The sequence below is a fragment of the Callionymus lyra genome, chromosome 13, assembly GCF_982586985.1.
Source record: "Callionymus lyra chromosome 13, fCalLyr1.hap1.1, whole genome shotgun sequence".
Classification (NCBI taxonomy): Eukaryota; Metazoa; Chordata; class Actinopteri; order Syngnathiformes; family Callionymidae; genus Callionymus; species Callionymus lyra.
The window spans coordinates 26,895,552-26,967,640 of record NC_141830.1 but is presented as its reverse complement, the minus strand read 5'-3'; the positions used below and the strand labels follow the sequence as shown (position 1 = coordinate 26,967,640).

The 72,089-nt window shown below is 34.0% G+C and overlaps 3 protein-coding genes across 3 annotated transcripts; 1 reads left to right on the top strand and 2 right to left on the bottom strand.

Annotated features, from left to right (window-relative positions):
• Nucleotides 1-46,410: 46,410 nt before the first annotated feature.
• LOC148067933 (protein FAM83A-like) lies at nt 46,411-50,895 on the bottom strand. Its single transcript, XM_087805125.1, has 6 exons — nt 50,433-50,895; nt 50,259-50,372; nt 50,091-50,194; nt 49,271-49,432; nt 48,252-48,376; nt 46,411-47,395 (listed from the first exon to the last, which is right to left on the bottom strand). Exons 1-6 carry the CDS (start codon nt 50,893-50,895, stop codon nt 46,585-46,587), a joined length of 1,779 nt encoding a protein of 592 aa, XP_087661251.1. The 3' UTR covers nt 46,411-46,584.
• A 304-nt stretch (nt 50,896-51,199) lies between these two features.
• On the bottom strand, nt 51,200-62,529 carry tbc1d31 (TBC1 domain family, member 31). Its single transcript, XM_087805124.1, has 21 exons — nt 62,089-62,529; nt 61,566-61,694; nt 61,336-61,451; nt 60,900-61,078; nt 60,681-60,832; nt 60,443-60,602; nt 59,489-59,689; nt 59,328-59,420; nt 59,156-59,235; nt 58,941-59,087; nt 58,739-58,872; nt 57,867-58,000; nt 56,981-57,160; nt 56,689-56,921; nt 55,845-56,045; nt 55,646-55,778; nt 54,444-54,614; nt 54,314-54,371; nt 54,084-54,233; nt 51,798-51,918; nt 51,200-51,233 (listed from the first exon to the last, which is right to left on the bottom strand). Exons 1-21 carry the CDS (start codon nt 62,157-62,159, stop codon nt 51,230-51,232), a joined length of 2,847 nt encoding a protein of 948 aa, XP_087661250.1. The 5' UTR covers nt 62,160-62,529; the 3' UTR covers nt 51,200-51,229.
• A 368-nt stretch (nt 62,530-62,897) lies between these two features.
• Nucleotides 62,898-71,310, top strand: derl1 (derlin 1). The gene is made up of 8 exons (XM_087805123.1): nt 62,898-63,203; nt 64,107-64,218; nt 64,290-64,354; nt 68,693-68,719; nt 68,789-68,884; nt 68,947-68,999; nt 69,065-69,175; nt 70,810-71,310. Exons 1-8 carry the CDS (start codon nt 63,051-63,053, stop codon nt 70,955-70,957), a joined length of 765 nt encoding a protein of 254 aa, XP_087661249.1. The 5' UTR covers nt 62,898-63,050; the 3' UTR covers nt 70,958-71,310.
• Nucleotides 71,311-72,089: the final 779 nt, after the last annotated feature.

Genomic DNA, 72,089 nt, shown 5'->3' with positions numbered 1-72,089 from the left:
AACATTTTTTTTTTTATATTGTTTACCTCTTCAAAACTCCAACATTATTTTTTTTATTTTTTTTACCTCTTCAAAGCTCCAACATTATAAGATTTCTTTCTTTTTTACGTCTTCAAAACTCCAACATTATTTTATTTTTTATTTTGTTTACCTCTTCAAAACTCCAACATTAATTTTTTTTTTTTTTTTTACCTCTTCAAAACTCCAACATTAAAAGATTTCTTTATTTTTTACCTCTTCAAAACTCCAACATTCATTTTTTTTTTTACCTTTTCAAAACTCCAATATTATTATTTTTTTTTATTTTTTTTTTAACATCTTCAAAACTCCAACTTTAATTTTTTTTTTTACCTTCTCAAAACTCCAACATTATTATTTTTTTTTATTTTTTTTACCTTTTCAAAACTCCAATATTATTATTATTATTATTATATTTTTTAACATCTTCAAAACTCCAACATTAAAAGATTTCTTTCTTTTTTACCTCTTCAAAACTCCAATTTTTTTTATTTTTTTTTACCTTTTCAAAACTCCAACTTTTTTTTTTTTTTACCTCTTCAAAACTCCAACATTAAAAGATTTCTTTCTTTTTTACCTCTTCAAAACTCCAATTTTTTTTAATTTTTTTTTACCTTTTCAAAACTCCAACATTTTTTTTTTGTACCTCTTCAAAACTCCAACATTATTATTATTATTTTTTTTACCTCTTCAAAACTCCAACGTTAAAAGAAATCTTTCTTTTTTACCTCTTCATAACTCCAACATTATTATTATTATTTTTCTTTACCTCTTCAAAACTCCAACATTTTTTTTTTTTTTTTACCTCTTCAAAACTCAATTATTTATTTTTTTTACCTCTTCAAAACTCCAATTTTTTTTTTTTTACCTCTTCAAAACTCCAACATATATGTATATTTTTTTTACCTCTTCAAAACTCCAACTTTTTTTTTTTTTTTACCTCTTCAAAACTCCAACATTTTTTTTTTTTTTACCTCTTCAAAACTCCAACATTTTTTTTTTTTTTTACCTCTTCAAAACTCCATTTTTTTTTTTACCTCTTCAAAACTCCAACATTTTTTTTTTTTTTTACCTCTTCAAAACTCCATTTTTTTTTTTACCTCTTCAAAACTCCAACATTTTTTTTTTTTTAACTCTTCAAAACTCAAACATTATTATTATTTTTTTATTTTTTTTATTTTTTACCTCTTCAAAACTCCAACATTAAACGATTTCTTTCTTTTTTAACTTATCAAAACTCCAACATTATTTTATTTTTTATTTTGTTTACCTCTTCAAAACTCCAACATTTATTTTTTTTATTTTTTTTTTACCTCTTCAAAACTCCAACATTAAAATATTTCTTTCTTTTTTACGTCTTCAAAACTCCTACATTATTTTATTTTTTATATTGTTTACCTCTTCAAAACTCCAACATTATTTTTTTTATTTTTTTTACCTCTTCAAAACTCCAACATTATAAGATTTCTTTCTTTTTTACGTCTTCAAAACTCCAACATTATTTTATTTTTTATTTTGTTTACCTCTTCAAAACTCCAACATTAATTTTTTTATTTTTTTTTACCTCTTCAAAACTCCAACATTCTTTTTTTTTTTACCTTTTCAAAACTCCAATATTATTATTTTTTTTTTTTTTTTTTTAACATCTTCAAAACTCCAACATTAATTTTTTTTTTTACCTTCTCAAAACTCCAACATTATTATTATTTTTTTCTTTTTTTTACCTCTTCAAAACTCCAACATTAATTTTTTTTTTACCTTTTCAAAACTCCAATATTATTATTATTATTTTTTTTTTTTTTAACATCTTCAAAACTCCAACATTAAGTTGTTTTTTTTACCTCTTCAAAACTCCAACATTAAAAGATTTCTTTCTTTTTTACCTCTTCAAAACTCCAATTTTTTTTTTTTTTTTTTACCTTTTCAAAACTCCAACATTTTTTTTTTGTACCTCTTCAAAACTCCAACATTATTATTATTTTTTTTTTTTACCTCTTCAAAACTCCAACGTTAAAAGAAATCTTTCTTTTTTACCTCTTCAAAACTCCAACATTAAAAGATTTCTTTCTTTTTTACCTCTTCAAAACTCCAATTTTTTTTAATTTTTTTTTACCTTTTCAAAACTCCAACATTTTTTTTTTGTACCTCTTCAAAACTCCAACATTATTATTATTTTTTTTTTTACCTCTTCAAAACTCCAACGTTAAAAGAAATCTTTCTTTTTTACCTTTTCAAAACTCCAACATTTTTTTTTTGTACCTCTTCAAAACTCCAACATTATTATTATTATTTTTCTTTACCTCTTCAAAACTCCAACATTTTTTTTTTTTTTTACCTCTTCAAAACTCAATTATTTATTTTTTTTACCTCTTCAAAACTCTAATTTTTTTTTTTTTTTACCTCTTCAAAACTCCAACATATATGTATATTTTTTTTACCTCTTCAAAACTCCAACTTTTTTTTTTTTTTTACCTCTTCAAAACTCCAACATTTTTTTTTTTTTTACCTCTTCAAAACTCCAACATTTTTTTTTTTTTTTACCTCTTCAAAACTCCATTTTTTTTTTTACCTCTTCAAAACTCCAACATTTTTTTTTTTTTTTACCTCTTCAAAACTCCATTTTTTTTTTTACCTCTTCAAAACTCCAACATTTTTTTTTTTTTAACTCTTCAAAACTCCAACATTATTATTATTTTTTTTTTTTTACCTCTTCAAAACTCCAACATTAAACGATTTCTTTCTTTTTTAACTTATCAAAACTCCAACATTATTTTATTTTTTATTTTGTTTACCTCTTCAAAACTCCAACATTTATTTTTTTTATTTTTTTTTTACCTCTTCAAAACTCCAACATTAAAATATTTCTTTCTTTTTTACGTCTTCAAAACTCCTACATTATTTTATTTTTTATATTGTTTACCTCTTCAAAACTCCAACATTATTTTTTTTATTTTTTTTACCTCTTCAAAACTCCAACATTATAAGATTTCTTTCTTTTTTACGTCTTCAAAACTCCAACATTATTTTATTTTTTATTTTGTTTACCTCTTCAAAACTCCAACATTAATTTTTTTATTTTTTTTTACCTCTTCAAAACTCCAACATTCTTTTTTTTTTTTACCTTTTCAAAACTCCAATATTATTATTATTATTTTTTTTTTTTTAACATCTTCAAAACTCCAACATTAATTATTTTTTTTACCTTCTCAAAACTCCAACATTATTATTATTTTTTTCTTTTTTTTACCTCTTCAAAACTCCAACATTAATTTTTTTTTTACCTTTTCAAAACTCCAATATTATTATTATTTTTTTTTTTTTTTTTAACATCTTCAAAACTCCAACATTAAGTTGTTTTTTTTACCTCTTCAAAACTCCAACATTAAAAGATTTCTTTCTTTTTTACCTCTTCAAAACTCCAATTTTTTTTTTTTTTTTTTACCTTTTCAAAACTCCAACATTTTTTTTTTGTACCTCTTCAAAACTCCAACATTATTATTATTTTTTTTTTTACCTCTTCAAAACTCCAACGTTAAAAGAAATCTTTCTTTTTTACCTCTTCAAAACTCCAACATTATTATTATTATTTTTCTTTACCTCTTCAAAACTCCAACATTTTTTTTTTTTTTTACCTCTTCAAAACTCAATTATTTATTTTTTTTACCTCTTCAAAACTCCAATTTTTTTTTTTTTAACTCTTCAAAACTCCAACATTATTATTATTATTTTTATTTTTTTATTTTTTACCTCTTCAAAACTCCAACATTAAACGATTTCTTTCTTTTTTAACTTATCAAAACTCCAACATTATTTTATTTTTTAATTTGTTTACCTCTTCAAAACTCCAACATTAATTTTTTTTATTTTTTTTTTACCTCTTCAAAACTCCAACATTAAAATATTTCTTTCTTTTTTACGTCTTCAAAACTCCTACATTATTTTATTTTTTATATTGTTTACCTCTTCAAAACTCCAACATTATTTTTTTTATTTTTTTTACCTCTTCAAAACTCCAACATTATAAGATTTCTTTCTTTTTTACGTCTTCAAAACTCCAACATTATTTTATTTTTTATTTTGTTTACCTCTTCAAAACTCCAACATTAATTTTTTTATTTTTTTTTACCTCTTCAAAACTCCAACATTAAAAGATTTCTTTATTTTTTACCTCTTCAAAACTCCAACATTCTTTTTTTTTTTTACCTTTTCAAAACTCCAATATTATTATTATTATTATTTTTTTTTTTAACATCTTCAAAACTCCAACATTAATTTTTTTTTTTACCTTCTCAAAACTCCAACATTATTATTATTTTTTTATTTTTTTTACCTCTTCAAAACTCCAACATTAATTTTTTTTTTACCTTTTCAAAACTCCAATATTATTATTATTATTATTTTTTTTTTTAACATCTTCAAAACTCCAACATTAAGTTGTTTTTTTTACCTCTTCAAAACTCCAACATTAAAAGATTTCTTTCTTTTTTACCTCTTCAAAACTCCAATTTTTTTAATTTTTTTTTACCTTTTCAAAATTCCAACATTTTTTTTTTTTGTACCTCTTCAAAACTCCAACATTATTATTATTATTTTTTTTTACCTCTTCAAAACTCCAACGTTAAAAGAAATCTTTCTTTTTTACCTCTTCAAAACTCCAACATTATTATTATTATTTTTCTTTACCTCTTCAAAACTCCAACATTTTTTTTTTTTTTTTACCTCTTCAAAACTCAATTATTTATTTATTTTACCTCTTCAAAACTCCAATTTTTTTTTTTTTTACCTCTTCAAAACTCCAACTTTTTTTTTTTTTTTTACCTCTTCAAAACTCCAACATTTTTTTTTTTTTACCTCTTCAAAACTCCAACATTTTTTTTTTTTTTTTACCTCTTCAAAACTCCAATATTATTATTATTTTTTTTTTTAACATCTTCAAAACTCCAACATTAAGTTGTTTTTTTTACCTCTTCAAAACTCCAACATTAAAAGATTTCTTTCTTTTTTACCTCTTCAAAACTCCAATTTTTTTAATTTTTTTTTACCTTTTCAAAACTCCAACATTTTTTTTTTTACCTCTTCAAAACTCCAACATTAAAAGATTTCTTTCTTTTTTACCTCTTCAAAACTCCAATTTTTTTTTTTTTTTTTTACCTTTTCAAAACTCCAACATTTTTTTTTTTTGTACCTCTTCAAAACTCCAACATTATTATTATTATTTTTTTTTACCTCTTCAAAACTCCAACGTTAAAAGAAATCTTTCTTTTTTACCTCTTCAAAACTCCAACATTATTATTATTATTTTTCTTTACCTCTTCAAAACTCCAACATTTTTTTTTTTTTTTTACCTCTTCAAAACTCAATTATTTATTTTTTTTACCTCTTCAAAACTCCAATTTTTTTTTTTTTTACCTCTTCAAAACTCCAACTTTTTTTTTTTTTTTACCTCTTCAAAACTCCAACATTTTTTTTTTTTTACCTCTTCAAAACTCCAACATTTTTTTTTTTTTTTTACCTCTTCAAAACTCCTTTTTTTTACCTCTTCAAAACTCCAACATTTTTTTTTTTTTAACTCTTCAAAACTCCAACATTATTATTATTTTTTTTATTTTTTTATTTTTTACCTCTTCAAAACTCCAACATTAAACGATTTCTTTCTTTTTTAACTTATCAAAACTCCAACATTATTTTATTTTTTATTTTGTTTACCTCTTCAAAACTCCAACATTAATTTTTTTTTTTTTTTTTTACCTCTTCAAAACTCCAACATTAAAATATTTCTTTCTTTTTTACCTCTTCAAAACTCCTACATTATTTTATTTTTTATATTGTTTACCTCTTCAAAACTCCAACATTATTATTATTTTTTTTTTACCTCTTCAAAACTCCAACATTAAAAGCTTTCTTTATTTTTTACCTCTTCAAAACTCCAACATTAAAATATTTCTTTCTTTTTTACGTCTTCAAAACTCCAACGTTATTTTATTTTTTATTTTGTTTACCTCTTCAAAACTCCAACATTAATTTTTGATTTTTTTTACCTCTTCAAAACTCCAACATTAAAATATTTCTTTATTTTTTACCTCTTCAAAACTCCAACATTCTTTTTCTTTTTTTACCTTTTCAAAACTCCAATATTATTATTATTTTTTTTTTTTTTTTTAACATCTTCAAAACTCAAACATTAATTTTTTTTTTTACCTTCTCAAAACTCCAACATTATTATTATTATTATTATTTTTTTACCTCTTCAAAACTCCAACATTAATTTTTTTATTTTTTTTACCTCTTCAAAACTCCAACATTAAAAGATTTCTTTATTTTTTACGTCTTCAAAACTCCAACGTTATTTTATTTTTTATTTTGTTTACCTCTTCAAAACTCCAACATTATTTATTATTTTTTTTTACCTCTTCAAAACTCCAACATTAAAATATTTCTTTATTTTTTACCTCTTCAAAACTCCAACATTCTTTTTCTTTTTTTACCTTTTCAAAACTCCAATATTATTATTTTTTTTTATTTTTTTTTTAACATCTTCAAAACTCAAACATTAATTTTTTTTTTTACCTTCTCAAAACTCCAACATTATTATTATTATTATTATTTTTTTACCTCTTCAAAACTCCAACATTATTTATTTTTTTTTACCTTCTCAAAACTCCAACATTATTATTATTATTTTTATTTTTTTACCTCTTCAAAACTCCAACATTAATTTTTTTTTTACCTTTTCAAAACTCCAATATTATTATTATTATTTTTATTTTTTTAACATCTTCAAAACTCCAACATTAAGTTTTTTTTTTTTACCTCTTCAAAACTCCAACATTAAAAGATTTCTTTCTTTTTTACCTTTTCAAAACTCCAACATTTTTTTTTTTGTACCTCTTCAAAACTCAAACATTATTATTATTTTTTTTTTTTACCTCTTCAAAACTCCAACGTTAAAAGAAATCTTTATTTTTTACCTCTTCAAAACTCCAACATTATTATTATTATTTTTCTTTACCTCTTCAAAACTCCAACATTTTTTTTTTTTTTTACCTCTTCAAAACTCAATTTTTTTTTTTTTACCTCTTCAAAACTCCAATTTTTTTTTTTTTTTTTACCTCTTCAAAACTCCAACATATTTTTATTTTTTTTTACCTCTTCAAAACTCCAACATTTTTTTTTTTTTACCTCTTCAAAACTCCAACATTTTTTTTTTTTTTACCTCTTCAAAACTCCAACATTTTTTTTTTTTTTTTACCTCTTCAAAACTCCATTTTTTTTTTTACCTCTTCAAAACTCCAACATTTTTTTTTTTTAACTCTTCAAAACTCCAACATTATTATTATTTTTATTTATTTTTTATTTTTTACCTCTTCGAAACTCCAACATTAAAAGATTTCTTTCTTTTTTAACTTATCAAAACTCCAACATTATTTATTTTTTATTTTGTTTACCTCTTCAAAACTCCAACGTTAAAAGAAATCTTTCTTTTTTACCTCTTCAAAACTCCAAAATTATTATTATTATTTTTCTTTACCTCTTCAAAACTCCAACATTTTTTTTTTTTTTTTTACCTCTTCAAAACTCAATTTTTTTTTTTTTACCTCTTCAAAACTCCAATTTTTTTTTTTTTTTTTTACCTCTTCAAAACTCCAACATATTTTTATTTTTTTTTACCTCTTCAAAACTCCAACATTTTTTTTTTTTTACCTCTTCAAAACTCCAACATTTTTTTTTTTTTTACCTCTTCAAAACTACAACATTTTTTTTTTTTTTTTACCTCTTCAAAACTCCATTTTTTTTTTTACCTCTTCAAAACTCCAACATTTTTTTTTTTTAACTCTTCAAAACTCCAACATTATTATTATTTTTATTTATTTTTTATTTTTTACCTCTTCGAAACTCCAACATTAAAAGATTTCTTTCTTTTTTAACTTATCAAAACTCCAACATTATTTTATTTTTTATTTTGTTTACCTCTTCAAAACTCCAACATTTATTATTTTTTTTTTTTTACCTCTTCAAAACTCCAACATTAAAATATTTCTTTCTTTTTTACGTCTTCAAAACTCCTACATTATTTTAATTTTTATATTGTTTACCTCTTCAAAACTCCAACATAATTTTTTTTTTTTTTTTACCTCTTCAAGACTCCAACATTAAAAGATTTCTTTATTTTTTACCTCTTCAAAACTCCAACATTCATTTTTTTTTTTACCTTTTTAAAACTCCAATATTATTTATTTTATTTTATTTTTTTTTACCTCTTCAAAACTCCAACATTAAAATATTTCTTTCTTTTTTACGTCTTCAAAACTCCAACATTATTTTATTTTTTATTTTGTTTACCTCTTCAAAACTCCAACATTAATTTTTTAATTTTTTTTTACCTCTTCAAAACTCCAACATTTAAAGATTTCTTTATTTTTTACCTCTTCAAAACTCCAACATTCATTTTTTTTTTTACCTTTTCAAAACTCCAATATTATTTATTTTATTTTTATTTTTTTTACCTCTTCAAAACTCAAACATTAATTTTTTTTTTACCTTTTCAAAACTCCAATATTATTATTATTATTATTTTTTTTTTTAACATCTTCAAAACTCCAACATTAAGTTGTTTTTTTTACCTCTTCAAAACTCCAACATTAAAAGATTTCTTTCTTTTTTACCTCTTCAAAACTCCATTTTTTTTAATTTTTTTTTACCTTTTCAAAACTCCAACATTTTTTTTTTTTTTACCTCTTCAAAACTCCAACATTAAAAGATTTCTTTCTTTTTTACCTCTTCAAAACACCAACATTATTTTATTTTTTATTTCGTTTACCTCTTCAAAACTCCAACATTATTATTATTTATTTTTTTTTACCTTTTCAAAACTCCAACATTATTTTTTTTTATTATTATTTTTTTTACCTCTTCAAAACTCCAACATTAAAAGATTTCTTTCTTTTTTACCTCTTCAAAGCTCCAACATTATTATTTTTTTTTTTTACCTCTTCAAAACTCCAACATTAAAATAAATCTTTCTTTTTTACCTCTTCAAAACTCCAACATTATTATTATTATTTTTCTTTACCTCTTCAAAACTCCAACATTATTATTATTTTTTTTTTTTTACCTCTTCAAAGCTCCAACATTATTATTATTTTTTTTTTACCTCTTCAAAACTCCAACATTCAAAGAAATCTTTCTTTTTTACCTCTTCAAAACTCCAACATTATTATTATTATTTTTCTTTACCTTTTCAAAACTCCAATATTATTCATTTTATTTTTATTTTTTTTAACATCTTCAAAACTCCAACATTAATTTTTTTTTTTACCTTCTCAAAACTCCAACATTATTATTATTTTTTTCTTTTTTTTACCTCTTCAAAACTCAAACATTAATTTTTTTTTTACCTTTTCAAAACTCCAATATTATTATTATTATTTTTTTTTTTTTTAACATCTTCAAAACTCCAATATTATTATTATTATTTTTTTTTTTTTTAACATCTTCAAAACTCCAACATTAAGTTGTTTTTTTTACCTCTTCAAAACTCCAACATTAAAAGATTTCTTTCTTTTTTACCTCTTCAAAACTCCATTTTTTTTTATTTTTTTTTTACCTTTTCAAAACTCCAACATTTTTTTTTTTTTTACCTCTTCAAAACTCCAACATTAAAAGATTTCTTTCTTTTTTACCTCTTCAAAACACCAACATTATTTTATTTTTTATTTTGTTTACTTCTTCAAAACTCCAACATTATTATTATTTTTTTTTTTTTACCTTTTCAAAACTCCAACATTATTTTTTTTTATTATTATTTTTTTTACCTCTTCAAAACTCCAACATTAAAAGATTTCTTTCTTTTTTACCTCTTCAAAGCTCCAACATTATTATTTATTTTTTTTTTACCTCTTCAAAACTCCAACATTAAAAGAAATCTTTCTTTTTTACCTCTTCAAAACTCCAACATTATTATTATTATTTTTCTTTACCTCTTCAAAACTCCAACATTATTTTTTTTATTTTTTTTTTTACCTCTTCAAATCTCCAACATTATTATTATTTTTTTTTTACCTCTTCAAAACTCCAACATTAAAAGAAATCTTTCTTTTTTACCTCTTCAAAACTCCAACATTATTATTATTATTTTTCTTTACCTCTTCAAAACTCCAACATTATTTTTTTTATTTTTTTTTTTACCTCTTCAAAACTCCAACATATATATATATTTTTTTTACCTCTTCGAAACTCCAACAATTTTTTTTTTTTTAACATCTTCAAAACTCCAACATTACATTTTTTTTTTACCTTTTCAAAACTCCAACATAATTTTTTTTTTACCTCTTAAAACACCAACGTTAAAAGATTTCTCTTTTTTTACCTCTTCAAACTGCAACATTAAAAGATTCCTTTTTTTTACCTCTTCAAAACTCCAACATTATTATTATTATTATTTTTTTTACCTCTTCAAAATACCAACATTAAAAGAAATCTTTCTTTTTTACCTCTTCAAAACTCAAAAATTATTATTATTATTATTTTTACCTCTTCAAAACTCCAACATTAAAAGATTTCTTTCTTTTTTACCTCTTCAAAACTCCAACATTAATTTTTTTTTTACCTTTTCAAAACTCCAACATAATTTTTTTTTTTACCTCTTAAAACTCCAACATTAAAAGATTTCTCTTTTTTTTACCTCTTCAAACTGCAACATTAAAAGATTCCTTTTTTTTTACCTCTTCAAAACTCCAACATTATTATTATTATTATTTTTTTTACCTCTTCAAAATACCAACATTAAAAGAAATCTTTCTTTTTTACCTCTTCAAAACTCAAAAATTATTATTATTATTATTTTTACCTCTTCAAAACTCCAACATTAAAAGATTTCTTTCTTTTTTACCTCTTCAAAACTCCAACATTAATATTTTTTTTCTTACCTTTTCAAAACTCCAACATTAAGTTTTTTTTTTTTTACCTCTTCAAAACTCCAACATTAAAATAATTCTTTCTTTTTAACATCTTCAAAACTCCAACATTAATTTATTTTATTTTTTTTACCTTTTCAAAACTCCAACATTATTTTTTTTAATTATTATTTTTCTTTTTTTACCTCTTCAAAACTCCAAAAAAAAAATTTCTTTTTTTTTTACCTCTTTAAAACCCCAACGTTAAAAGATTTCTTTTTTTTACCTCTTCAAAACTCCAATCTTAAAATAATTCTTTCTTTTTTACGTCTTCAAAACTCCAAAACATTTTTTTTTACCTTTTCAAAACTCCAACATTAAATATTTTTTTTTACCTGTTCAAAACTCCAACATTTTTAAATTTTTTTTTACATCTTCAAAACTCCAAAATTAAAAGAATTCTTTCTTTTTTACCTCTTCAAATCTCCTACGTAATTTTTTTTTTCTTTTACCTCTTCAAAACTCCAACGTTAATTTTTTTACCTTTTCAAAACTCCAACATTTTTTTTTTTTTGTACCTCTTCAAAACTCCAACATTATTATTATTTTTTTTTTTTTTACCTCTTCAAAACTCCAACATTAAAAGAAATCTTTCTTTTTTACCTCTTCAAAACTCCAACATTATTATTATTATTTTTCTTTACCTCTTCAAAACTCCAACATTTTTTTTTTTTTTTTTTTTTTACCTCTTCAAAACTCCAACATATATATATATATTTTTTTTACCTCTTCAAAACTCCAACATTATTATTATTATTATTATTTTACCTCTTCAAAACTCCAACATTAAAATATTTCTTTCTTTTTTACGTCTTCAAAACTCCAACATTATTTTATTTTTTATTTTGTTTACCTCTTCAAAACTCCAACATTTTTTTTTTTTTTTTTTTTTACCTCTTCAAAACTCCAATTTTTTTTTTTTTTTTTTACCTCTTCAAAACTCCAACATATTTTTATTTTTTTTTACCTCTTCAAAACTCCAACATTTTTTTTTTTTTACCTCTTCAAAACTCCAACATTTTTTTTTTTTTTACCTCTTCAAAACTCCAACATTTTTTTTTTTTTTTTACCTCTTCAAAACTCCATTTTTTTTTTTACCTCTTCAAAACTCCAACATTTTTTTTTTTTAACTCTTCAAAACTCCAACATTATTATTATTTTTATTTATTTTTTATTTTTTACCTCTTCGAAACTCCAACATTAAAAGATTTCTTTCTTTTTTAACTTATCAAAACTCCAACATTATTTTATTTTTTATTTTGTTTACCTCTTCAAAACTCCAACATTTATTATTTTTTTTTTTTTACCTCTTCAAAACTCCAACATTAAAATATTTCTTTCTTTTTTACGTCTTCAAAACTCCTACATTATTTTAATTTTTATATTGTTTACCTCTTCAAAACTCCAACATAATTTTTTTTTTTTTTTTACCTCTTCAAGACTCCAACATTAAAAGATTTCTTTATTTTTTACCTCTTCAAAACTCCAACATTCATTTTTTTTTTTACCTTTTCAAAACTCCAATATTATTTATTTTATTTTATTTTTTTTTACCTCTTCAAAACTCCAACATTAAAATATTTCTTTCTTTTTTACGTCTTCAAAACTCCAACATTATTTTATTTTTTATTTTGTTTACCTCTTCAAAACTCCAACATTAATTTTTTAATTTTTTTTTACCTCTTCAAAACTCCAACATTTAAAGATTTCTTTATTTTTTACCTCTTCAAAACTCCAACATTCATTTTTTTTTTTTACCTTTTCAAAACTCCAATATTATTTATTTTATTTTTATTTTTTTTACCTCTTCAAAACTCAAACATTAATTTTTTTTTTACCTTTTCAAAACTCCAATATTATTATTATTATTATTATTTTTTTTAACATCTTCAAAACTCCAACATTAAGTTGTTTTTTTTACCTCTTCAAAACTCCAACATTAAAAGATTTCTTTCTTTTTTACCTCTTCAAAACTCCATTTTTTTTAATTTTTTTTTACCTTTTCAAAACTCCAACATTTTTTTTTTTTTTACCTCTTCAAAACTCCAACATTAAAAGATTTCTTTCTTTTTTACCTCTTCAAAACACCAACATTATTTTATTTTTTATTTCGTTTACCTCTTCAAAACTCCAACATTATTATTATTTATTTTTTTTTACCTTTTCAAAACTCCAACATTATTTTTTTTTATTATTATTTTTTTTACCTCTTCAAAACTCCAACATTAAAAGATTTCTTTCTTTTTTACCTCTTCAAAGCTCCAACATTATTATTTTTTTTTTTTTACCTCTTCAAAACTCCAACATTAAAATAAATCTTTCTTTTTTACCTCTTCAAAACTCCAACATTATTATTATTATTTTTCTTTACCTCTTCAAAACTCCAACATTATTATTTTTTTTTTTTTTTTACCTCTTCAAAGCTCCAACATTATTATTATTTTTTTTTTACCTCTTCAAAACTCCAACATTCAAAGAAATCTTTCTTTTTTACCTCTTCAAAACTCCAACATTATTATTATTATTTTTCTTTACCTTTTCAAAACTCCAATATTATTCATTTTATTTTTATTTTTTTTAACATCTTCAAAACTCCAACATTAATTTTTTTTTTTACCTTCTCAAAACTCCAACATTATTATTATTTTTTTCTTTTTTTTACCTCTTCAAAACTCAAACATTAATTTTTTTTTTACCTTTTCAAAACTCCAATATTATTATTATTATTTTTTTTTTTTTTAACATCTTCAAAACTCCAACATTAAGTTGTTTTTTTTACCTCTTCAAAACTCCAACATTAAAAGATTTCTTTCTTTTTTACCTCTTCAAAACTCCATTTTTTTTTATTTTTTTTTTACCTTTTCAAAACTCCAACATTTTTTTTTTTTTTACCTCTTCAAAACTCCAACATTAAAAGATTTCTTTCTTTTTTACCTCTTCAAAACACCAACATTATTTTATTTTTTATTTTGTTTACTTCTTCAAAACTCCAACATTATTATTATTTTTTTTTTTTTACCTTTTCAAAACTCCAACATTATTTTTTTTTATTATTATTTTTTTTACCTCTTCAAAACTCCAACATTAAAAGATTTCTTTCTTTTTTACCTCTTCAAAGCTCCAACATTATTATTTATTTTTTTTTACCTCTTCAAAACTCCAACATTAAAAGAAATCTTTCTTTTTTACCTCTTCAAAACTCCAACATTATTATTATTATTTTTCTTTACCTCTTCAAAACTCCAACATTATTTTTTTTATTTTTTTTTTTACCTCTTCAAATCTCCAACATTATTATTATTTTTTTTTTACCTCTTCAAAACTCCAACATTAAAAGAAATCTTTCTTTTTTACCTCTTCAAAACTCCAACATTATTATTATTATTTTTCTTTACCTCTTCAAAACTCCAACATTATTATTATTTTTTTTTTTTTTACCTCTTCAAAACTCCAACATATATATATATTTTTTTTACCTCTTCGAAACTCCAACAATTTTTTTTTTTTTAACATCTTCAAAACTCCAACATTACATTTTTTTTTTACCTTTTCAAAACTCCAACATAATTTTTTTTTTACCTCTTAAAACACCAACGTTAAAAGATTTCTCTTTTTTTACCTCTTCAAACTGCAACATTAAAAGATTCCTTTTTTTTACCTCTTCAAAACTCCAACATTATTATTATTATTATTTTTTTTACCTCTTCAAAATACCAACATTAAAAGAAATCTTTCTTTTTTACCTCTTCAAAACTCAAAAATTATTATTATTATTATTTTTACCTCTTCAAAACTCCAACATTAAAAGATTTCTTTCTTTTTTACCTCTTCAAAACTCCAACATTAATTTTTTTTTTACCTTTTCAAAACTCCAACATAATTTTTTTTTTTACCTCTTAAAACTCCAACATTAAAAGATTTCTCTTTTTTTTACCTCTTCAAACTGCAACATTAAAAGATTCCTTTTTTTTTACCTCTTCAAAACTCCAACATTATTATTATTATTATTTTTTTTACCTCTTCAAAATACCAACATTAAAAGAAATCTTTCTTTTTTACCTCTTCAAAACTCAAAAATTATTATTATTATTATTTTTACCTCTTCAAAACTCCAACATTAAAAGATTTCTTTCTTTTTTACCTCTTCAAAACTCCAACATTAATATTTTTTTTCTTACCTTTTCAAAACTCCAACATTAAGTTGTTTTTTTTTTACCTCTTCAAAACTCCAACATTAAAATAATTCTTTCTTTTTAACATCTTCAAAACTCCAACATTAATTTATTTTATTTTTTTTACCTTTTCAAAACTCCAACATTATTTTTTTTAATTATTATTTTTCTTTTTTTACCTCTTCAAAACTCCAAAAAAAAAATTTCTTTTTTTTTTACCTCTTTAAAACCCCAACGTTAAAAGATTTCTTTTTTTTACCTCTTCAAAACTCCAATCTTAAAATAATTCTTTCTTTTTTACGTCTTCAAAACTCCAAAACATTTTTTTTTACCTTTTCAAAACTCCAACATTAAATATTTTTTTTTACCTGTTCAAAACTCCAACATTTTTAAATTTTTTTTTACATCTTCAAAACTCCAAAATTAAAAGAATTCTTTCTTTTTTACCTCTTCAAATCTCCTACGTAATTTTTTTTTTCTTTTACCTCTTCAAAACTCCAACGTTAATTTTTTTACCTTTTCAAAACTCCAACATTTTTTTTTTTTTGTACCTCTTCAAAACTCCAACATTATTATTATTATTTTTTTTTTTACCTCTTCAAAACTCCAACATTAAAAGAAATCTTTCTTTTTTACCTCTTCAAAACTCCAACATTATTATTATTATTTTTCTTTACCTCTTCAAAACTCCAACATTTTTTTTTTTATTTTTTTTTTACCTCTTCAAAACTCCAACATATATATATATATTTTTTTTACCTCTTCAAAACTCCAACATTATTATTATTATTATTATTTTACCTCTTCAAAACTCCAACATTAAAATATTTCTTTCTTTTTTACGTCTTCAAAACTCCAACATTATTTTATTTTTTATTTTGTTTACCTCTTCAAAACTCCAACATTTTTTTTTTTTTTTTTTTTTACCTCTTCAAAACTCCAACATGAATATTTTAACATCTTCAAAACTCCAACATTAATTTTTTTTTTTGCCTTTTCAAAACTCCAACATTAAAAGATTTCTTTTTTTTTTGCCTTTTCAAAACTCCAACATTATTTTTTTTAATTATTATTTTTTTACCTCTTCAAAACTCCAACATTAAAAGATTTCTTTTTTTTTTGCCTTTTCAAAACTCCAACATTATTTTTTTTAATTATTATTTTTTTACCTCTTCAAAACTCCAACATTAAAAGATTTCTTTTTTTTTTACCTCTTCAAAACTCCAACATTATTATTATTTTTATTTTTTTTGTACCTCTTCAAAACTCCAACATTAAAAGATTTCTTTTTTTTTACCTCTTCAAAACTCCAACATTATTTTATTTTTACTTTTTTTTTACCTCTTCAAAATACCAACATTAAAAGAAATCTTTCTTTTTTACCTCTTAAAAACTCCAACATTATTATTATTATTTTTATCTCTTCAAAACTCCGACATTAAAAGATTTCTTTATTTTTTACCTCTTCAAAACTCCAACGTTAATTTTTTTTTTTACCTTTTCAAAACTCCAATATTATTTTTTTATTATTTTTTTTTTTTAACATCTTCAAAACTCCAACATTCTTTTTTTTTTTTACCTTTTCAAAACTCCAATATTATTATTATTATTATTTTTTTTTTACCTCTTCAAAACTCCAACATTAAAAGATTTCTTTCTTTTTTACCTCTTCAAAACACCAACATTATTTCATTTTTTATTTTGTTTACCTCTTCAAAACTCCAACATTATTTTTTTATTTTTTTTTTACCTCTTCAAAACTCCAACAATTTTTTTTTTAACATCTTCAAAACTCCAACGTTAATTTTTTTTTTTTTTTTTACCTTTTCAAAACTCCAACATTTTTTTTTTTTTTTTTTTTTACCTCTATAAAACTCCAACATTAAAAGATTTATTTTTTTTACCTCTTCAAAACTCCAACATTATTTTTTTTTATTATTATTTTTTTTACCTCTTCAAAACTCCAACATTAAAAGATTTCTTTCTTTTTTACCTCTTCAAAACTTCAACATTATTATTATATTTTTTTTTTACCTCTTCAAAACTCCAACATTGATTTTTTTTTTTTTACCTCTTCAAAACTCCAACATTTTTTTTTTACCTCTCTAAAACTCCAACATTATTATTATTATTTTTTTTTACCTCTTCAAAACACCAACATGAATTTTTTTTACCTCTTCAAAACTCCAACAATTTTTTTTTTTTTACCTCTTCAAAACTCCAACATTTTTTTTTTTTTTTTTACCTCTATAAAACTCCAACATTAAAAGATTTATTTTTTTTACCTCTTCAAAACTCCAACATTAAAAGATTTTTTCTTTTTTACTTCTTCAAAACTCCAACATTATTATTATTATTTTTTGTTTACCTCTTCAAAACTCCAACATTAAAATATTTCTTTCTTTTTTACCTCTTCAAAACTCCAACATTATTATTATATATATTTTTTTACCTCTTCAAAACTCCAACGTTTTTGTTTTTTTTTACCTCTTCAAAACTCCGACATTAAAAGATTTCTTTCTTTTTTACCTCTTCAAAGCTCCAACATTCTTTTTTTTTTTTTTACCTCTTCAAAACTCCAACATGATTTTTTTTTTCTTTTTTTTACCTCTTCAAAACTCCAACATTTTTTTTTTTTTTTAACATCTTCAAAACTCCAACATGATTTTTTTTTTTACCTCTTCAAAACTCCAACATTTTTTTTTTTTTTTTTGCATCTTCAAAACTCCAACATTTTTTTTTTTAAACATCTTCAAAACTCCAACATTACATTTTTTTTTTACCTTTTCAAAACTCCAACATTATTTATTTATTTTTTTTCTTTTTTTACCTCTTCAAAACTCTAACATTATTATTATTTTTTTTCTTACCTCTTCAATACTCCAACATTAAAATATTTCTTTCTTTTTTACCTCTTCAAAACTCCAACATTGAAAGATTTTTTTTTTTACCTCTTCAAACCACCAACATTATTTATTTTTTATTTTTTTTTATGTTTTTTTCCGTCATCAAAACTCAGACATTAATTCATTTTTTTTACATCTTCAAAACTCCAACATTAAAAGATTGTTTTTTTTAACCTCTTCAAAGCTCCAAGATAAAAATAATTTTTCATTTTATTTTATTTATTTATTTTGTTTACCTCTTCAAAACTCCAATATTAATATATATTTTTTTTTTATATATTTTTTTTTATATATATAAATGGACAGAATATGTCAAACCAATTAAAAGCGATTTCATTTAAGGAGATATGTCATTTTATTTTCCATATTTGCCCTGTTTAAATGCATTTATTGATTTTCTTTTTCTAACTCTTGAAAAATATAATTCTTCATATATTTCATCTTTATTTTCAATCTGTACTTTATACTTGAATGTACCATTTTCTTCTGAAAAAATGAAAATAAAAATAAAAAATAAAAATCTCAATGCATTGCTGGCAACTTCATATAAGACAGGCGTGATTTGAGGAGCAGGAGACTAGTTTTTCTTATTTGCTGCTACCAGTTTTCTGATGTAATCAGATCTAGCAGTTTCTACCATCTCATTGTAAGAAGACATTAGATCCCTGAGGGGAAGTCTGTGCACCTCAACTTTAGTGGACTTCCAGAGACGCTCATTCTTTCGACAAAGTCTCTTCAGACTCAGGAGATCTTCATTTGTCCAAGGGCACCGTTTTTTCTGAATTTTCAAGTTCGATTTAACAGGTGCCACTTGATCCAGTATTTCAACACAATAAGTAGTGAAACAGTGAATCAAACTGTCCACGTCTGGGCAGTCATCAAGCTGAGATGACACGCCTCTGAGACCTAACTTTGAAAGGCTTAGGTTCAGGGATGAAGTCCAGGTTAAACAATACAAGAGAATGATCACTCAGATGGACATCATGTACAGATACATTAGAAATGTCCAGGCCAAGAGTAAAAACTAAGTCTAAAATGTGGCCTTTTTGATGAGTGGGTTCAGAAATACGTTGCTCAAAATTAAAGGCTTCTGTAAAAGTTAAAAGTTCTTTAGCAGAGCAAGATGTGACATCATCAACATGAACATTAAAGTCTCCAAAAATAAGAACAGATACCATTTGAATAATGGAAGATAAGAAGTCACTGAAGTCTTTCAAGAACACTGCCGCAGGACCAGGCGGCTGGTAGATTGACACACAATAGAAAGGTCTTGTAGAACCAACCAAGATCATCTGAGACTGAAAAGAAGTGAATTCCTGTGTCTGAATCACTTTGCAAGAACAACTCTCCCTATAAACAGTAGCAAGACCTCCTCCACGACCAGAGAGGCAAGGCTTCCCCAGGACAGCGCTCCCTACTGGACAGAGTTCGCCGAATAAACTCTTCCTCTCTCTGCCAAGTCTCAGAAATACATAATAAATCCAAATTAACTTTTGTGAAAAGATCATTAAGAATAAAGGATTTATTAGTAATGGAGCGAACATTCAGAAGTCCTACATTCAGCACCGATGACGTCACTGATGACGCCGCGTCACTGACAGGCGTGCAGAGCGGGATCTTTTGAAGAGAACAGCAGCGGTCACGTGGGTACCAGCTGTCACTCACGTTCAACTCGGTTGTAAAAGCCGAATTAAAGAGAGGAAATGAAAAAATCTTACCACCTTTTAGTTGAGGTCTGGGCAGACGGCAGCGCTGATGTTCGTCACACTCTTCAGTGAGAGGAACGTCGATCAAACATCAGTGACGTCCGATGACGTCAGAGTTCTTCCGAGCGATCACGACTGCGCATCACATCCTCACCTGTACTCCAGACCTACTAGATCGCCTGTGGAAATCGCCCATGTTCCCGAGGGATCAAACAATATTCCACAGAGTCCGAGTTGATTTGAAGCGGAGCCGGAAACACACTCACGGGACGTTGGTAACTGTAAGGAAATGACAACTTTACTGTAATCAATCATCTAGATTTAACACACATTTCAAATAGTCACTTGATTAACTGATAATCTTTCATATTTAATTCATATTAAATAATCCTATTCTTGCATTAGATTCACTGACTGCAACACAAGGCCGAGGTCACAAAGCCTTGCACACACAGAAAGACTAAACAATCCCAGATTCCAGGAAGTCTGGACACCTGTTTGAGAATTCACACTGAAGGACACAAGTCGCTGGGAACAGATTCTAGAAATCAACAACCTTCAGTAAGTTTCCACTACGATCACGTGCGACCGGCCATCTTAGAATCAAGTGTTTAGAGTCACTGACCAATCCTACATTTACATTTGACTAGAGGCGTTAAACTGAATATTCTACTATAAAGATCCACCATTTTGTCTGATCTTTGCGTTCTGGCATCCGAAGACGTCTGCGATAGATCTCTCTGCTTGCTAGCGCCCGTGTTCACGTAAGTTTGTATCTGACTTTTGCATAATTCACTAAACGAGCATTTTTCTTAAACTCATCCATGTGTCTGTCCTTCATTCCATCACCACGTACGAGGCTGGGGAGGGGTCGGTTCATCGGAACACAGAAACCCCCAACAACTTGGTGCACGTGACCCTTGGCGTGGACTGATGATTTGAAGGCCTTTTCGATTCCGAGACGAACTCTGAGCTGATTGTTCTCCAGGCAACCAGGCCGCGCGGCAACTATGCCTTACTTCAAGAATCAGGTGAGAAAGATTTTATCTTATTTTCTACATAGATTTTATAATTTATAATCTAAAATTAAGTTTATATTTGGTTAGGAAAAGATTACATATATATTTTATATTAGTTCTGGTTGCCTGGAAGAATAAACGTAAGTCTCTGGTTCTGTCACAAATTTAGATTATAATTTTCAATAGTGCTTTCTCAAGCTGGTGCTCGTTTTTTGGGGTATTGCATGGTCAGTTGTTGTTTGTTGTTGTATTAAGTGTAGACGACATTATCGTGTCCCGGGAAGAAGAAGCATCGTTGAAAAAAGGAAAAAAAACGTTGATTAGAATTTAAGTTGAATTGATAGGCAGAGGAGACGGTTACACGACCTGGTAACCCTTGGGAATTCTGAGTAGGGGTGGAGTATAACCGGCTCCCTCTACGGGGAATCTGACATTTTTCCAGGTTCCTATAATAGTTAGGATGCTTGGCCAATGGGTGATTATAGTAGACGTACTTTTTCAGTAAGCCAAGTAGCTATCATAAATTTGGGGATATGTGGGATTTGAGCGGGTATCTCCCAGTATCCTGGTCTGAAGACTCTGCCAGCCGGTGTGTAGGCCAGTTAGATCTCATTGTGTTTCTGTGTCGAGGGGCTCCGCAGGTATTTGGCAGTATAGTTAGGGCTAGTTAATTTTTCCGAACAATCACGGTGATGGATAAAGTCTCATTGGTGATTAGTTTAGAGTTAGTTCGACGGGGGTTGAAATAGAATGGATGAGTTGAGCGGTCTCCTATCCAGGGTGTTTTGAAACTGATTACGGATCGAGAGGCTCTCCAATCTGATTTCGACACTTTAGACGCGTCAGGCTGGTCAAGAGTCTCGTTCCACGTAGCATAGTGTGTCTCTCTGGCCTGTTTTGGTAAAATAGTGTTGTCGTCGTATTGTCATGACATATTGTTTGTTTAAATTGTCTGTGTCTGTATATTTTTATCTTTTGAATATTTTTTCTCGCTGCTGTACTTGTAAAAAATTAGCATTCATTTGTGTGAGATCTCTGTCTTTCTGTGACTCATCTGAGAGTCCAGGTTCATGTGTCTGTCGACACTATCTCTTGCTGATAAGAACTGCTGCTTGGCAGACGTTGTTACTTGTCAGCTGCTTCAAGTTCGAATGAGCTCCGAAAGAGTTTTTCCTTGTTGCTGGGAGTGGTTCTGCTTGGAGGTTGAACTTCTAAGACTTCCCTCTTTTCCTCACCGACCCTCCCGTTGTATTCATGTCTTCTCTAGACGCACACACATTCTTACGTCATCTTGAATTCTATTCATTATTGGGTTTGATATAATTATCTTATCTCTTTATAAAGTAACATTCTTTGTTGACTTTTACTATGAATCCTGTTTCTTAATTAAGGTATATATGAATACATACAGTTAATTAGTGGTTTAATTGGTTTATGAAGAAAAACAAACCAACTCACATTTCAATTTTCTCCTTCTTCTGCTGTGTTCAATAACAATAACACAATTTCCATTGATTGTTGGCTCACATATTAATGCTCTTGACCATCCTCTCTTCCTATTTCACATTGTCAATTGATCAACTCACAATTGGTCACATTGAGTGTAACTTTTGGTGTTTTGTCTAAAGCTAATACTGCTTATCTAAAACAGTTGTTGAGATCTAGTTCCTGTTTTCTCTTCTTCTTCTCTCAATTTCTGATCTTTGGTGTTGTATTTGCTATGCTGCCCCCTGCTGGTTTGCTCTTTGTTTACTTCTTAATTGACTTTTGTTCTGACTCAATTGGTGTAATTATTTAATTACTAATGAATTGAATCAATTGCAGTTTATTCTGTTTTCTTAATTTTTCATTATTACTCTAAATACATTTTATTATTTTAACAATTAGTCATACATTTACTATTTTATTATTTTTAGTAAATTTGGGTTTGGATTTTTATCTTTTTAATTATTGGAGGAATATTAAGTTATATGTTGTATTTGGTCTTTAGACAGTCACTCTTATTCCTCTTTGTCAATTGTGCTATATATATATGCAACTAATTAGGAAGTTAAATAAATAATAAAAAATAAGTTGTTAATTGACAATTGTTTTGACTTGAATAATTTTAATTGATTAGTATACATTTGATTAGATCTAATTGCATTTATTATTTTCAAATTATTCCATTTTATTTTTATTTTATTTTATTTTATTATTAATATCTTAGTTTACTACTTGTTTTATTTGTATTATTATCTCGGATTTTATAATGGATTTTAATTAGTTAATTGAAGTTTTAGTTCTTAATTTAGATTTTTAAATTCTTCCTCTTTTATATTTTCATTTAATTATTTTTTGATAATCGCTTCTTTACTTATTATTAATATTATTTTTAGCATTATTATTAATATTATTATTTTTTTTTTCTATTCATTTATTGACCTCCTCTTTTTAAAAGAAAAGTAACTATCACTACAGGTGACAAGTTAAAGCTCCTGACAGGGAAGAAAAATAACAAACGTTACTCTGTTTTTTAATTTAATGGTAAATCTTATGAGTGGGTTACTCACATCAATGATTTCTGAGAATTCATAATAAATAAAATAGCTAAACAAAGTGCTCTTATTGAGCTCTTGAGCTAGCTTGATACAGCTAATTAAGATTCAAACTAAAGACTTGAAAGAGCATCTCTAAAAAATAGAGAGATGATAGTTGATGATAGTTCTAGGGTCCTATCATAGCTCCCTATTGGCCACTGGCTGAAGTGCATGGGTGTGGCAGGAGAAGAGGACGAGGGTATGGAAACAAACAAAGTCTTTTGGTCAACAATGGCGCATTTTTGGCTTTTGGTCCAGGAACTTTGGTCCAGTTCCCTATTGTTGACACCTACGATTGAAGCAATTTTTCTGAGCTGAACAAACAAGAACTCAACCTCAACAACTCTCCACCAAGAATGAACTTCTGCTCCAGAGAGGGAGGCAGCTGTACTGGTTCAACATGATTGAACATCTGATTTCCCTGATCTTGAAAAGACTTTTGAGACTTCATTCCTATGATCCACCTTTGGACCCCCCACACTGCACTATGAACTATGTCTGGATGATGGTGAACCTGATGATGAAGACAAATGGCACGAACTTGACTCTTGTCTTGACATTTCTGTGGTCCTGATGGTGTGGCTGCTGAATTAACAACTGAACAAGGTGTTCTCTATGCTCTCTCTGACACTTCTGTCCCTCGTGTTGCTCTTGCTGTGGTTGCTGGTGGAGAAGCTAGGGCCCTGAGACAAATACTTATGAAATGCAAAGTTGTTCGTTATTTGACGAAAAAGTAGACAAATCTAGCCTGTTAGAGACATGATATCTTCCTGAGTCTAAAATGTAACAGTAAACAGTTAATGCCAGAATAACATACTCTGATTGCTCCACTCAGAGCTATGATTAAAGCAGCCATAAGAAAACTAAACAAAACTTGTGTGGTCAACTGATGCAGAATTTTACTTAAACTAATTAAAAGTGACTCTGTCTAGAGCTGCTGACTTGTCACCTCCAGACTATACAATAAACACTATACAATAGAGACTAAACTATACTTTACTAAACCACTCCATCTTGATGCAATTGAAATTTATGATATTGTTCTTTTGGAATTAGACTAAAATAGTGAAAATGGTAAAAAAGGAGACTAAAATACTGTAGGAGGAAAGGTCAAAGAAAAAACAATAGATTAAGAGATAAATTAAAAGAAACACTGAGAAATATAAATATGACATTCTTCTTTCTAGTTGAATAAACCAAACACCTAGAAGTGAATATTAATTAAAGAAACTAGTTAAGATAAGCAAAAGAGTAATCTAGAATAGATACTGTATTTCTGTTGTGGGTAAATAATCAAAGAGGTCTGACTGACACCTGATCTAATTAACGATAACATTCATAAAACACATTTGAACTCACACAACACTCTCAAACATTCACATAGATATTACAAATATCACAATGATCTCAGAGATAAACAAACAAACACATGATGTCTTCAATTTAAATTGAATAAGATAAAAAAGTGTCTCTGCTACGACCTGCTCCCTGTGTGTGTGAGAGAATGAAAGAATTCCCTCGAACCTCCGCCTCTGTTTCTCTCTTCACCATGAAGTCAAAACATACTGATAATTTGAACTCACTGCTAACTTCAAGGTTTATTCAAATAAAACACATGACAATCTTTAACTGACATCCACAGATCAAAGTTATGAAAACTTCCGCTTCCGGTGAGCCTTTGATCGGCTGCTTGAAACGTAAGCTCCCGCTCTGCGCGCCTGTCAGTGACGCGGCGTCGTCAGTGACGTCATCGGTGCTGAATGTGGGACTTCTTAATGTTCGCTCCATTACTAATAAATCCTTTATTCTTAAAAATCTTTTCACAAGAGTTAATTTGGATTTATTATGTCTTTCTGAGACTTGGCAGAGAGAGGAAGAGTTTATTCATCTGAACGAACTCTGTCCAGTAGGGAGCGCTGTCCTGGGGAAGCCTCGCCTCTCTGGTCGTGGAGGAGGTCTTGCTACTGTTTTTAGGGAGAGTTGTTCTTGCAAAGTGATTCAGACACAGGAATTCACTTCTTTTGAGTCTCAGATGATCTTGGTTGGTTCTACAAGACCTTTCTATTGTGTGTCAATCTACCGTCCGCCTGGTCCTGCGGCGGTGTTCTTGAAAGACTTTAGTGACTTCTTATCTTCCATTATTCAGATGGAATCTGTTCTTATTCTTGGAGACTTTAATCTTCATGTTGATGACGTCACATCTTGTTCTGCTAAAGAACTTTTAACTTTAACTGAAGCCTTTAATTTTGAGCAACATGTTTCTGAACCCACTCATCAAAAAGGCCACATTTTAGACTTAGTTTTTACTCTTGGCCTGAACATTTCTAATGTATCTGTACATGATGTCCATCTGAGTGATCATTCTCTTGTCTTGTTCAACCTGGACTTCATCCCTGAACCTAAGCCTTTGAAAGTTAGGTCTCAGAGGCGTGTCATCTCAGCCGATACTGCAGACAGTTTTTCTGCTATGTTTGACCGTCTTTCCTTTGATGACTGTCCAGATGTGGACAGTTTGATTCACTGTTTTACTGATCATTGTGTTGAAATACTGGATCAAGTGGCACCTGTTAAATCGAACTTGAAAATTCAGAAAAAACGGTGCCCTTGGACAAATGAAGATCTCCTGAGTCTGAAGAGACTTTGTCGAAAGACTGAGCGTCTCTGGAAGTCTACTAAACTTGAGGTGCACAGACTTCACCTCAGGGATCTGTTGACTTCTTACAATGAGATGGTAGAAACTGCTAGATCTGATTACATCAGAAAACTGGTAGCAGCAAATAGGAAAAACCCCAAAGTTTTGTTTGACACGATTAATTCTCTCGTGTCTCCTGCTCCTCAAATCACGCCGGTCTTCTGTGAAGCTGACAGCAATGCATTGTTGAGATTTTTCATTGACAAAATTAAATTGATCAAAGAGAAAATCTCTCCCCCTTTGTTGGGAACCCCTACTGTCTCTGAGCCCATCTCCTCCTCTTGGTCATCCTTCACTGCTTTATCTTTGGGTGATATTTCAGCACTAGTGAACAAGATGAAACCCTCCTCTTGCTCAGATGACGTCCTTCCTTGTAGGCTTTTTATCAAAGTATTTGATGTAATTGGCCCCTGGGTTACCAATATGGTGAACCTCTCCCTTTCCACAGGGGTTTTTCCCAATGCATTTAAACATGCCATTGTGGAGCCTCTGCTCAAAAAAACAGGCTTAGACCCAACTGACCTCAGTAATTTCAGGCCTATTTCTAAGCTCCCTTTCTTGTCCAAGATCTTGGAGAAGGTGGTGTCCGAGCAGCTGTCTTTGTTCTTGGATCAGAGCGACATCCATGAGAAGTTTCAGTCTGGCTTCCGTAAACATCACTCTACGGAGACAGCTTTACTGAAAGTGTCCAGTGACATCATGATGTCGGCTGACTCTGGTAAATTCACTGTTCTGGTTCTCTTGGATCTGTCGTCAGCCTTTGACACAGTTGATCACCAGATCCTGCTGAGAAGACTAAGGGATGAAGTGGGACTGTCTGGGTCTGTGTTAGAATGGTTCTCATCTTACCTTTCTGGGCGCAGTTTTAGTGTATCTGCCAATCAAATGAGGTCTGAATCGGCAGATCTGTTGTGTGGAGTCCCTCAAGGTTCTGTTCTGGGTCCTTTATTGTTTTTGCTGTACTTGATTCCCCTTGGTAAAATCATTCAGAGATTTCCAGATGTTTCTTATCACATTTTTGCTGATGACATCCAGCTCTACTGCTCTTTTGACCCAACTGAGCCCCAAAGGCTGAACAGCTTAGTCAATTGTTTGCTAGAAATCAAACAATGGCTGAGTGAAAACACTTTACAGCTTAATGTGGACAAAACTGAAACTCTGGTGATTGCTCCTGATGATACGATTCCAGGGTTGAGTCAGTACTTGGGTGACTTAGGTCAGTCTGTCAAACTGAGCCTGAGAAACCTGGGTGTTGTATTTGATAAAGACATGTCTCTTGTTCAACACTGTAGAAAACTGACCAGAAACTGTTTCCTTCAACTGAGAAAAATCTCTAAACTTAGGAAAATGCTGTCACAACATGATCTGGAGCTTGTAATCCATGCGTTTGTTTCTTCTCGTCTGGACTATTGTAACAGTTTGTTTTCATGTCTTAACAAGAAGGAGCTGTCTCGCCTGCAGTTGATTCAGAACTCTGCAGCGAGAATTCTGACCCGCTCTAGTAGAAGAACTCACATTTCTCCGGTCCTTAAAACTCTTCACTGGCTTCCAGTTTCTTTCAGGATCAACTTTAAAATTCTGGTTCTTACTTTCAGAGCTATTCATGGTCAGGCTCCTCCTTACATCACTGATCTGATCCAGCCTTACACCCCAGCTCGGTCTCTGAGGTCTGTGGATCAGAATCTACTTATGGTTCCACGCACACGGCTCAGGACCAGAGGAGAGAAATCTTTTCAGGCTGTTGCTCCTAAGCTTTGGAACAATCTTCCTCTCTCTTTGCGCTTGATGGAGTCTACTGACTCCTTTAAGAAACATCTTAAGACGTTTCTATTTGTGCAGGCTTTTCCTTGAATTTCTCGAACTCCTGTGTTGTTCTCGGTGTTGTCTTGATCTTTGAAGTATGTACTGTTTTGAGTATTGTTTTGATTGTTAAAGCGCTTTGTGACCCTGGTCTCGAAAAGCGCTATATAAATATATATTACTTACTTACTTACTTACTTACAACTCATGACACACACACAATATCCTCATCACCACCTGAATAGATTCAAAACTGACCTTCTCATAACTTCTTATCATTATCATCCTGTTAGAGGTGGTGATGAGAAGCTCCAGTGAGGGAGAAATAAGAAGCCACTGTCCACTGCAGACTTAAATATATCATAGAAGGTGAACAAGAAACATGAGCCAGCATGAGTAAAGCTTGACTAGCATACTTTTAAATATATATATGAACAAGTGTAGTTTAGGAAACTACTCTTTGGACATGTGGTGAAATAGTTAAGATGTGAAAATTACCAAACAAAATAAATCATGATTTGAGATAAATACAACTTCCCTAAAACTAATAAGACATTACTTAATGCTAAAAGAAGGAACATATTGGTATTATATATTTAAAAGGACAATCAAATGGGCTGGAAAATGTCCAAACAGTGGAGAAATTTCAAATAACAGAAAATATCTTATGATTAAAAAATATTTTCAGAATAAGAATTAATCATTTTCAAGAACATGTATTTTTTTTTATAAATTAAAATACAATACTTTTATTTACATCAATATCAGACAATAATACAATAAACAATAAACAAATATGAAAAGTGAAGCTTGAAATTAAAAATAATTAAATTGATTGATTGAAAAAGATAAATAAGAAATCGAAATATTTTTCGTTTACATTCTAAGGCAACTGTAAACATTAAACCAAATATAAAGCAGAGAAAAGAATTGACTTTGAAAAATATAAGACCCATCAGAAAAAATAAATAAAAGATGCCTTCTGGAAAGAAAGCAATAATATATTTAGAAACTTTAGAATCATATCAATCTTTAAATTAACTTTGCTAAAGATAAATATACCTTAAATCTAAATTGATCAAACAAAAAAATAGAACTAAAGCAAGAGATTGATGGAAAATAAACAAGTTGAATTCTAAAATGTAAAACTTATGGACTAACAAGTGTAATTTATTGAAGGAATTCAAGGAATTGAAGGAATTCAATTATATAAGCATTGGAAATTACTAGTCTTCATCCACATGACAAAATGATTTGATGGATGTCGTAAAAGGTGTTAACCTAAAATAAATACCAAATTAATACTAGAGTTTAACAGTTCTTTGGGGAACTTTAAAATAAAGATAATAAATTGGTTGTTATGATAAGACATTTAAAATAAAGTTGTATTGAATTGGTTAATAATGGAAAATAAGGTTAAACATTTTAGTGGAGTGCTACATCTAACAAAGGACAAGAAAATAAAAGAATGAATCATTATAATTATAATTGAAAAAATATTTAATAGAGTATATTTTTACTTTTTACTTTTTTATTTTAATTTTAATTTTTTACTTTTCATAAATTAAGTCTTAATTAGTCTTTTATTAATTGGTTAAACTTAGGTCCGGAAATCCAACAATAGAAATGCTAATATAGAAAAAACATAATTAAATAAACAAACAGAAGTAGAAATAGTTTGCACATAGTCACTTTTTTCTAATTGATATTATCCATTTACTTTAGCAATAGACTTTCAAATCAAATCTAAGAGGAATAATAATGATTAAACAAAGCTTAGAATATTTTTTAACTAATAATGTCATAATTGAATACATTTATTCATAAATAAATTTAAGAGAGTTAATACAAAGAGTATTATGATTTATTAAATTATTTGACAATAGATTTGGATATAAAGTTATTCAAGAAAACATTTTTTAAATACAAATAAATAAGGTTGTTTATTTGTCCCTCAGGGGGAGGACTTAGATAGATACTTAGCTGGATAATAGGTTTGTTACGTGATGGTGATTCTTGTTGCACGGTTCTGCCGATCAACACTGCTGAAGGGAGCTCTGTCCAGATTGCATTCAATTAGATTACATTTTTGGTGTAGAAAACAGCTCGAGAATAAGGTAATCCTGTGTTTGACTATCTCTCTGACTTAGGTAGTAAATAGAAAGGGGTTAATTTTGTCTGCATGAAGTAGTATGAGTAAATTATAAATAAAAAGCATGATTTAAAGATATATTGTTTCTCATTTGTCTAAAGAATGCGATGCTGTTCATGTCTTTCCTATGTTGCAGGACGAGCTCAATGATGCACTGTTGACGGGGGAGTACGTCAACAACACCTCACACGGGCCCACATCCAAGTCGAGAGTAATGTTGAGAAATGCTCATAATGTATAATTGTTTCATTAAATGAATCTGTGTTTCCTCTGTTGCTTTCTCACCAAATGTAATCTTTGTGTGGCACTATACGGATGATAGTTTAGCATGTTTATTTATAATCAGATTTGCGATTATTTTGAAATCAGACTTGTCTTTGTTTTATTGCATCATTAGTTCATGATGCAATCAGGGGGAATGTAAGGAAATTACAACTTTACTGTAATCAATCATCTAGATTTAACACACATTTCAAATAGTCACTTGATTAACTGATAATCTTTCATATTTAATTCATATTAAATAATCCTATTCTTGCATTAGATTCACTGACTGCAACACAAGGCCGAGGTCACAAAGCCTTGCACACACAGAAAGACTAAACAATCCCAGATTCCAGGAAGTCTGGACACCTGTTTGAGAATTCACACTGAAGGACACAAGTCGCTGGGAACAGATTCTAGAAATCAACAACCTTCAGTAAGTTTCCACTACGATCACGTGCGACCGGCCATCTTAGAATCAAGTGTTTAGAGTCACTGACCAATCCTACATTCACATTTGACTAGAGGCGTTAACCTGAATATTTTACTATAAAGATCCACCATTTTGTCTGATCTTTGCGTACTGGCATCCGAAGACGTCTGCGATAGATCTCTCTGCTTGCTAGCGCCCGTGTTCATGTAAGTTTGTCTCTGACTTTTGCATAATTCACTAAACGAGCATTTTTCTTAAACTCATCCATGTGTCTGTCCTTCATTCCATCACCACGTACGAGGCTGGGGAGGGGTCGGTTCATCGGAACACAGAAACCCCCAACATAACTGTCGCAAGTGAAGTCTTCCATCGACTCTCTGATGTTGAAAAGAGCATCACAATCATAGATCCGTGATGCTTGAGACATATCTTTAGTCATATGAGCATAATAAGTAGTCGTTTGGCAATTATTGCAAGAGCTCACGTTAAAGTAGCCGATCAAAGACTTACCGGAAGCGGAAGTGAATCTATAATATAAACATAATGAATATAATATAAACTATCATCCGTATAGTGCCACACAAAGATTACATTTGGTGAGAAAGCAACAGAGCAAAAACATTTAATGAATGCAGTTATACATTGTGAGAATTTCTCTTAAATCAAAAAAAAAAAAAAAGAAAATCCAACAAAAAAAAAAAAAAAACCAAATGATGCATTAAAACTGAATTAATTGAATGCCAAATATTCAAAACAAACATGTTCACATTAACTAGCTAAAATCGAATAAGCTTATATTGAAGTAAAGATTTTGTTAAAATATATATTGATATAGAGCCAGTATCAACTTCTTTGAAAAACCTCTTTAGCGAGGTAAAAAGGAAGAAGCAGCCCCGTTTTCGCCGACTCTGGATTTTCGGCTCTTCATGTGAGGTGTTGTTGACGTACTCCCCCTTCAACAGTGCATCATTGAGCTTGTCCTGCAACATAGGAAAGAGATGAACAGCATCGCATTCTTTAGACAAATGAGAAACAATACATCTTTAAATGATACTTGATAATCATAATTTACTGATTTTACTTCTTCATGTAGACAAAATTAACCTCTTCCTATTTACTACCTAAGTCAGAGAGAGAGTCAAACACAGTCGTACCTTATTCTCAAGCTGTTTTCTACACCAACAATTTTAACTAATTGAATGCAATCTGGACAGAGCCCCCTTCAGCAGTGTTGGTCAGCAGAACCGTGCAACAAGAATCACCAAACATGTAACAAACCTATTATCCAGCTAAGTCCTCCCCCTGAGGGACAAATAAACAACCTTATTTATTTTTATTTAAAAAATGTTTTCTTGACAAACTTTATATTCCAATATATTGTCAAATCTTTTAATTGATCATAATACTCTTGGTATTGACTCTCTTAAATTTGAAATCAATTATATGAAATTGTCAGCTACAAAGATATTTTAGGTTGAATTCTTATTATTCCTCCTAGATTTGGTTCGAAAGTCTATTGCTAAATTAAATAGAAAAAAGTGACTATGTGCAACCATTTCTGCAGCTGTTTATTTATGTAATTATGTTTTTTCTATATTAACATTTCTATTGTTGGATTTATGGACCTAAGTTTAGCCAATTGATAAAAGATTAACTAAGACTTACTTTTTTTTGTATATATATATATATATATATATATATATATATATATATATATAAAAAAAATCTACCCTATACATTTTTTCAATTATAATTATAATGATTCATTCTTTTATTTTATTTTATTTTCTTGTCCTTTGTTAGATGTAGACACTTATTTTCCATTATTAACCCATTTTTCATTTATATTGAAGTTCCCCAAAGAACTGTTAAACTCTAGTATTAATTTGGTATTTATTTTAGGTTTACTTTGTTTAAAACTTCAATCAAATAATTTTGTCATGTGGATGAAGAGTAGTAATTTCCAATGCTTATATAATTCAATTCCTTCAATAAATTACACTTGCAAGTCCATATTTTAATTTAGAACCCAACTTGTTTATTTTCCATCAATCTCTTGCTCTAGTTCTTATTTTTATTTTTTCAACTTAGATTCAAGGTATATTTATCTTTAAAAAAGGTAATTTAGAGAATGATATGATTCTGTCGTTTCTAAATATATTATTAACTTTTTTTCTTTTTTATTATTATTATAATTATTTTTTCTTACATTTTTCAGAGTCAATACTTTTCTCTGCTTTATATTTTGTTCATAAAATGTTTATATTTGCCTTAGAACGTTAGAAGCAGCTTTAGAAACATATTTCCATTTCTTATTGAACTTTTGAATTGATCAATTTAATTTTTAATTCCAAGTTTCACTTTTCATATGTATTGTGTGTGTATTGTTTTATTGGCTGCCATTGATGTACATAAAAGTATTCTATTTTAATTTATTAAGAAATACATGTTCTTAAAATGATTAATTCTGAAAATATGATTTAATCATAACAAGATGTTTTCTGTTATATGAAACTCCAATGTTTGGACAACTTCCAGCCCATTTGATTGTCCTTTTAAATATACAGTATAATACCAATATGTTCCTTCTTTTAGTATTAAGTAAATTATTAGTTTGAGGGAAGTTGGATTTATCTCAAATCATGATTTCTTGTGTTTGGTAGTTTACACATCTTAACTATTTCACCAAATGTCCAAAGAGTAGTTTCCTAAAACTACATTAGTTCGTACATGAATCTAAAAGTCTGCTCGAGGGAATTCTTTCACTCTCACACACACACGGAGAAGGTTGTAGCGGTGACACTTTTTTATCTTATTCAATTTTAAATTTAAGACATCTGTTTGTTTGTTTATCTCTGAGCTCAGTGTGTTGTTTGTAAGGATTGTGTGAATGTCTGAGAGTGTTGTGTGTGTTCAAATGTGTTTTATGAATGTAATACTTAATTTGATCAGGTGTCAGTCAGACCTCTTTAATTATTTACCCACAACAGAAATACAGTCTCTATTCTAGATTACTCTTTTGCTTATCTTAACTAGTTTTCTTTAATTAATATTCACGTCAAGGAGATTTTCTCTTGGTCTATAGGTGTTTGGTTTATTCAACTAGAGAGAAGAATGTCAAATTCATTTTTCTCAGTGTTTCTTTTAATTTATCACTTAATCTATTATATTTTGTTTTACCTTCCATCCTACATTATTTTAGTCTCTATTTTTACCATTCTCACTATTTTAGTCTAGTTCCCAAAGAACAATATCATGAATTTCACGATATCAAGATGGAATGGTTTAGTATAATAAAGTCTAGTCCAGGGGTCTCAAACTCAATTTACCTGGGGGCCACTGGATGCAGAGTCTCGGTGAGGCTGGGCCGCAAGAAAAGATTTATTAAAAAAAGTATTTTTAAATGTCTTTATTTTTATTTTCAACACAAAATCAAATCAAACTATAAATGAACAAAATGAGAATTAAGTAAATAAATCAGTCATAATTAATAACAATAATAATTTGATTTCTCCAGTCAGCAACAATGTATAAACATACTTACTATGTGAGAATTAACAATAAATAAATCTGTGAACCTGAACATGGCATGAACATGGCTTCTCTTGCCTTAGACTTAGACTTAGACTGCACTTTATTGATCCCTTTGAGATGACACTCTCAGGGAAATTTCTGTTTTCCAGTAGCACAGAAGGAATAGAGAAAAACCAAAACAGCACACAGAAGAGGACGATAGCATTAAATAACAACAACTTGCTGCTAGACACCTGGCAGCGCTTCCTCTCGCATAGCTGAGCTACATTTGGCTGAAGAGAGGAAGCAGTTGAGACCCTCAGTATGGCTTGAAGATGATCATCAGTAAGTCTGGACCTGTACTTGGACTTATTGAAGTTCAAGGTGGAGAAGAGCTTTCCGCACAAGTATGTGCTCCCAAAAAGGCACATGGTCCACTTGTACATTCGGGAAAGCTCAGGGAAGCTGGGAGGCAATTCTCTCAAAAATTGTCCAAGTTTGTCTGCTTTTCCACTCACCTCCCTGATCTTGACTTTGAGGTCAGAGTTGCACTGCAGGTCAATGAGCTCCATCTGAAGCACAGGAGGGGCATCTTGCACATCAATGGAGAAGGGGTCTGCAAACATTTTAAAGTTTAGTAAAGTCAAATTCCTAGCTTCAAAATGGCATCAACACACATCTCACCACTGAATGGTGTGCCTGCATCCACGAGCGCCTTGCATGCTGGGAAATGGCAAAGGTTTGTCTGAGAGAGCTAGGCTTTCCATAACAGACATTTTGTGGAGAATGCTCTCACGTTGTCATAGGCAGCACTGATGAGTTGCCCCTGGCCCTGTAATTTCTTGTTCAGTACATTGAGCTCATGTGTGATGTCAACAAGAAAAGCTAATTCCATGAGCCATTTGGGATCACTTAGCACAGGAACATCCACCCCAACCATCTCCATGAAGGCTTTCACCTCTGCTCTCAACTCCAATAATCTCTTCAACGAGTTTCCCCTGCTGAGCCAACGTACTTCAGTGAAGTAGATCACATCCCCATATTCAGACTACATTTCCTCTAAAAAAGCACGGAAACTTCGGTGCTTTAAGCCCCTGGATCTGATTTGGTTTATGCATTTGACAACAACAGACATCACATGGTCAAACTTCAGGCATTTGCTGCAAAGGGCCTGCTGATGGATAATGCAGTGCAAAGCAATGGCCTCCTCTGCACCCTCCTCTTTCAGTTTTTCAAGTGTCACTAGTCCATTTTTCCTCCTAGTCATTGATGGCGCTCCATCGGTTGTTATTCCAACTAACCTCTTCCATGGCAAACCGGCATTCTCAATGGCATCACACAGCTGGTGAAATATCTCCTGGGCGGTGGTCTGGCCATGCATTGGAGCTACTCTGAGCAACTCCTCTATCACTTCAAAATTGTCATCAATACCACAGACATGTATTGCGAGCTCGGCAGTGTCTGTGATGTCTGTGGTCTCATCAAGAGCGACCGAGTATGAACTGAAATATTTGGCTTTCTCGCACAGTTGATCATAAATGTTAGTTGACAAGTCAGAAATGCGGTCTGCCACGGTGTTGGCAGAAAGGCTAATGTTGCTAAACTGATCCATCTTATCGGGACAAAATATACTTGCAGCCTGTAACATGCACTTTTTAATGAATTCACCTTCTTTGAGTGGCTTTCCCGCCCTAGCAACCATCTCACTCAGCATGTAGCTAGCTTTGACTGCTGCATCGCTCTTTTTGGTTGCTTTCTTGAAGAAATCTTGTTGCCTCAGTAGACTCTTTTTAAAATTTGCAACTCGGTTCACTCTCTCATCTCCCTGGTATTTTTCATACTCCTCAGCATGTCTAGTTGTATAAAGACGTTTCAAATTGTATTCCTTGTGCACCGCAACTTCCTCTGTGCAAATAAGACATGTCGGTGTGCCCCTGTGCTTAAAAAAAGAAATATTGCATCTCCCACTTTTCCAGGAATCATCTTTGCTCATCACTAACCTTTCTCTTCACTGTAGGCTTTGAAAAAGACATGTTTGGGGTTGTGGAATTGTTAGGAGAATTAGTGAAGTTCTCGATGCCTGGACAGAGTGAAAACAACCAGAGTCAAAATTGTTACTCGCGAGGGGAGACACTCAGACCGTGGAGACCACGCTCAAACAATCTGAGTGACAACCAACGATCTGTGTCTCCCTCACACTTTTTATTTAGTTTCACAGCTACATCAGTCGCAACCAGGCTGGAACAGGTTTACAGATACGATGAACGTTGTTTAGAGAGGGCACACACGCTGGTGGGGGTTGACCTTCGGTTGGCAGGAGCAAGACAAGAACCATCTACAGTTTGTGGGTTAAACGTCATGGTATGTGGTTTCATCAGCCATGATGCACAAGTTGTATCAGTAATGATGTACAAGTTTAATCAGTAATGATGTACAAGTTTTATCAGTCACGAGGCACCGACTTGTGAGGGACAAACATTCTGATCACTTAAATTCTTATAAGATTTCCCTCCTGTTGATCAAATTGTACCTCACTTAGGGGGCAGCTGTAAACAGTAAAAATGATATATGGTGATGAAAAGGCACAAAAAATATAAAAATATGAAAGTATAAAACAAGCAACAGTAGAAACAGAAGTATCTTGAACAGAATGGGACAGAGCAAGAGTTTAAACATACAAATATTTAATCACTCTAAAATTGCCTTTTTACCAGAAAAGAGCTATAGAGAAGGATTTGTTGGAGAAAACCAGGACCGTAGGTTTGGGTGAGTGGCGTTACATTTTCACGCAGCCGGCCAGCAGAATTCACTCACCACCATGCCAACCGCTCTGTCTCGTCGCCTTGCACTCGTTACTGCAAACAAGAAGGCGGGACGTATTGTTTTGTGAGCGATTTGCAAGATACCTGGGGGGTCACACTTCGGTGTCAGAGTCCCCATCCCCGGTTACGGCCTGGTACATTACTTGGGTCACGTAGGCTTGAACGTGAGCTGTCACTCTTGGGGACAGGTTAATCAGCAGACGATTAGCTAGAAGTTTGAAAAGAGCAATGCCACACAACACGACAAACATAAGCAGGAGTACGATACCAAGGACGGCGGCCATTGCAGACATAACAACATCTTTCCAATCACCAAATATCTGTGTAAACCAAGCGGTTACTGGGTTAACTGAGATACCAGAATTTTTGTGGTGGTTCTTTCTGATTCAGTTATTTCAGTGCCAACGAGAGAGTGCCATTCTTAGCAGTGTGCATAGAAACAAAAGTACAACATTCACCATCAATTAAAGAGCATACAACAGTTTTTTTCAGTGAACATCATGTCTAGAGCAATACGGTTGTGGAGAGTCATTAGTGATGCAGCATGTAATTGTCTAGCCATGTGTGGTGATGATTTCAGTGAAGTTTTCGAGCAAAAGGAAGTTTGTGATTTAATAAATGGAAACTTGAGGTATGTCAGTCAAAAGGATATCAAGATGGTTGGTAGACCAATTCCTTCGTCGAGCTGAGGTGGCAGGTGCGACGGGAGCTTTGGTGCCTTCCATTTGAGTGTTATTGGGGGGGAAGTCATTTACAACAATTACACAGTGTCTTAAACCGATTACATACGAACAGGAGCCAATCCAGTTCTTTGGGAGGAAGGCGCGAAGGGTGTTCCCGCCACGCCACCACCACAGCTGTGAACGAGTTCTGCTTGGGACAAAGGATTGGGGAACAGGGATTGTATGGTTACACAAGGGTTGAGAAATGTTGCCAATAAACTTGCAATCTTTACCACCAGAACAGTTCATTTTTGAGTAAAATACGTATTGGACCCGGTCCTCAATGCTCGGGACCCAAAATTGCTGAGGACTAGGAGAAGAATGCAAAGTCAAATGTTTAGCACTGTACTTTGAACATAATCCTGTAAAAGTAGTTTTTTTTTTACTCATAGTCAGATTCATGGTACATTTCTCGTTTGTCTGGACATCAATTATTTTTACAGCTTCTCTTCCTGGCATCAAACCACACAGTATTTTGTAATAGATTTAGCCAAATCTAAACCGGCAGTCAAAGGTTGTTGTGTGAAATACCTGTCTCACCCTCTATTAATGTATCGATTGTTTCACCACCTCTATGTGTGATAGCAGAACGCACTCTAATCAATTTTCTGTTTCTGAAATTAATTACGTTGGCGACAAGCGGTGACTTTGATGTCTGTGTTGCAATTGGTCAAGAGAAATGTTTTCACGATCAAGGGTATCTAGGGGGATTCTGGTGCCAGTGCTTCCTATAAATGATTCTACGTGACCTTGAAGTCTCCCTTTTTCAGAAGGGTCTAAAAATTCAAGCTTAGGTCCGGTGGGCAACGCTCGTTTTGGTCTGTGGAATATTTAGAATATTTCATCACTTAGTTGTGTCAGCAACTTGGGGGAAAATGCACAAGTTAGGGCAAACAATACAACAGAAAAGGTCATTGCAAACATAATTCCCAAACAGTCTATTAGTTTCTTGTCTCTGGTCCACACCGTTCTTCCTGTGGGGAATAGGGCATCCATACTTGCTGTCGCAGTGCCTAGACGTTCCGTCTATCAGAACACTGCTGTTGATGTTGTGATGAGAACAGGATATGGACCTTTCCATCGATCACTAGCCCACGTTTTTCTTTTGATGATCTTGATGAACAGAGTCTCCCACGCGAACAAGGCGGTTCTGTTGGACAGAGTCAGTTGGATTGCACATTCTTGCCTCAGTTCACGAACGTCCATGGCCTTTTTCATCTCATAGGCCAAGTCGAGGACTTCGAGTCGAGGATCATCCTTCTCATTGGTTGCTAGTCCTGGCAACACAAATGCTCGCCCAAACGACATTTCAAATAGTGACAGTGTTTGTCCTGTGGCTGGGATAATGTGCATGTTGAGTTTTACTAATTCAATACAATCAGTCCAGTTTCAACCTGTGTCTGTCATTGCTTTGATTAACTTATTTTTATGGTGCAATTAGTTCTTTCCACCAGTCCTGCTGACTGTGGATGGTAAACACAATTATTTTTCAAATCAATCTTGAAATGGTTAGCTACCCGTTTAATTACTTTGTTTATAAAGAGTGTGCCATTATCACTTTGGATGATTTTTGGAATTTAAAATGTAGGAATAATGTGTTTACAGAGAGTTTTTTCCTACTGTGAGTGCATCTGGTGTTTTGGATGAAAACATTTCTACCCATTTGGAGTAAGCATTAATTATTATCAGACAATATGCAAATTGGTTTACAAGGTTTAACTGTATAAAGTCCATGTGTGGAATGGATGACTGGGTTCTGAAAATCGTCCCCTAGGGGTACGTCTGTGATCTTGAGGATTGTTTTTGATGCATAAAATGCATTTGCTGAAATAATCTTTGGCAAAATATTGAAACCCAAGTACATGATAAGTCTAGTGAATAATATCTTTCCCTGCAATTGTCTTAAATCCCCTTGTCTCCCACTGTTTTGTATAAACATGCAGATTGTTGACAGCATATCGGCTGTCAGTATAAATAGTAACAGCAGCGTTCTTGAAATGGCGGCAGGTTTGAGAAAGAGAAATGATTTCAGCCGCCTGGGCAGAAAGTTTAGAAGGGAGAAATGGCTTCAGATAAGATGGTGGGTGAGTCGCCAAAGCTTTGAGCAAGATGGGCAAAAGTGAGTTCAGTGCCCTGAAATGTAAAGGAAAACCAGAACTGACTGTCTGGATGAATTGGTATGGACCAAAAAAGCGCTCGACAAGTCAATCACAGAGAAGAATTTTAGAATCAGGTTAAAAAATAATTCAACAAAGTGTGGATTTGGCACGTTTGGGGCCCTCTGGAGGATGAGACTTCTGATTCAGATTCAATTGTGTTTTTATGAAACACCTCGTCCTCCCCTCCCCGTCAGTCTTTATGAGACTGACATTCTCTGGCCACATGGCCTTATTGTCAAAACCATGAGGACGACGGACACGATCATTTCGCTCCGTCCTTCCGTGATGCCATTTAAAGACATGATAAACAAACAGCAGTCGAGACTTAAATAATCTCAATGGCTAAATATGTTAATGTAATACTTTCATTTTACTTTATTTTTGTGTCATTTAAGTCGAATTAAAGTGTTGAGAACAACACAAAACAGAACAATCGACTACATTTTAAAACATATTTTCTGAAGTTTTTCTGAAACAAAAAAGGTGAGCCCTCACCTTCACACACACACACACATGCAGCACACAGATGGTAAGATTTTAGTCATGACTAAACTATAAACGTCTAAAACATTCTATAGCTTTAAATAACATTCCTACTGCACCACAAGAACACACACACACATTCTTAAGTTATTTAAGAAATGATTTTATAGTTAAGATTATTATTAACTCATTCTCTTCATTCTCTCTCTTTATTCTCTCTTCTTTCTCCTCTATTTTCTTTTTCTTTTTCTCTAAAAAAAAATAATAAAAAAATAATAATAATAATAATAATAATAATACAAAAAACAAAACAGTTTAAAACTGAGATGACAGTTCAAATGCGTCTAAATGGATACAAAACAATATATTCATAGATCAAAAAAGAATGTCATGAAAACGTTTGACAAAATAGTATAACCATTTTAATAAATTTAAACAATAAATATATCATTTCATATTTCTTTGGCTAATAGATCTGAGTTATTCATTGTAAATGTCGACATAAAAGGTGAATTTCTCACGTTATTTATTTCATAAATTCAATACATAAATGGTGAATTTTTCAAGTAAACTGTTTGTTAATTAGTTAAAAGTAGCTTTAATGGTATTAGCTGTTTTATTTTCTCTTAAAAAGTATTTATTCATAGCTCTAGTTGTTCTGTATTTTTGGTCTCGGGGAAGAGGTTTAGTTTTGTCTCTTCTCGGGTTTTGTCTTGGTCACATTATTGTGTGAGTCAGAGTTTCCGGTCTTAGTAGTATTAACGGCGTTCAGGATGGCGCCTCCTGCAGCCCCTTGGTCTTGGTGTTGTTGGTTTTGTCCGGTAAGACATCTTCGTCAAGTCACAGTCTCATTGTCTTCAGGCCTTACGTAACACACTTCTTCATTGTTTAAACACGTGATCACTTGTTTTTTCAAAGTTTTTTCTTATCCGTCTTTTAAGATAAGCATGTTCATGCCAGATTCATGCAACCTTGATTTGTTTCCGGGGACTTTCTTTAGTACAGCGACAGCTGTCTGAGCAATTCTTCTGTTTTATTTGTATCTTCGGATGGTTCGAAGTTATATCTTTCTTTCCATTTTTTCAAGTACTTGGTGCAACCGGTATATCGTTGTTCCATTATCTGGGCAAGTTTTATCAAATTCTATCAAAATCTCACACCTCAACAAAAGCAAGTTGTGTCGAGTTTGTTTCATTTTATTCATGTCATTTGTTTTTTTCAAAAAAAAAAAAAAATGACAGTTCTTTAGGTAGCTCTTTTAATTTCTGTGACTGTATCACCAGAACAGGCCCCAACGGATGGCTGTAAACGCACCACCATGCATCACCTCAACAAAAAACAAGTTGTGTCGAGTTTGTTTCATTTATTCATGTCATTTGTTTTTTTGCTTTTTATCAGTCTAGAACGGTCTATTTGTCAAGCTTCTACCTTTCCCAACTGTTGGTAAGGCGGACAAATACTGGGTGTTTAAGATTCACTCCCTTAACTAGACTTTTATTTCACAATCAACAAAATGACAGTTCTTCAGGCAGCTCTTTTAATTTCTGTGACTGTATCACCAGAACAGGCCCCAACGGATGGCTGTAAAGGCACCACCGGGCATCACCTAAACAAAAACAAGTTGTGTCGAGTTTGTTTCATTTATTCATGTCATTTGTTTTTTTCAAAAAAAATGACAGTTCTTTAGGTAGCTCTTTTAATTTCTGTGACTGTATCACCAGAACAGGCCCCAAGGGATGGCTGTAAACGCACCACCGTGCAATCACCTCAACATACGCATGTTATGTCGAGTTTTGTTTCATTTATTCATGTCATTTGTTTTTGCTTTTTATCAGTCTAGAACGGTCTATTTGTCAAGCTTCTACCTTTCCCAACTGTTGGTAAGACGGACAAATACTGGGTGTTTAAGATTCACTCCCGTAACTAGGCTTTTATTTTACAATCAACAAAATGACAGTTCTTCAGGTAGCTCTTTTAATTTCTGTGACAGCATCACCAGAACAGGCCCCAACGGATGGCTGTAAACGCACCACCGTGCAACACCTCAACAAACGCACGTTATGTCGAGTTTTGTTCTTCGTCAAGAATCTATCGTTTCACGTCTGAACGATCCAACTGGTATGGGCAAGTTTATCAAAAACTTTCTTGTGATATCACTCCGTTTTATTTATTTTTTGTGTCATTTGTTTTTTGCTTTTTATCAGTCTAGAACAGTCTAATTTGTCAAACTTCTACCTTTCCCAACTGTTGGTAAGGCGGACAAATACTGGGTGTTTAAGATTCACTCCCGTAACTAGACTTTTATTTCACAATCAACAAAATGACAGTTAGGCGGCTCTTTTAATTTCTGGGACGGAATCACCAGAACAGGCCTTAACGATGGCTGTAAACGCACCACCGTGTAACACTTCAACAAAGCACGTTAGCTGAGTTTCGTTATTCGTCTATTGTTTGACAACAATCCTACTGACCTTAGTTGGCGTCACTTGTCCGGCAGCTGGGTTCGGATCGCGTTTGTCTGCTCCGGTGGTGCGAAAAACGAGGAAGGAACCACCGCTGACGTGTGGGCTTTTTCCCGAAGAATAGATCCTCCGACTCTGCACAGTTTTTCGTCGTCCTCGCACCTCTGGAACAGTCGTAGCGATCCGGCTCGAAGGACCAAGTTGTTAGGAGAATTAGTGAAGTTCTCGATGCCTGGACAGAGTGAAAACAACCAGAGTCAAAATTTGTTACTCGCGAGGGGAGACACTCAGACCGTGGAGACCACGCTCAAACAATCTGAGTGACAACCAACGATCTGTGTCTCCCTCACACTTTTTATTTAGTTTCACAGCTACATCAGCCGCAACCAGGCTGGAACAGGTTTACAGATACGATGAACGTTGTTTAGAGAGGGCACACACGCTGGTGGGGGTTGACCTTCGGTTGGCAGGAGCAAGACAAGAACCATCTACAGTTTGTGGGTTAAACATCATGGTATGTGGTTTCATCAGTCATGATGTACAAGTTTAATCAGTAATGATGTACAAGTTTTATCAGTCACGAGGCACCGACTTGTGAGGGACAAACATTCTGATCACTTAAATTCTTATAACAGGAATATATTTGTATTTAGCCGACGCACAGAGAATAATTATTTTTCAGCAATGTGTGTCGACTTTTCCTCCCTACAGCGACACGGCGGTCGGCGGATAATACCAAGGAAAGTACCGGGATAGCCAGAGCCATATACCACACCGTGATTGGTAGATTCCTTCAGCTCCGCACACAACGCTGTCAAGCGCCATTCATATGAAACTCGCGGGCCGCACTAACATTAAACTTTTAGATTGGGGGCCGCAAAACAACGTCTCACGGGCCGCGTGTCTGAGACCCCTGATCAAAGTTGAGGAAAAACATTTAACTGAAAAATTTGTGATTTGATTTAAAACTAGAAAACTGACCAAAATAGAACAATAGTTCTTAATGTACAATTTGAGGAATACATTTAACCTTAGAGTTTAAGCAAAAGTAGCTTATTTTTTAATTTAATGAAAAAAAAATCCTTTTATCCTCTTGTCAAAAAAACCCGAAACATAAATACAAAACATTTAAGAGTATTTCAATTAATTTAAGAATTATTTAAAGGTGATAAATGTAAGATTTGATATAAAATAATGTTTTATGATCTATTTTTCTTTATTTTTAATATACTATCAAAACATCAGTTTAATGTTTGTGTCTTAATATTGGGCTCTTGTTTACGAGTGAGGGGACAAAAAAGTGTGACAGACAGATCGGTGCAGAGATCTCTGGTGAAAAGATAGCTGAGTCAAAAGGCATCTCTACCTGTGGTCATGAACGGTTGTGACCCAGAGAACTAGATGAGAGAACACACGAAGACGAGGAGAGACAGTCACTTCTATTAATCTCACTTTAACCATTTTATTAACTTTAAAAATATTTGTTTAATTCATAAATAACTCTGTTGTCTTTTTCATCTCCTGTTAAGTTACTACTTAAATAGTCCTGCAGAATTATAGAAGTAAATCAGTGTCAGAATAATATTAACGGAATTAAATATATTCAAATGTACACATATAAACATCTTTTATTGAAAAGGTTTTTGTATCTATAGAGATACATATCTATAGATGTCTATATAATGGCGTCAATGGATGATGAAAACGTCCTCGCGGCAGTAAGCGTGGATGCGTGTACCTTCATAGATAGAAGTCAGAGTGAGTTGTAGTTCTGTTGTTGTCCAGGAGGAGCCAGTGCAGTGATGAGAGAAAGCGATTGACAGCAGAAGGGATGTGTGTGGGTGTAAGAAACCTTCATATATAGAAGTCAGAGTTAGTTGTAGTTCTGTTGTTGTCCAGGAGGAGGCAGTTCAGTGACGAGAGAAAGCGATTGACAGCAGAAGAGATGTGTGTGGGTGTAAGAAACCTTCATATATAGAAGTCAGAGTTAGTTGTAGTTCTGTTGTTGTCCAGGAGGAGTCCGTGCAGTGATGAGAGAAAGCGATTGACAGCAGAAGGGATGTGTGTGGGTGTAAGAAACCTTCATAGATCGAAGTCAGAGTTAGTTGTGGTTCTGTTGTTGTCCAGGAGGAGGCAGTGCTCAGCCTCCCAGTGACTTGGATTACAGATGCGCGCCACCGCACCCGGCGAGAACCCAAGAGTCACTCAACACGGCGCCTCTCGGTAGATTGAAATAAATAACTGGAGATATTTATAATTATTTACTCAAAATAACATAAAATGTACCGAATTATTTGTTATTATTCGCAGTTTGAAACTATTTCAATAAAGCGCCTTTGTCGTCGTTGAGGGAAGTGACGTAACTCAAAATGGACGCCATCGGTGGAGAAGAATTAAAGCTACAGTTGTAGGTACAACTTCTGTCCCCCCCCACTCCACATTTATATTGACAAAAAGACGATGTTCGTCAACATAATCACTTTCCGTTCTTTCATTTCCTGGTCTGACGACACAATTGACTTTGACACCTATGGAAGTGACCGCTCTACATGTGACGAAGCCGCTGATTGGCTGAAGCTGTTTTACTAATAACGCACAACTGTACAATGCAATACAAACATTCGAGTTCCGAAATAATTCACTTATGTACATTTAATAATTGATTTAAATCGGGAAGAAAAAAAATCGAAATGAAAACTAAATAATTACTGAGGCGTTTATGATCCGAACTACAGACAGACAGATAGAATAAGTTACTGAAAGGGAAATATTCTAACATTTTTGTTATTTGAAAAGCAAATTATTTCGGAACTCGAATGTTTGTATTTCATTGTACAGTTGTGTGTTATTATTAGTAAAACAGATTCAGTCAATCAGCGGCTTCGTCACATGTAGCGCAGTCACTTCCGTTGGTCTCAAAGTCACGTGTGTCGTCAGACCAGGAAATGAAAGAACGGAAAGTGATTATGTTGACGAACATCGTCTTTTCGTCAATGTAAATGTTTTATGTGTGGTAAAAAGTATCATGTAAACCTTCTGTTGACGTTTCTTTAACCCATAAAAAAATATTTTAAAGAGACGTTCGCATATGCCGCGTGTGACGTCATCACGTAGGAAGTGGGGGACAGAATTTGTACCTACACCGTCACGATCTTATAGGAACATTTGAAATGTACTCAGTCGATTTTTTTACTAACGTAATTTTTAAAACTATATGAATAAAGTTATTTTGTCTTTGATACAAGTGACGCCACTCACAACGAGTTTCTAACATCACTGAAGAGAAAAAAAAATGACGTAAAAATTGACAAAAATACATTTAAAAAAAATGTATAGAAATACACAAATTAACAAAATCTTTTTAAATCATATGCATCTATATCGATTTCCAATTCTGATGAGATGATCAACACTCGATATTTAATCATGTATTTTCATGACCACTTTAATATGAGAATAGTATTATATATTACTTATTAATTACTTAGTAATCATCTCTTGATTGACACACACACAATCCTGTCATGTTAACAATAATGTCAATAAACAGTATTGATTGTTTTCTTTGAGAGACTCAGAAACATTTATTAGTTAAGAAATAAAACCAGGTGTGCTTTTGATAAAATGAAAATAATAATATAATAGAAATAATTCTGACGTCACGTTAAGGAGCAGCTTCTTCTCGGCAGCTCGAGGGTTTTGTTCGTGTCAAGCTCGTCGTCGTGTGAACTCATGTCTGCTTGTGACCGTTGCTCCTCTCGGTCCTCGCGCTCCCGGGGCCCCTCTGTGACCTGTAGGTGGCGTAGAACAACTGCTGGTGAGCTCGGGGTCTGGGCGGTCCTGCGGGCCTCCAGTCTGGACCCGGGCAGGTCTTGGACTGTGGGTACACGTCCGGGCTGTGATGGTGGTCTGGTCTCAAGATGAGCACGGACGACAGCTGAGGAACACTCCTCCGGGTCAGAGACGTGTTGTCCATTCTGGACGTGAGGCCCTGTGGAGTCTGGACCTGCTGGTGGGTGAGCTTGACCAGTGCAGGTCCGTCAGAACCGGGGAACCTGGAGTCGGAATTCTCGAGAGGTTTGGGTGAAAATGTCCTTTTTTCTCGTTGAGCGTCAAACCAATGAGCTTTTCCCATGATCCTCATGATCCTCTGATGACCTGCCGGCGGAGCAGGAAACCCACGCGGTTGAGACGCCGAGCTCAGGTTGAGAGGACGACTCTTCTGTTCCTGCAGGTTCAGACGAGGACCAGAGTATCTGAGCTGTTGACTCCGAGCCTCTTCTTCTGCGGAGTTCTCCATCCTGTCCATCCAGTGCTGCACCGTTTCCCTCCACAGGGATCTGGTTTTGCTCCGGTGTGGATCCTGGGGCGTCTGTGAGGCGGCGGGAGAGAACGCCGAGCAAACGGGAACGCTGAGGAATCCCGGAACCGGACTGGAGCTGCTGCTGAGTCGAAGGAACTCCTGATGAAAGCGAGGGACGGAGTCGCCCTTCAGAGTGACGATGAGGCCGCGGTGGACCTTCCAGGACAACCAGCAGAAGCTGCAGATACATGATTATATTAGATCAACATCTACATCAACACACTTGACACACGTCAATAGAGACAGAAATATAATTTACAACCTTATAGAATCTTTAAATCTTTAAAAAATCTTTATTAGCGGTTTTGTAAAAACAACATAGGCTTTTTTTTCTGTGATGGTATAAAATAAAACAATATAAAAAAGAAAACAAGTTAAAGATTGTACATACAACTGTTAAAATAAATGAAAATAAATGCAGATTTTTTTGATCAGCAGAAAACAAATAAAATAAAGATAAAAATAATGGTTTGTCTCAATTGCTTCAGTTCACTTTGTTTTACAAAGCAAACCTTTGATAAAAATCATTTCAATTCATATTCAACAAATAAGTAAAAAATAAGTGTATATTTCAAATACAATCCACTTTAATCGTTTTTAAGGTGCATCAAATGAATCACAAACATTTTATTTCTACTTTTATTTAAAAGGCAGTATGAAGATTGTATGTTTAAAAGATGTTTTAAATAAATAATATATACATTTCCTGAAAGAGACCTCCAGAGGGATTAATTAAGTTGTATCTATCTATCTATTGAGATCCATCCATCCATCCATCCATCTATCCATCCATCTAATTTATATTATAATAGCAAAATATTGAGTTTGGCTCCCCCAGTGACAAAACAGTCTAACTGCTCCTCAGTCTGTCTATAACCGTCTTTTTCAGCTAAAACATAATGATTGAAAATGTTCAGTTCAGTTCAGTTAATTTATAAAGTTCATTTTATATTTTACATGAAGTTATATGTACAAACAAAAGTGACCATAAATTACGTCATATTTCAATCTCAGTGTTGAACATAAACATGTACCTGTACGAGCCGGTCAGCACCTCCTCGCCGTCACAGATGATGAACGTCTCTGAGATCTGACCCGTTAGTCTGCGGCCGGTCCTGCTCCTGTACGTCTGTCCTCCGACGCTGCACACCGACAGATTCTACCGACACACAAATGTTTTTATCAGCTTTGATGATACTGTTCAAATTGAAAAGTTTAAAGAAAAGTGAGACGACAAAATAAAATGAAAGTAAAGCAAACCACAAAATTGATTGTAATTGTGCCCATTTATTTTCATTTTAATTGATTAATATTTAAAAACATTCTGAGATTATTTTAATTTATCTTTTGGTCCCATTAAGATCCAATATTTCATGTTATTTCCATGTTATGCATTTAAATAAAGGCAAACACGATGTATTTAGAGTTGAATACATGGAAATGAGTACAAATAAAGAGTCATACCAAACATTGATGTACTTCAGTTAACACAGAACATCAGACGACAGTAAATATTAGAGTGAAAAATGCACAAAAACTCTAAAATATTTGTTCAAGACAATATTGTTTTCAGGAAACCGTATCAATATATATCAGCAATTTAAAAACAAATTTACCAATATTTTTTATGGTTTATTTTTCAACAAAGTCTGAATAAAATAATTAGATTTTTTTTCAAATGGACATTTAAATATTCATAGAGTTTTTTCATTTTCGTGCTGCAATTAAACTTCCGGCCTCTAGATGGCAGCTGTCATTACGTCCTCTGCAGCTAGAGGAAGAATGAAATCCCGCGAGATCCTGGCAATGACTGAGGACGAGAGGATACAGTGACTCCAGCAGCTTTTAAAGCTGATGTTTAGACATATTTTGGAAAACAAATGAAAGCAGTTACGACTTCGTCAAGAGTCATGTGATCTGTAAATTATACGACACCAGAGTCAAGTACTGGACAATACTACACATATATCCTTGTTACTACACTATCACAACACCAGAGTCAAGAATTCAACAATACTACACAGATATCGATTTGATTATGAGGTGGACTCACTGGAAAGCTGTTGATGTTGAGCTGCTGCCACATGTCGGTGAACGCGCGAAGGTTGAGATGATCCAGCAGCAGATGAACACAAACGTTTCTCAGTTTACTGGCTTCCATGAGGTCACAGAGCAGCTCCACGTCACTGAAGAGGTCAGTGGCTACGACCAGGTCCTGCAATCAAGACACATCTGATCACGTTGAATTAAACATTGTCACAGATGTTAATCAGTGTCACTTATTTTGAATTTTAAATATCAAATGTTAATAATTTGGATTGAATTAGTTTATCAGTAGTTGGGGAGAGAAAAGTCTGGAGCTCCCTGTTGAAGCTGGAATTATTGATATTCTAATATCAAACTCTAAGTTTAAAAAACATACATTATTATGAACAAAAATCAATTATTAAAAAAAAAAAAAAAAATTCAACCATTTAACGTAAAAACTATTACATAGAGTACTTTTCCAGACCAGGGTCACAAAGCACTTAAACAACCAAAACAATAAAACTCAATCAAATATATAATTAAAAGGTCAAGACAGCAACAACTACTAATTTATATCAAGTTACCGGTACTTAATAAAAACAATAGAGAAACAATTTAACTGAATTATTCTATAAAGAAAAAACTTATCCAAACACTTGATATAGAATTTATTAAATAAAATTCTACAAAAAAAAAGAAAAATCAAAATGACCATTAAATAAATTGAAAGTTTCAACATTTTAAAGGTTAAATTAATTCAATATTCTGATAATTATCCACAAAATTTAAATGTTGAAACTATTTTAAAAACAAACCCTGTGCTTTTTTTCGACATTATTTTGCACCTTCTTTGCTTTCCTGATGAACTCTCTGACCACGTCCTTGGCGTTGGCTTCTCTGTGGTCAGACTGCAGGTAAACTTCCACGCCTGGATCCTCCTGAGCAGCGTCTGCAGGCGTCACAAGTGCAGAAGGTCAGAGGAGCGTCGGAGCACCATCGTCAACTAAACTAACCTGTCTGACGACTGCTGTCCAGCCCACCGTGGATACTAGTCCCAGACAGAGCCGACACCAACTCACTCCCTTCATCATCATCATCATCATCATCATCGCCGCTGTCGGGACGTACTGTCGAGCAACACGCCTGTGACTGAAGCTCTATATTTACATGAAGTTGAAAAGTCGAACCTGAGTCTCTTCCGTTCTCCTGCACAAAGTTCTTCTCCGAGCGGGACAGGAAGTCCACCTCTCCCTCTGAGTCCAACACCTGCTGGTATCCCTCCAGCCCGGCGTCCAGCAGACCGTCCACAGCCAGACGGGCGCTCTCGCTGTGGCTGAGGTCCAGCTCGGGACGACTCTGCAGATACTCGTAGCAGGACGAGATAGGGACGCGGAGCTCTTGGACGCGTTGCTTCAGCTTCCCTTTAGGTTTGGACCTCATGTGCCAGAGAGCAGACAAGCTGCCGCCATCATCCATCGTACTCGCACGCGTGGCACGCGTCTGCGTGTGGATGTGTGGACTCTCATGTGTGACTCCAGTGGAACACCTCTGGGGCTGATCACGGGAAGGAGGGAGGAGCAAACAGAGACCAGCACCTCCCAGGCTCAAGGCGAGATGCTCATCCAAGTGACAACGAGACGATTGTCTCATACGAAGCCAGTCGACCAAGTTATGTGAGAAAACAAGTCGGTCTACGAGAGAAAAACCCCTCGTCTTTCCAATAATGCACCAGAGGTCATGTTTGAGTTTGAACCTTTGCCATTACCAGCATTTTTATAACATCTCAAATGTTCTCATTGAGCGGGAAACTTGTAGTTTTTTCTTCAGCGAGCATGAATGATCTGATAGTCAACGACTCGTGAGTGACAGCTTTGACGATGGTTGTCATTTCCATTCAGTCTGAACATGCGCTCACATTTTCACACGTCTGGAAACCGTTGACTCCACAAACACCTTCAACTCCTGTGGGTTCACACTCGGACCTTCACCTACATCCGCAGAACAAACTAGCTTTTGTTTATCATCACTAGACGGCAATCAAGTCAATAAAACCTTCTTTTTTTTTAAAGCTTGAGTGTTGTTAGAACATTTTCTCGTGCAATAAATTAAAATGATTTAAGGGAAAATATTTAAATATGAAATATTTTTGAATATTCATGCTGGTAAACTCATCTGGAACTCATAATCGAGTTTCTTTGGACTAACTAATATCGTTCGATGTCATAAACACACTTGGGAATATTGTTGGAAATACAATCTTTAGAGATGCTCAGACATTTTTCTGATGCATCATTCTCTTCATAGAAGTTTTGAAAAAGCAATCAGGAGGAACTGAAGGTTGATGCACCGAGTCAAAACTGGTTCAAAGAATTCACCTGATGAAAAAAGCTGTGAAGTTACATAAAAAGATGGAAAAAAAAATGAAACTATTTGCGTAATTTGAGCTTTTTGAGATTTAAGCATATCTTCAATGTTATCTCTTGTGCGACGGTACTTATTTGACAGAATCTAATAAATAATAAATGTATAGTTCTGGAACTCTGTTGGCTCACTGTGAGGAGGTGGAGGACTCGTCTCGGGCTCTCGCTGCCAGCTTCTGCCTCAGTTCTCGGATTTCCTTCAGCAGCCTCCGCTCGCTGCAGTCCAGCTGTGCACGATCTCGGTCCAGAGACACTGACGCCGCAGAGAAAACAAAATGATTTGCAGGTTCATCGATAAATGCTTTACAATGACTAAACATCAAAGGCCATTAGACATGAATCTTTGACGTGAAACACAAGATGGTGAAAGTTTCAAAAGTTACAAACTTTTCCTGAACATAAACAACAATATCTTAGATGAGGCTGTGATGGAGAAACAGGTTCAGGTTAAAGAATGAACTAACATTTAAAGTGTTGTTGTTGAAATAAGAACTCAAACAGAGAAATGCATATATACTGTAAATATTTGTGTGAAAAGTAAAAACAATCCTTTATTTAGCATTATTTAATTGGTTTCCTTGATGCATTTGTGTGTTATTGTTTTGGTTTTATGTAAAAAGTTGAAAAAATTAAGAAGATTAAGGTTGTGTTTGGAGCTAAGTCTTCATAACCAGGAGGTAAACAAACACAAATATGAGCCAATATTTTTGTCCAAATTAAGATTTGCGTCTTAAAAGCAACAAGGACTGTTTTCTATCAAGTTAAAAAATGAAAGTGTATAAGCACCATCAGAATATTGAATGGCAGAATTTAACATTTCAAATATTTTTTTATTTTTAGTATGGAATTATTTTTTGGAAAATTTGAATTAAATGATTTTTAAAGCTATTGAATAAAAATGTAATCTCATATTTTCAAAAGAAATCGCAGGCAATCGTGGTGCCGCCATTAAACCTCTATGCGTATTTAAAAAATAATGTTTTGTAATATTTTATTAATTTATTTAAAAAACAGCAACAAAAAAATATTTCAATATATAAATTATTTTATATACAGTGTATATATAAATATATATATTGTAAAAAGGTTATCCTTCGAAGAAAACAAAACAACAATATAAAAAAGTTTAAAAAATGTATCTAAATATAATATAATAAATAGTCTGAAAACTTCAAAATTTAAGAATATGCCGTATTAAAAATGCTCATATTAAACCACGGTGAATAAATGTTGGAGAGCCCTTATCTATGTATTTCACATTTGTCTGCCTGTTTCCTCTCATTCGACAAGTGTCGTTAAATAGAAGGCAATTAAAAACGTCGTACACCTCAAAATACTGACACAACCTGTTCATTTCTAAGCTCTTTCCTAAGATGTTGACCCTGAGTAAACCCTGCAGGCTTATTGGGTCAGTGAGGCCGCATATATTCTCACTCAAGTTGGAAGTTACATTGTAAATACCTGAGAAAACAAACTCTTATGGCTCAGACTTCCCTTCAGCCTCGTCCGACAACCATTTTCTTTTATGGTTCTACAAACGCTCATGTTAGTAACTGAAGCTAAATCGTGTGTGAAACATATTTGTGACTATTTAAGACCTTTAAAGACAGTGTTTAAGATAAGATAAGGGACGGAGATTATAGATGTAAACAGGAATCTGTTTTGTGAAGGTGAACAGGAAGATAAATAAGATAAATTGATAGTCGAAGAATTACAAGGAAATATCAAAAAAAAAAAAAAGATTTAAAAAAGATTATTTAGCTTTTGTGTCCAGTGATTAAATTTGCAACAAGGATTCTGCTCTTGTTGCTGAAACTTGATTATCAAACCAGTTACAAACATTAAATTATTGAGGGATTTAAAGAATAATAATATAATTTACATTCAAGGGAAATTTTGGGTTTTGGGAATTGTTCTCGTAAAGGACTTCTGAGAGTCAGCACGTGGATGTATTCAACACTTAACAACTTTTGTTTATGCAAACATTTGTCTCATTTTAAATATAATCATTGAATGCAAGGAGTTGACACTTGTATGAAAGTACATCATGTATGAAAGTACATCAGTGGCATTATAATATTAAATCAACTTAACATTGCAAATGTTTAACTAGAATTTATTTTATTGCAATTATTTTTTTAAATATAGAATACATTTTTTGAATATTTGATTTAAATAAGTTCTTCATTGATTGTTTTAAATAGATTTTCTTTTTTAATATGTCCTAAGAAAAATACAATATTTCCAAAGTGAATCATTTTTGAGACACAGTTTGATTCGAATTTTAATTTTTATCAAGTAAATTCAATATTTTTGCAGCTTTTTAGATGTATCAATTGAGATGTTAAATTTAATCATTCAATATTCTGATGGTACTGATGATATATAAGTCATTAAAAATGGGGTTCAATGACTCACAGAATGACGAGCAGCTGCTCTCTGAAGGGGAACTGTTCAGACACACCATCTTTGTCGTGTCTGTCGCTGCAGTACAAGGTACAGGAGGGCGATGGCTCGCAGGAAAACCAGAGTGAGCATGAGGTGGCGTCACACTTTGTTGGTTCAGACCTTTGTGACAAAAGATTACAGGCCCATTTAGACACGAGTTTTCTACTCTGTTAATTTGTGTGTCTGTGTGTGTTCCATACTTGTCTGAGTCGGCCTTCTCTCTTGCAATTGGGCTCTGGCACTCATCACATCCTCCCACTGTGACACGCGAGTGAAACAACCATGTAATTATCATTTCATCTGAAGAAGCAACACTATGGTTTCTGGCACCTTCTGTCCTGCCACATCCTGCTCTGACACAGTTGTCCTGAGAAGCTCCGCCAGTCTCTCCACCGGTGTCTCCCTTCTGGCCTCATTGTCGTGCAGATGTGGTGTCGTCTCTCTTTGCAGGTCTGACTCTGAGCCCTGTTGGCAAGCGTTCACCAGAGATTCCTCCTGAGCCTGCGAGAGATAGTCAGCTGACTGAAGTTTGAGCCAGAAGAGTATTTATGTATTATTTATGCAGACACGTGCTTTAAAAACTTCTTCTTTGTTTCCTGAATCACTTCTCTTTGACATTCCTCAGTTTCGCATCTTCTCTAAACTCTCCTCTCTCATTTGACTGCTCTTTTATCAAGCGCTGAAGTGATCTGTGCTCCGAGAGGCTGCGTACTATTACTCCAGTACCTACAGCAGTATTACTCCCCTAGGCCTTCATAGTATTACTCCACAATGCTTTGTATATATTACTCCCCTAGGCTCTGTAGTATTACTCTGCGATGCTTAGTAGTATTATTCCTCAACTTACCGAAGTATTACTCCCCTAGGCTCTGTAGTATCACTCTGCGATGCTTCGTAGTATTATTCCTAAATTTACCGCAGTATTACTCCCCTAGGCTCTGTAGTATTACTCTGAGATGCTTCGTAGTATTATTCTTAAACTTACCGCGGTATTAATCCCCTAGGCTCTGTAGTAGTACTCTGCGATGCTTCGTAGTATTGCAAAGTAAGGCTCTGTAGTATTACTCCGCAATAGTCCGTAGTATTACTCTACGAGTTATCGCAGTATTACTTCAATCAACTTTCAAGTGGCTGAACGGACAAAATGGGTTGGGATTATTCAGTGTAAAACCAAATGAAAATGAAGGTGTGCGAGCCAACTTGGCCAACATAGCTCTCGGTCCAGTTGTCCCAGTGCTTACATTCCAGAGGTCGTCAGGTCGAGTCCAGGTGATTTAAAATGTATTTTCTTCTGTGAGTGAAGACAGTTCTTGAGTCATGAAACTTGTTTGACTGACCTCATGTTTCGGGAACATCTAGAGGTCCTTGGCAGAGGTACAAGTCTTTTCTGTGCCTTTATTAAGTATTTTTACTTATCATTTAGAAACAAAAATGTAACATGGATAATGTTTGAGCCTCCTAAAACTCTTTAAGAACTGTAATAATTGCTAAGTGAATGTAAATGTCAAAGACAAATGTGATTCTTTAAGTACCTTTCTTCTGTTTTCTTGATCAAGTCGTTTCATCTGTGAGGCTCTCAACTCCCGATGCTTCAAGAGGCTTTTCTTAGTGGCCTCCAGCAGCTGTAGCTCCTCCGCCTGCAGCTCTCTCTTCATGTCAGCCAGTCTTGGACAGAAAAAAAACAATCCAACAGGTTTGTTTTTTATCCAATAATGTAGAGTCAGTTTTTACCTGCTCGTCTGCTCAGACAGCTTCTCTTCTTCTAGAGCAAGAAGGTTTCTTCGTTGCTCTTCTGCCTTCAGAAGGAGCTCCTGTTTCATAGACAGTTTGGATTTTTGTGACGCTTCACTATTGTCCACCTGTTGAGTAGAAAAAGCCTTCCGTTCTGCCTGACGCCGGACAAGGTTCGACTGCAGTGTTGACACATCCTGCCTTCAGAAGAAGAAAATACATGTTCTTTTAGCCATTTAATAGTTTCTTTTTACATTTTTTATTTCAATAATATCTAAATTGAAAGTTTTAATTCGTTTTTATTGAATAATTGAATTAAATAAATTCAATAAAAGGTTGGAATTTTTTAGTTTTAATAATATAATAAAACATGTGATCGTTTTCAAAATAAATGAATATTTTCTTTACACATACAGTTTGATATTCTCAGAAAAAATAATTCAAAAGTAAATTTCAGTGCTATACACTAGTAAAGATTGAATTGAGAGAAAGGGATTTTGGAATTATTGGAATTAGAATATTAAGATTTATGTGTAAAGAAATATGGTGAATTTAAAAAATAGTCATTAAAAAAGTATTAAAGAAAACAAAATTTAACCTTTCAATTAACAAATTATTCAATGAAACTATTCAAAAACAAATACAACAACATTTATAAAAATGCCATCGCATGATTGGCTGAAGGGTAAAGTGCCAACAGACGATACTAAAAAAAATATGGAGCTACTTGAATTTTCGGCCAATCATGCGACACGCAGATGATCACATGACAGATGCCATTATTGAATTAACATATTTAATCAAACCCAATTCAATGCTTAAAAAAAGTAAAAAGCAATCTTACTTTTCTCTCAGGTATTCTGTCTCCTGCTGTTGGAATTTCTTTCTCTCCTGGCTTCGGTACTCGACTATGAATTCTGGGTAGTGGTTGAAGATGGGGTACTCCCCGTGTGTCAGAGGAGTTAAGTCGTCGAGCATCGTCCTCGGGTGGATCTGGTCTGGTGTGTTGTTCATCAGCCGGTGAGCCTCTTTGATCACGGCGCTCAAATCCAAGTTGTTGCGATGGTGAAAGAAATACTGAGAGAACACGAGAAGAGAATGAAGTTCTGATAACTGGAGGAGGAGCTGGTTGGTACCTCAAAGTCCTGCTTCTGGAAGCAAAGGAGGAGGTGCCCGCGACAGCAGGTGACGTAGGCCACGCAGCTTATCAGCAGGAAGGACGGATGGTTCGAGAAGACGTGGTCGAAGAGTCGAAGCCACTCACCACGAGTCAAAACCTCAGAGAACAGCGTCTCCAACAAGGGCCACACGTACAACTGCAACGTGATCAGAAGGTTGAGGCCTCTCAACGAGGGGTGTTCAATACCTTAGAAAGAAAGTGAGGATCTGCAGGAACCCCGATTGTGTAACAGTATTGTTGAGTGGTCACATGAACGTGTCACAAACAAACAAACAGGTGTAGAGAAGAGTATTGTGAAGATAATGACAAAATAAAACTACTCATCACAGAGAGTAGACAGACGATGTCATGTAGACCTGCATGAATCAGAACCAGAACATGTTTATTGTCAGTGTGGTGGTTGTAAAGAATAGAATGAATGAAATAAACATAAATAAATAAGTAAAATTAGATTAAACTAAACTAGAATAGAATAAATATGTGTTATTGATCATGACCTCCTGATCTGTCCTCGCTCGCCTTGGTACTAAATTATTACCGTTGGTCAAGCACGGAGGTTTGTCAATGCGTGTCATGAATCCCGGAAGTCTCCACCTCCAAGGGACTCTAAACATTAACAAAGTAGGGCGTGATTATAGCTGGAGGAGGAGTGAAGCCATTATTACGTAATAATGGACTCTTGTAACCTCTTGTTCGCCCAGATTTCAGAGCAACTTTATAAAGGAATACGTTTAAAACATATCCATGATGAGAAACTTACTGCATCTTGAAGAGAACAACATTTATTACATGTCTAGAGAGTTTGACATTAGTTGCTCGTTAATGATTTAAAGCCGACTCACTTGTGAGGTGACGTTGCAGTTGAGCAGGTGACGCAGAAGTTTAGGGTCATGATGAGCCAAGACGTTCTCTGTCATGCTCAGGATGTTCAGAGGAGGATTGGGAAAGTACTCAAACCAATGCTGACACCAGTTCACTGTGAAAACAAAACAAAATGTGAGTTTTGTGTGAGAAATCAAACTGATTGTTAAGAAACACAAGAAAAGAAAATCTATTGGTGTAATGATCCCAGAAACTGGTATTATGTTTATTTACACCTTTGATTGAGTCTCTTGTAATATTCAACTCTGCAGAGGAAGGAAGCTTATATGATGTAAATGACTCACCTGTGGACGATTGCAACTCTCCCCAAGTGTAAAGATGTCAGTTTCGTCTGAGCATGAAAGGTTTGGATAGAACATTTCGAATTTTGAAACTTTTAAATACTTTATTGAAATGTTGTTGTATTGTTTTTTAAGCATTTTATTATTTCTATATTTTACGGTTGAAATTTTTTATTGAATACCTGATTTTTTATAATTTATATATATATATTTTTTTTCATTGTTTATTTTTCCACACAGAGTTTGATTTTCTATTTCCAAAGATTCCTAAATATTTTAATAAATTCCACTTCTTTTCTTTTAAAATAAGAATTATAGTGGGAGGAAATGTATAAAGGATTTTCAGGAAGCACTATTATACAATCACTACATTTAAAAGTTAACCAATTAAATCGTTATATATCATTATTATTATAGAGTTAAAATATCAAACTATGTGTTGCCTCTTCTCTGCATTCTTTGATATGTATATATATGCATGTATATGTATATGTTGTACATCTGAGTATTTTCTTATCAACACAAGGCAAAGTAGAAGAACTGGTACTTACCGATAACACTTGCCAAAACTTCAAAACAAAGCATTGGATTGTTCTGGAACAGCTTGACGAACGGGAAGGCAACCAAGGGAAGATATTCTATCTCGCCAAAGATGGACGCCCAGTGAGCTAATGCTGACAAAACTCTTAAAAAAAAGTATAGAATCATAAGAGGGAACGTTTAACATCGTAGAAGAGCCACACAAACACGTACCTGTGCAGACCTCGCTGGAGCTTCTGGCTTTTGATGGGATACTTTTCGTGCAGCGAGACAAAGGCCGGGTGGAGACCTTTGTCGGTAAGAGTGCTGTATGCTGCACAGTTGTCTGGAAGGCTCAGCAGAGATCGCCACACAAACGTCCTGCAACACACGGTGAATACGATTAATGATGACATGTTGCTTTAAGATCAAATCAACACCATCTTCACCTATATTTAGCCGGATACTCTCCAAACTCTTTGAGCAAAGTGACGAGTCGTTTCTTATCCAAGCCGACCGGAAAATCGTTCTTTTTGGAAAAAAATTGAGAACATTGTGAGTGAATGGAATGGTCTAAAAATACATTTTATTAAGTAATTCAGCAGAAATATGTGGCTTCACCTGCACCGTGGATCCTGAGGGCTTTGTTAACCTCGGCCTGACCTGCAGTTTTGAACATTTCTGACTCTCTTGAGCATCCGACAGGACGTCCACCTGTGACGGAGGGTGTATTAAACAAATCTAAATGCATTTTCATCAAACAATGTGGAATTTTTACGAACCTTTTGGGATATTTGTGTGACATGATGGATGTCGTGGACACTGATGCTGCCGTTACTCAAGACAGCGACAACGTGGCGACCGTTAGGGCTCAGAGCCACAGAATCGATGGCAGTGTCGGGGGAACCGATGTGGAAACGCAGCTTGCAGGAGTTGATGTCAACGAAACGCATCAAGCCATCTTGGCTCAACACACCTAAAGTCTACGACGACAAGAAAGACACAGAGTCTTGAAGGAACACAGGACAGACTATGTTGAGGTGAAACACATCTGAGTGGAATTTCCTTTGAAAGAATTGTATAGAGATTTTAATGTTTGATTTACAATGTTGTAAGATGATAAGATTGACCTATTATAAGTATTGGTAGTAGATCATACCTGTATTTATTTAACCTTTGTGTTGTCTCAGGGTCAAGGTGAACGATTTTTCTTTTATACCCTTCTAGACAAGACAAGGGATATCACAAACACATTTGTTTACCACAAACACATTTGTTCACCTTGACCCTGAGACAACCCAAGGGTTAAAGGCCTGTTGTGTATCTACATGGTTTTTTAACAATGATTGATTTTTAGATAGGCGACATTCATGGGAATATATAAGTTTTGCATCTCTTGTAATAAATGTTGAATAATTTTAATGTAATCAATTGTATATTGAAACAATTAATTAGTTTTTCTATATTTGAATAAAATAATGTCAATATACTTTCAAAATTATTATTTTTTTAAATAAAGTTTTATATTTTAATTCCATAAATTAAAAAATACATTTTCTTGATCCATTATTATTTGTATTTGTAGCATTTTAACATCAGTATTGTCTGGTGGCGCATTTTAAGATTGCATTAAAAAGCAATGAATACAAAAACATTTAATTTAGAAAATGTATTTTTTAAACTATTGAACTTGTGTAATTTTCTTTTTAATTAAATCTGAAAATATTCCCACTCACCCTGGTAGCTCCATTATCAACATTTTCTGGCAAAAATTCCAACTGTTTCACGGTTCGAACCTGCTCTGGCATCTGTATCACTTTGAGCAACTGCCTGCTCTCTAAACACCAAAGGTGCAGCACGTTAGAGCGCCCCCCTGCTGCCAGTACTTTGCTATCCCTGCAGGAAGATCAACAAGTCAAAGGAGCAAAATAAAAAAACAAACTAATGAATCAGACGGTGCTAATGGAGGCTCACAGAGTCACAGCAAGAGTCTTGTATGAGACTTTGGGTCCAGTGTCTGGAAAAGGGAGCTGATACTTGCAGGACAGAGAGTCGCTGTCCCAGGCAAAGATGGAGCCGTCACTGAAACTGCTGAGTATGGTGTTGCTGTTTGGAACATAGAACACCTGCAAAACAGGTCACGCATAAAGACAGGAATAACTTCAATTTAACATGAAAATTCTTCATTTTTACCTTCTGAATGGAGACAGGTTGTTTCACACTGAGCTTCCTTGTTCTCTCGAAAGTGTCCAGGTCCCAGATCTGAGCGACATCCGACGATGTGGTGATGGCTGAGTGAGCTGAGCTGTGAGTGGAGATTGAAGAAACCGCTCCCTCGTGCCCCTGCAGCCAGCTGACCATCTGCTTAGTGTCTGATTGAATGAGAAACTCTTTTAAACAACAACAATATTGTACAGCTACTGTTATAACCTGATTTTATTTCCTCCCCCTTTTCTGACACTTTATAAACACTTATGTCTTGATGTCATTTACATCACTTGAATAGTTTTTTGTTGTATTAAATGTATCTCTACGGTGACCTTGAGTGTCTTGAAATACAATGTAGTATTATTATTATTATTATTATTATTAACTATTCATAATGTGAATTCAAAGTTAGAGAAAAAACCTTTATCAAAGCACTTGACGCTGCCATCAGCAAGAGCCACAAGAAACTCGTTGCTTCTGTGCAAGTTGAAGGCCAGAGCAGTACAAGCTTGTTCTGTTCTCTGCACCAGATGAAATCTATGAAGAGATGTTTTAAAAAACGGTTAGGTTAAAAAAAAATGCAGTTTGGTTTAAAGTTATTTGGCTTGTATAAACCACTGCTTTAAAGTTGTCATGAACACAATCTTTTACCTGTTTCTGCAGATGTCAAAAACATACACGTTGCCATGGTGATCGCCAGCCAGGAACGACCCTCCACCACCATCAAAAGCCACGTGAAGAAACTTCACACACTTGGAGTTCTTACTGGTGCGGACGATTCTTGCCAGCAACAAATATGTCAGTAAATCAGACACACTTTAATCAAGCAAATTAAACACACTTTAAGTTTATAATAAACGTTCATGTCAGTGAATTAAACACACTTTTAGTCTACAAAAAAAGTTCATGTCAGTAAATTAAACACACTTTAATTTTCTTAATAAACGTTGATGTCAGTAAATCAAACACATTAATAGTTCATGCATTGCTGCCCTCTAGCGGTTGCTATAAACACTCGCGACCACGCAAGTGTACTTATTTAAAGACAAAAACTAATGCACATAATGACACAAATCCAAGCTCTTAAATGTTCTTACTACATAAGGTTAATGGAAATGTAATAACATTGTCACAAAATTACTTAATTAGAAACACAAAATAACTTGTTTAGTACCTTTTTCCTGTAGTTGGTTTTCGATGCCACAACTTCCCCTCCTCCTTGTTTCCAATATCCGTCACCTCCATTTTTATTTCATAAGAAAAACAATTCAAACCATATTGTTTCTTATGATTTTCCTTCACTTATGCTAAGCGGTTAGCATACTAGCTTCCTAACTGGCGGAGCAAACAGCGCGAAATTCAAAATGCAGTAAAGCACTCGATTATAACTCTACCGTTGTTTTACTGTAAAAAAAATATCAGCGCTCAAAGTTCTGGAATTAAAAATGATTGGTAAAAGAATAGCGTGAAGTACCAGTGTGTATTAACGTTTATAAGATGTTCGATCTCTCTCAAAACAGACATTTGGTCGCGCAGTGTTTGCGTAGGAGGTAAATACTCGGGTGCATGATGGGACATGTAGTATTCCAATTTAGTCCGGAGTATAAAAATCCTTAAGGCGATGTACCAAATGTCATTAGTGTTGCTTTGACAAAAACAGTTGTCATTATGAGCAAAATATATTCTTATTTAATAAAAAGTAAGAAAGATTGACGTATCGTGACGCCATCATTGATCGTGGATTAGTGGTGTACATAAAGGAAACTCGAAGAATAATGTGATGCTTTGACGTTTAAAAACTATACGTTAAAAATAACGACAACACATGTGTTAGATGTTCCTCCTTAGGTTTTACACAAATGACAATAAACATGATTATTTTACTAATAACAGCACGTTTAAGAATCAATCCCTAAGAGCTATTTAGGTTTTACTTTGAAGATCCTAACCGGATGTGCTTGACGTGACTCCGTGGTTCTTTATTCCGGCCGGGCTAACCGTGATTAGCCACGTCATGTAAAGTTAGCAGCACTGTAGCGCTTCACTAAAGGAAAACTACGTCTCGTGTTTTCTCGGGGGTTCAGTGGAGGGTGATCTACTCTCGGTGCGACGACTGACCCGCACTTGTATGGAAACATGTCGGATATCGGGGACTGGTTCAGAAGCATCCCCCTCATCACCCGGACCTGGTTCGCCGCCTCGATCGCGGTTCCGCTCGTAGGGAAGCTCGGGCTTATAAAACCCGTGAATCTCATCCTGTCCCCGAGCTTGTTCTTGAGCAGGTTTCACGTACGTGTTTCTTTCGCCTCCATGTTTGATCGTAAACTCGTGTATTTGTGGTTACTTTCGTTTGTTAGCTAGCAGGTGCTAACCGTGCAAACTCACTCGGGCCCCAGTGCTGTCAGCCAATCAGAAGACGAGACGTAGGAAGTGTAATTGAAAGCAACATAGTAAATAATAAGTGAAGAAAAATATTCATTTAAAGTTAAAATACTCTTTAATTTTAAGTTCTTGGAAGTTTTATTTATTTCAATGACTATATTATAAATGTTTGGAATACGATTTCACCTTAGAAATGCAGTTTATGTTATATAAAGATTGTCCTTAGATGGCAGATACACGTTTGAGTATTTGTATTATTATTATTATGCTTGTATTCGGGGATAAACAATTTCTAAAAATAATACAATTGCAATTTTTTCTCTTTACAGTTTCTTCAATATTGCGATTTTAATATGATATTCACTTTTAAATGTCCTCTTAATTGATTTATTTAACACAATAAATCATACATATTACAATAAAATATACACATCATGTGTTGTGTTTACAACACTGGCAATAAAAGCTTCTTAATCACATGTTTTCTTTTCCTGAAATTATTAAACTAAAGGCATATTAAGCATTGATGGATATTAAATGGAGGAGTTTTATTAGGTTCCTGAAAATAAAAGTGTTTTTTTAGATTTTCAAACAAAAATGATATTAAAGTTTCTACCTTTTAACATTCACTTCAACAGCTTTAAAAGGTTTCTGGTGTAAATGTTTCTATCCAGCAGACGATAATGATAACGTTACGTTTGTCTTGTCAATCTTCACGTGCACGTCCTGTAATAGAAAATAAAAGTGTCATTTTAATAATTTGACTTGTGTGATAATGTTTCTAACATGTATTTTCTGCCCTGGTTGCAGCTATGGAGACCTCTGACAGCAGCTCTATATTTCCCGGTCTATCCCAACACCGGGTTCCTGTTCCTGGTCAACATGTATTTCCTCTACCACTATTCAACGCGGTTAGAAACGGGTGAGAACACCGGCGTACACGCGCCGTCTTCTCACCGACACCTTCTCACCGATGTGTGGTTCTTGTTCCAGGGGTGTTTGACGGTCGACCTGCAGACTACGCCTTCCTGCTCCTTTTTAACTGGATCTGCATCGTTGTATCCTTCCGACCACACCTGGGTTTCCCTGCAGATATTCTGCTTTCGATGTCCCTCCTCACTCCTTTTGCAGCAGTGTGGCCTGACAGTGTGGCTCAGTGCCACCAACCCAGAGGCTCCTGCAGAGATAAATATAGCAATAACTGTGACACAACAAGTCGTCTCTTCGCCTAAATTAAGCAACTTAAATATAAAATACAACAGTTTAACTGAGTAACTTCAGCCTCTAGAGCTGTTTATTTTCAAAAATCTGTTGATACGAATGACGATACTTGGTCAACGATATACTGTATATATAGTGATAGTGTAGTAACGAGGATGTATGTGTAGTATTGTCGAGTACTTGACTCTAGTGCTAATATACTCCTAATTATATTATAATAAGTATTTCTTTACAATTATTCATCATTGTAAATAAAAAAAATATAAAGTCACTTTTACACACACATTTTTAAATATAGACCATAAAAAAACTATGATTCCGATAAAATGTGATTTGAAGGCAAAACTATCAATATTGATACAAGAATAGAATAGAATAGAATAGAAAAGCTTTATTCATCCCCAGAGGGGAAACACACTTTCACAACAGCGCAGTTTAAAAAAAGTAAAGTGCAAGGAAAAATAAATAATAAAAGAGATAATACAAAATAAAATAAAAACGATCTTAAGAATATACAATTATTTACAAAATTAGAAATTTAACACTATTAACAAAATAAAATAGAATAAAAATAAAATAAAATAGAAATAAAAACGGAGAATAAAATAAAAAAACACACAAGAAGGAAAACACACTACGGATTAGCATCAGGATATTTAAAGTAGAGAGTTAAATATCCTGACACCAGTTGGGATGAAGGACCTTCTATAACGCTCCGTCCTACACTGGGGGTGCCTGAGCCTGCCACTGAAGGAGCTGGCCAGCTCCTCCACGGTCAGGTGCAGTGGGTGAAGAGCATTGTCCCTGATGGAGGATAGTCTGGAGAGTGTCCTCCTCTCTCCCACCGAGTCCAGCGAGCGGCCCAGGACAGAGCCGGCCCTCGTGACCAGCCTGTTCAGTCTCTTCCTGTCCCGGTCCGTGCTGCCTGCTCCCCAGCAGACCACAGCGTAGTGGATAGCAGAGGCTACCACGGAGTCATAAAAAGTCCTTAAAAGTGGTCTGCACACTCCGAAGGACCTCAGTCTCCCCAGGAGGTGGAGGCGACTTCGGCCCTTCTTATACACGGCGTGTATGTGGACCAGTTCAGTTTATTGTTGAGGTGAACACCCAGGTATTTGAAGCTGTCCACTAGCTCAATGTCCGAGCCCTGGATGCTCACCGGTTGATGTGGTGGGGACTTTTTCCTGAAGTCAATCACCATCTCCCTTGTCTTACCGGTGTTTAAGCAAAGGTAGTTGCTCTCACACCAGTCAACAAAGTCCTTGATGACTGACCTGTACTCCAGCTCGCCCCCCCCAGACACGCAGCCCACAATGGCCGAGTCGTCAGAAAACTTCTGGAGGTGACAGCTGCTGGAGTCATAGGTAAAGTCCGCCGTGTAGAGGGAAAAAAGGAAAGGTGACAGCACTGTCCCTTGAGGCACCCCGGTGCTGCAGATGGTCACCTCGGACCTGCAGTCCTGCAGCCTCACATACTGCGGCCTGTTGGTGAGGTAGTCCATCGTCCATACTGCCAGCTGTGTCCCAACTCCTGCGTCCTCCATCTTCTTCCTTAGCAGCGCCGGCTGGATGGTGTTGAAAGCACTTGAGAAGTCAAAAAACATGACTCTCACAGTGCTACCGGCGCCTTCCAGATGAGTCAGTGCCCGGTGCTGCAGGTAGATGACGGCGTCGTCCACCCCCATCTTTGGCCTGTATGCGAACTGCAGCGGATCCAACGCAGAGCTCACCGTCGTGCGTAGATGGCGGAGTACCAGCCTCTCCAAGGTCTTCATCAGATGGGAGGTCAGGGCGACTGGTCTGAAGTGGCTTGGTTCCTTCGCGTGCACCGCCTTGGGAACCGGAACCACACAGGAGGTCTTCCACTGGACCGGGACCTTCTCCAGTTTGAGGCTCAGGTTGAAGATGTGTGTGACCAACTCACAAAGTTGATCAGCACAGTCCCTGAGCAGTCTGGGGCTGAGTCCATCTGGTCCAGCAGCTTTCCTGATCTTCAGTCGCCTTAATTCTCTCCTCACCTGTTCAGATGTAACAGAGAGGTGGCTGTGGGGGGTTGGGCAGCTGAGGCAGTAGGGCTTGTTGGGGGGGAGAAAGGTGGCTTGGAGGTGAGAACAGTTGGGGGAAGGGGGCTGAAGCAGGGGAAAAACAGCTTTGTGAAGAGTGGGGGGCAGAGGTGGAGGGGGAGGGGGGCCCTGATCAAACCGGTTGAAATACTGGTTAAGTTCAGTGGCCCATCTTTGGTCTCCCCCTGCTGTGGCTCTGGCTCCACTCTGGCCATGACCTGAGATGTTCTTCAGGCCTTTCCACACATCCCTTATGTTGCCCTGCGCCAGTTGCTCCTCCAGTTTCCTCTTGTATTCCTCCTTGGCCATCCTGATCGCCTTCTTGAGCTCTCGCTGGACCTCTTTAAGCTCCTCTCTGCTCCCTGAAGCAAACACCCTCTTCTTCTTGTTCAGCAGAACTTGAAGTTGAGGGGTCACCCATGGCTTGGTGTTGGCAAAGCACCGCACCTTGCGGGTCGGTGTGACGTTGCCCTCACAGAACTTTATGTAATCCGTGGAATGGTCATTGAAGGTGTCGATGTCATCACCATGAGAGAACACGCTCCAGTCTGTAGACTCAAAGCAGTCTCTCAGCCTCTCCTTGGCTTCATCATTCCACATCTTAACAGTTATTTTCTGTGCAGGCTGTCTCCTCACCATGGGAGTGTATTCAGGTCGCAGACGTATCAGGTTGTGATCAGAGCGGCCGAGGGGGGGCAGGGCGGTGGAGGTGTAGGCACCTTTTACATTTGCATATAAAAGGTCCAGAGTCTTGTCCTCCCGGGTGTGGCACTTCACGTATTGTGTGAAGGTGGGAAGAATGGAGGAAAGTGAGGCATGGTTGAAATCCCCGTTAATGAGCAGGAGAGATTTCGGGTGTTTGAGCTGCAGGTCCGACACAGAGGCGCTCAGCCTCTCGCTCGCTGCGGCTGCGTCCGCAGAGGGAGGAATGTAAACAGTGAACACAATCACATGTGAGAACTCCCTCGGGATGTAATACGGGCGGATGCCCACCGCAACAAACTCTATGTCCTTAGTGCACACTTGTTCTTTAATGGAGACATGCGCGGGATCGCTCCATCTCTCATTAATAAACACCGCCACTCCTCCTCCTCTCCTCTTTCCATCCATGTCCCGGTCCGCACGAACCATCTTGAACCCCTCCAGGGAAACAACAGAGTCTGGGATCTTCTCCGTCAGCCAGGTCTCCGTGAAACATAGAAGGCTGCTCTCCCGGAAATCTCTCTGATGCCGGGTCAGCGCAGCAAGCTCGTCCGTTTTATTCGAACGTACATTTCCCATGATGATCGATGGAATAAAGGGACGGAACCTACGTTTCTTCTCTTGTTTCATCCGACCTGCTCTGCATCCGCGTCTTTTTCTCTTGATTTCCACGGGAATCGTCCATTCCGCGCTGAGAGAGAGAGCGGTGTTGCGCAACCCCAACAGCTGATCCCTTGTGTAAACAATAGACCCGCTGAGCGTGTCTGCCGACGGAGTTCCCAAAAGTGACGAAAATAGCAGAAAACCGTATGCAAAATTTGTAAAAGTGGTCTCGTTTTGTGCACAACGGCAACAAGATCCGACCACTCTAAAGAAAAAATTAAAAAGACGCCAAAAAAATGGAAAAAGTGTAATAAAAAGTAAGAAGAAAGAGGGAGCTGTTGTAACCAGCTGCTGCTCGTGCGGCGCCATCAATGCGGTAAATATGATGATGATATGAATAGGAGATAAATACTCGGGTGCATGATGGGACATTTAGTATTCCAATTTAGTCTGGAGTATAAAAATCCTTAAGGCTATGTACAAAAATGTCATTAGTGTTTTATTAAGATTATGTGTAATATTTTCACATAATCAAAAGTTTTCTCCGCAACGTCCTGGCATCCTGTAATCTTAAGGCACTAAAGCATCACATGCCTCTGCCAAGGAGCTCATGACTCGCACATGCATTGAGGCCTTGAGTTTGAAACATGTGGTCAAACTATCAAAGTGTGTTTCTCGTTCCATTGTCAACATTTGTTTCATAAAAGTAGCTGAAGAACTTTTTGCTGACACAAAGTGACCTCCTTGGCAGAGGTAAGGTCCAAACCTTTTGAAAGCCACGTTGTTTTTCTTGACCTTGTGTCTGTAGATCACGGGGCTGCTGTTAAACATGGAGGTAAATGTTTCTCATTCATAGTAAAATAAATTCACGACTGGATTTGTTTTGATATATGTTGTTTTCCAGCTGCTGATGATCCCTCTCATCATGTCTGTCCTGTACATCTGGGCTCAGTTCAACAAGGACACGATAGTCTCCTTCTGGTTTGGAACCAGATTCAAGGTGAGTCGTGCACCTGGTCAACCTGGAGAGTGTGTCTTCTCACCTGGGATCATCTTTTGCAGGCGCACTACCTGCCGTGGGTGATCTTGATCTTCAACTACCTGATCGGAGGCTCGTGAGTTGCGAGGGTTTAGACGCGCGTGTGCGTGTGTGTTTCATTGACTCGTCTTCTGTGTGAAGGTTCGTGAACGAGCTCATCGGGAACCTGGTGGGTCACCTTTACTTCTTCTTGATGTTCAAGTACCCCATGGATCTGGGCGGGCGCTTGTTTCTCACCACTCCGGAGTTCATGTGAGTGTGTCTGAGAATAACAACCATACAATTTACAGTTTATGCAAGTCATACTTATAATGTCTTATCATCCTTATTCACTTAATGTGATTATTTATTGAGATCTTTTAAAGGTGTGTTCGATATTTGGTCTTATGATTATTAATTAATGGTGTGTGTATTGTTGAGAATGTGTTAAAAAGTATCACGATACAAGGTCAACGATACGCTATATAATGATAGCGTAGTAACAAGGTTGCATGTGTAGTATTGTCCAGTATTTGACTCTGGTGTTGTGATAGTGTAGTAACAAGGATACATGTGTAGTATTGTCCAGTACTTGTCTTTGGTGTTGTGATAGTGTAGTAACAAGTATATATGTGTAGTATTGTCCAGTACTTGACTCTGGTGTTGTGATAGTGTAGTAACATGGATATATGTGTAGTTTTGTCCAGTACTTGTCTTTGGTGTTGTGATAGTGTAGTAACAAGTATATATGTGTAGTATTGTCCAGTACTTGACTCTGGTGTTGTGATATTGTGGGACCAAGTATATATGTGTAGTATTGTCCAGTACTTGACTCGACGAGGTGGAGATAGTTGATGACTATAAGTACCTCGGTGGTGGCTGGACAGTAAACTGGACTGGTCCTGCAACACAGACCATGTATATAAGAAAGTTCAGAGTAGACTGTACTTTCTGAGGAGGCTTCGATCATTTAACATCTACAGGAAGCTCCTCTGCATGTTCTACCAGTCTGTGGTGGCCAGTGTCCTGTTCTATGCTGTGGTGTGTTAGGGTGGGAATGTGTCCAAAAGGAGTGTCAACAGGTTGGACGGACAGATCAGAAAGGCTGGCTCTGTGGTTGGAATGAAGCTGGTGTTGTGATAGTGTAGTAACAAGGATATATGTGTAGTATTGTCGAGTACTTGACTCTGGTGTTGTGATAGTGTAGTAACAAGTATATATGTGTAGTATTGTCCAGTACTTGACTCTGGTGTTGTGATAGTGTAGTAACAAGTATATATGTTTAGTATTGTCAAGTACTTGACTCTGGTGTTCATTGTTTCTTTAGCTGTGGAGGATGTAATAACGGAAATTGAATTTCAACTCAAAAATGAACAAACGCTGTGAATTTTTTTTCAAATTACCTTTAGATTGCCTGATGTTTGTACACATTTTGTTTATTTCCGAATCTTATTTTATTTTTTCCAAAAATAAATTCACTAAGGCCAAAGAAAAAAGCTGTTTCTTATGAAGTTTTGCACGTTAATTTTAAAATGTATTTATTTATTTTTATACGAGCGTAATTCAAATATAATCGATGAAAGAACTATGATAAAAATAAACCGTGATTTTATTTGGGTTTATCAGAATTTTCTTATCTTCTTTTAAATCAATCCAGTGCTGTTAAATATTTAATTCAGTATTGTGAACTAAATAATGATATTTGTATTGGCGTGTATTGATATTTTCTCACAACTTGTGTAAGATTCAAACACGAGTATTAATAAAATATTTGAATAGTTTATTTTCGCACAGGAAATTTCAAAGACAGTTTTTAAACATGTTTCATACTTTGACATTTGCTAATAAAAGTTATAAAACACAGTAACATTATTTTTTTCTTTACTCTCCATATTTCCTCTCCACAGGTATCGTTTCTTACCAAACCGGCGAGGAGGAGTCTCTGGCTTCGGAGCTCCGCCCAGCAGGAGGCCGGCCCAGGAGCCGGCTGCTGCTGCCGCCGCCGGAGGAAGACGCCACAACTGGGGTCAGGGTTTCCATCTGGGGGATAATTGACGAGCTCAGACCTGATCAATCAATCTGGATTAAAAAAAAAGAAGCAGATTTTAGTCCCGAGAACAAATCTTATTTTATGACGTCAGAGAGTCGAGGACTGACACCATCTAAATGTTTTCTTCACGTGTCCATGATTAAATTATATCCATTCTTCTCTCAGAACCAGCTCGTTTCTCTCCGTCCTCCTTGCGCTGACGAGCGACTCGAACGACTCGAACGCCACCTGTTAGAAACCACTGTCGAGCACACGATGAAGAGTCGAGTGTCGACACGTGTTGATGGATTCATGAACTTTCTTTGACTGTTGAGATGTATCTTATCTTTTTTTGTAAATACAACGATTATTTACAAGATGTCTCGTGTTGTCACTTCCACGACTTCTTTTAGTTCTAGAGGAGTTTAACGTTCATTAAATAAAGGATTAGTCGATGAGTCTTGACAAAAATAATTTTTTTAAAGTCAGTTTTGATTATCAAGGCCATTTAAAGTTTATTTTAACAGTAAAAAAAAAGGTTTGAAATTATCATTTTATTAATCTATTTCTTCAGCATTTAATTATTTAATTATACTTTATTGATCCATAAAACTATCAATTAAAAAATATGAAGTGACAAACTATCTCAAAAATATGATTTAAACAAAGTTAACAGTATCGTTTAGCAAAACTCTCATTAGCATATTAGCTACAATAAATGAAAAAATATATTTTATCTATATTTATATGAACTGAATATAAATTAAAATAAAACGCCTACCGTTTATAAATATTGTACCGTGCTCAGTCCGACATAAGTTATGAAACAACTGATCCAATGTTGTTTCCTTTTTTCCTGCATGAAAATAAAATAATAGTATTATACTATGAGGCGAACATGAGCATTTCCGGAACGTAGCTTTTCAGAATAAGAGACTATGAACTAAAAATAACTTCAAGAATTGTGAATTAAACTGTTGTGTGACTCTATCGTATCATCAGTGTGTGTGTTGTTGTGATGTGTGAATCTATTGTATCATCAGTGTGTGTGTGTATGTGTGTGTTGTTGTTATATGTGACTCTATTGTATCATCAGTGCGTGTGTGTCTGTGTTGTTGTGATGTGTGAATCTATTGTATCATCAGTGTGTGTGTGTGT

What these genes read in the sequence shown, in the direction of transcription:
- tbc1d31 (XM_087805124.1), bottom strand. Translation starts at nt 62,159, where the DNA reads ATGGAGGTGACGGATATTGGAAACAAGGAGGAGGGGAAGTTGTGGCAT. An exon ending in AACCTGTCTCCATTCAGAAG is followed by an intron (nt 60,833 to 60,899) that starts GTAAAAATGAAG and finishes CCTGTTTTGCAG; the next exon opens with GTGTTCTATGTTCCAAACAG. An exon ending in AGTTTTGGCAAGTGTTATCG is followed by an intron (nt 58,001 to 58,738) that starts GTAAGTACCAGT and finishes TTGTTTTCACAG; the next exon opens with TGAACTGGTGTCAGCATTGG.
- LOC148067933 (XM_087805125.1), bottom strand. Translation starts at nt 50,895, where the DNA reads ATGAGACAATCGTCTCGTTGTCACTTGGATGAGCATCTCGCCTTGAGC. An exon ending in TCATCAGGAAAGCAAAGAAG is followed by an intron (nt 49,433 to 50,090) that starts GTGCAAAATAAT and finishes TCTTGATTGCAG; the next exon opens with GACCTGGTCGTAGCCACTGA. An exon ending in GTGCTGACCGGCTCGTACAG is followed by an intron (nt 47,396 to 48,251) that starts GTACATGTTTAT and finishes ATGTATCTGCAG; the next exon opens with CTTCTGCTGGTTGTCCTGGA.
- derl1 (XM_087805123.1), top strand. Translation starts at nt 63,051, where the DNA reads ATGTCGGATATCGGGGACTGGTTCAGAAGCATCCCCCTCATCACCCGG. An exon ending in TGTTCTTGAGCAGGTTTCAC is followed by an intron (nt 63,204 to 64,106) that starts GTACGTGTTTCT and finishes CCCTGGTTGCAG; the next exon opens with CTATGGAGACCTCTGACAGC. An exon ending in GGTTTGGAACCAGATTCAAG is followed by an intron (nt 68,885 to 68,946) that starts GTGAGTCGTGCA and finishes CATCTTTTGCAG; the next exon opens with GCGCACTACCTGCCGTGGGT.